We start from the raw sequence: 72,089 nt of genomic DNA on the forward strand, positions 1-72,089 counted from the left end.
TCTATTCCTCCCATCCACACAATACTTCCCTCCTCTCTATTCCACACACCAGATTTTTGTATTTCAGTCTATGATTTCCATGTGAAAATCAGAAAGTAAATTGACACACATGTACCGAAAAAAAGATCAATGGTTATGTATTAAAATCTAAAATATTGCTAGATTGGTTTTCACAGCTGTTTCAGGCAGTGTTCGTTATTGTAAATTGTGACGTATCCCTTGATGGTATTTGTTAGTTTAAGATGATTCATTGTATCAAAAGAAATGCAATATATATCCAACCACAAGGGTGTGCTAATGAGCTATGATTGTTTTAAATCATAATTAAGGTCTAAAATGATTTCAGTGTAGATAAGGGAATGCCTGTTTAAAATGAAAACATGCCAGCCAGACAAGCCAGAGTGTGCATCACTGTATGTGATTCAAATGTATTTGCATATGAATGGAGTGAAATTTGCTCACTTTCTGATCTGTAAGGTAAGTAGCATTAATGTGTGTGTGGAGGGCACTGAAATTATATTATGTTTACCCTGATGCCTGTTAATTCATTTAAAAGCAGAAGATGATAAAATAACATTAATCACAATGGTTATGCAAATGAATAGGAATACATTTAGCCTAATTGGTAATAAATATGACGTGGGGGAAAGTCGAGATCCTAGTCAGGCTTTTGTTTGTCTATTTCAGATTAAATATAGGTCTTCATGTGTATCAAATCTTTAGGCAATTGTGAGCTAAATCAATGACAAACAGCTTAAAATGTTCAGGCTTCATCATGATCTGTGATTAAAACAGGCTGTTTTCGGTTCCGTTTAGTCTAAGGATATGCATAAGAACGCAACTGCACTGAAATGAATAGCCTGATTCAATGGGATCCTTCTGAATAATACATGTTTTTATCTGTTAAGCTGTTTGGTCGATGCGTAGACCCATACCGATTCTAACTTCTTGGTATTTTGCATTAGACATAGCTCTACATTGCAGAGCATTTAATAAACCAACCACATTTTCCTGTGATGTTTAGGCTGAGCAAGACCTTCGATAGGCTAGTAGACTGTGGAAATAATAGTGGAGTTTTATCATTGTTATAGCCTAGATCGTTCTATAAAATCTGGACCGTTGCTTTTCATATGGCTCAGCAAACAAGTGGTAGCATATGCTTTTTACACGTCTCTATAACAAGGCCTATATCCTCTCATACTCCCTCAATTCAAACCCTGCTTTTAACCATAAAACATCTCCACATGAATATATAGATGAAGGATTGCATCTGTTAATCCAGTAAACTGGGAAATGGGGAGAAAACTAGGTCAAATCATGACATCAGTGGTTTTCAGGTCAGAGAAAAGATGTCAGAGATTCCGAGTTGGATGACTGTTCAAAACAAAACAAAAATCCCAGTCTGAGCTCGTTTTCTTCAGAGTTCCCAGTTGTCTTGAACGCCCTGAAGTCGGAAGTCAGAGATTGCTGACTTGTGAGTTGTTTTGAATGCGCCACTAGAGACCTAGGCTACCTCCAATAAAGAAAATGAAAGGGGGATAACTAGTCAGTTATGTGCCTTCCGCATTTAACCCAACCCCTCTGAATCAGAGAGGTGCGGGAGGCAGCCTTAATCGACATCCACAGTCACCTGGGAAACAGTGCTTTGCTCAGGCAAAACAACAACAAAAAAGTTTATTGTCAGCTTTGGGATTTGATCCAGCAACATTTTGGTTACTGTCCCAACGCTCTGACCGTTAGGCTACCAAGATAAGCTTGATTTTGTATTGATGTGAGAAATAGGTATATCTACACAGTAATGGTGGCTGTGATATCAACTAGCCTAATAATTTTTGCTTTGAGGTGATAGGCCTATTTTAACTCAATCGAGAAATTAAATAGATGAACTAAACAGACACTTAAACTAACACATGTAGCCGTTTTTAAGGCGTTCATGGTAAGATCATTCATAATAAACGTACACACAAACTGACACGTGACACGTACACACAAACTGACAAGTGACACGTACACACAAACTGACACGTGACACGTACACACAAACTGACACGTGACACGTACACACAAACTGACACGTGACACGTTACACGAGGTGAACACTACGTCTACATGATGTGTAAGTGTCATGTGACGTGAACGTGTCGGCAGTTTGACGCCTTAGAAACAAACTTGTCTCCATTGACTGTCCATATTAATTAATGGCATTATTTTATGGCGCTGGGAAGACTTTAGGTGGCTTGGTGAGAGGCATCAGTAGCTTCACGAGGCTTAATTCTGGCATGAATAACCCCCTATAGTCCAGCGACCAATCGTACATGAGAACGAGAGGCAGTAACAAGGGGCGGGTTCTTGTGATTTCCTGACTAGCCCAGCCATAGCCCGTTTCCAATTCTTCTGCTTCATGGGTCTATTATATTCATTAACGTCGTGGACAGGTCTATTGTTGACCTATTTAAATAGGCCATAGACAAATACGAGAACGAGGCTATTATCTGTTAATGTCCCACCAAAAGAGTAAGTAACTTTTTGACGTTAACTTCAAAATTCGCAAAAAGCGCTCAACAAGGAAGTAAAAACGAAAGGCCATCAAAAGAATGCCAGACGAAGAAACAATTATCAGGTTAATATTTTTTTTCTTCGTCTTTAGGTAGGAGAACATACTTAGTCTACTTATGTCATGATGTATACAGTGTATCTCTTCTCTAGGCATGTTTCTATGGACTATCGACAAAAGCCATGTCGGGACAAAAAATATCTAATAATTGCGTCATGTGTAATGGAAACGGCAGATATAGGAGACGTTTTCAAAAGATCGACAGGTGTGGATTTTTCTTTTGTCGGACTTTCTTTATTGTGACAAAGTATGATGGAAACGATGTTTCTTGAATAAATGTTAATTACCGAATAGGCTCATTTTGAAGGTACGGAGGTCACGTGATGTCATCATGTAACTTTAAGCGCCACGTCCAACTATGAAAAATAATTTATTAACAGGACAAGGATTGTTCTGACTTTAAAGAATGCTTGAATTTCTTCGCCTTGCTTTTCTGGTTGGCTGGCAAGTTACACCATTACATTTTTCAAGATCTAATAGAGTGCACGTTTCTGCATGGCACGAACGGCGATACGTTGGCACATGATGAATGATTAGAATATGGCACAGGCTACCTGAGACATGAAACCGATAGGTGGGAGGGCAGACAGGCTACCTGAGACATGAAACAGACAGGCTACCTGAGACATGAAACAGACAGGCTACCTGAGACATGAAACAGACAGGTGGGAGGGCAGACAGGCTACCTGAGAAATTTAACCGAAACCGATAGGTGGTCATTAGGGCAAAGGCTACCTTTTATTGAGACAAGATAGTTGTGGAAACGCACCTAGCAGGCAATTGTCTAATCAATTTTCTATGCAAACTTTCTAAATGTGGGACAGACAACTAAAGACGCTGGACAAGTTCAGGTGGGAACATAAGACAGGCTTCCATCAAATGAAACAGACAGGTGGGAGGGCAGATTGGCTATCTGAAATGAAAAACAGGTGGGAGGGCAGACAGGCTACCTGAGACAAATTTGACTAGGTGGGACGGTGGCGATTTTAGCATGTACCTGAGAAAAAACAGACATTTTGGGAGGACAGAGCCAGGCTACCAACAGAAATGAAACAGACAGGTGGGAGGGCAGACAGGCTACCTGAGACATGAAAAGACAGGCTACCTGAGACATGAAACAGACAGGCTACCTGAGACATGAAACAGACAGGTGGGAGGGCAGACAGGCTACCTGAGACAAAACAGACAGGCTATTTACTGAAATGAAACAACAGGTGGGAGGACAGACAGGCTACCTGAGAAATGAAACAGAAGGTGGGAGGGCAGACAGGCTACCTGAGACATGAAACAGACAGGCTACCTGAGACATGAAATCAGACTAATACAATAATGAGCAATCTAGGACTGACGTAGTCAATATAACTATTTGTTAAGCGCTTTTGAAATGTACAGCGACAGTATTCAGAACATGGGCCGTTCTTACAGTGTTCTCCCTGTACACCAAGTCAGACGTAGGATAAATAAAGAGACATACAAGCAGACAATTAAATCTCTTACGATATTAGATGATTGCATTTCTCGAAAACAGGTTATAGGCTATATGTGCACCACCAAGTCAGAACGGTAACGTTTGGTGAAATTAAGAGGTGAAAAATATATCAAATTATTAGAGTGAGTTACATGGGCTACTAACAGCTTACTACACAACATACACTTAGTATTACTTTGGGGGCGGCAGGGTAGCCTAGTGGTTAGAGCAGTGGACTAGTAACCAAAAGGTTGCAAGATCAAATCCCCGAGTTGACAAGGCAAAAAATCTGTTGTTCTGCCCCTGAACAAGGCAGTTAACCCACTGTTCCTAGGCTGTCATTGAAAATAAGAATTTGTTCTAAACTGACTTGCCTAGTTAAATACAGATAATTTTTATTTTATGTTTAGGGTAACTGCCTCCTTATTTTCAAGCATGGTGGCGGCTGCATCATGGTATGGGTATGCTTGTCATTGGCGGAAAAAGGGGGTTTTCAAGATGTGTAGTGGAGATAAGCAGAGGCAAAATCCTAGAGAAAAACCTGGTTCAGTCTGCTTTCCAACAGACACTTGGGAGAGGAATTCACCTTTCAGCAGGACAATAACCCACAACACAAAGCCAAATATACACTGGAGTTGCTTACCAACAATACAGTGAATGTTCCTGAGTTTTGACTTAAACATGCTTGAAAATCTATTGCAAAAAAAAAAAAAAAAATTGCTAGTCAAGTTAGTCATGATCCCCAACACCTTGACAGAGCTTGAATAGTTTTTGAAAAGAATAATGGACAAATATTGCACAATGTAGGTGTGCAAAGCTCTTATGAGACTTACCTAAGACTCACAGCTGTAATCACTGCCAAAGGTGCTTCTAACATGTATTGTCTCATTGGGGTGAATACTTATCAAGGTATACTAGAGGTTTATTTTTCCTTCATCTTAAAAAAATAAAAAATAAATGTTAAGATATTTCCACTTTGACATTACAGAGTATTTTGTGGACTTACATTCATTTTAATTCCACATTGTAACAATATAATGTGAAGAAATCCAAGGGGGGTGGTGTAGACTTCCTATATGCACTCGGGGGGGGGTGTAGACTTCCTATATGCACTGGGGGGTGTAGACTTCCTATATGCACTGGGGGGGGGTGTAGACTTCCTATATGCACTGGGGGGTGTAGACTTCCTATATGCACTGGGGGGGGGTGTACACTTCCTATATGCACTGAATGTACAATATATGCATGTAAAATCAGTTCAATGAAAATGGCAATTCTAATGGGTGTACTATAGAGTAGGGAGGTCATTAAGTGGTTTTAGATTATTTTATTATGTTGTTTGGACAGCTGATTTGAAGCGATTTGAAAATTGGATTTGATTTAATAACCACAGCTGGTTATTAATGAATATTAATTAATTTTGAAAAAGTAATATTTTTTATTTAATTTATTGTTTATTTAAAATTTCCCCCCTTTTTTCTCCCCAATCTCGTGGTATCCAATTATTAGTAATTACTATCTTGTCTACAGATCACGGTTCGATTCGGTTTGTGTTGCAGGAGGCCGCGACCGGGAGACCCATGAGGCGACACACAATTTGCCCAGTGTCGTCCGGGTTAAGCATTGTGTCAAGAAGCGGTGTAGCTTGGTGGGGTTGTGTTTCGTCCGGAGGACACACGGCTCACGACCTTCACCTCCTCCGAGTCTGTATGGGAGTTGCAGCAATGGGACAAGTCCCTGTGTGATATGATAAAGCCACTAGTCTGTACTGCAGGTCTCTGTGTGATATGATGAAGCCACTAGTCTGTACTGCAGGTCCCTGTGTGATATGATAAAGCCACTAGTCTGTACTGCAGGTCTCTGTGTGATATGATAAAGCCACAGGTCAGGTCTCTGTGTGATATGATAAAGCCACTAGTCTGTACTGCAGGTCTCTGTGTGATATGATAAAGCCACTAGTCTGTAATGCAGGTCTCTGTGTGATATGATAAAGCCACTAGTCTGTACTGCAGGTCTCTGTGTGATATGATAAAGCCACTAGTCTGTACTGCAGGTCTCTGTGTGATATGATAAAGCCACTAGTCTGTACTGCAGGTCTCTGTGTGATATGATAAAGCCACTAGTCTGTACTGCAGGTCTCTGTGTGATATGATAAAGCCACTAGTCTGTACTGCAGGTCTCTGTGTGATATGATAAAGCCACTAGTCTGTACTGCAGGTCTCTGGTGAGGGTTATGATAAAGCCACTAGTACTGCAGGTCTCTGTGTGATATGATAAAGCCACTAGTCTGTCCTGTGTGATATGATAAAGCCACTAGTCTGCAGGTCCCTGTGTGATATGATAAAGCCACTAGTACTGCAGGTCTCTGTGTGATATGATAAAGCCACTAGTCTGTCCTGCAGGTCTGAGGGTCTTAAAGCCACAGTGCAGGTCCCTGTGTGATATGATAAAGCCACTAGTCTGTACTGCAGGTCCTCTGTGTGATATGATAAAGCCACTAGTCTGTACTGCAGGTCTCTGTGTGATATGATAAAGCCACTAGTCTGTACTGCAGGTCTCTGTGTGATATGATAAAGACTAGTCTGTACTGCAGGTCTCTGTGTGATATGATAAAGACTAGTCTGTACTGCAGGTCCCTGTGTGATATGATAAAGCCACTAGTCTGTACTGCAGGTCCCTGTGTGATATGATAAAGCCACTAGTCTGTACTGCGTATGATAAAGGTCTCCCTGTGTGATATGATAAAGCCACTAGTCTGTACTGCAGGTCCCTGTGTGATATGATAAAGCCACTAGTCTGTACTGCAGGTCTCTGTGTGATATGATAAAGCCACTAGTCTGTACTGCAGGTCTCTGTGTGATATGATAAAGCCACTAGTCTGTACTGCAGGTCTCTGTGTGATATGATAAAGCCACTAGTCTGTACTGCAGGTCTCTGTGTGATATGATAAAGCCACTAGTCTGTACTGCAGGTCTCTGTGTGATATGATAAAGCCACTAGTCTGTACTGCAGGTCTCTGTGTGATATGATAAAGCCACTAGTCTGTACTGCAGGTCTCTGTGTGATATGATAAAGCCACTAGTCTGTACTGCAGGTCTCTGTGTGATATGATAAAGCCACTAGTCTGTACTGCAGGTCTCTGTGTGATATGATAAAGCCACTAGTCTGTACTGCAGGTCTCTGTGTGATATGATAAAGCCACTAGTCTGTACTGCAGGTCTCTGTGTGATATGATAAAGCCACTAGTCTGTACTGCAGGTCTCTGTGTGATATGATAAAGCCACTAGTCTGTACTGCAGGTCTCTGTGTGATATGATAAAGCCACTAGTCTGTACTGCAGGTCTCTGTGTGATATGATAAAGCCACTAGTCTGTACTGCAGGTCTCTGTGTGATATGATAAAGCCACTAGTCTGTACTGCAGGTCTCTGTGTGATATGATAAAGCCACTAGTCTGTACTGCAGGTCCTGTGTGATATGATAAAGCCACTAGTCTGTACTGCAGGTCTCTGTGTGATATGATAAAGACTAGTCTGTACTGCAGGTCCTGTGTGATATGATAAAGCCACTAGTCTGTACTGCAGGTCTCTGTGTGATATGATAAAGACTAGTCTGTACTGCAGGTCCCTGTGTGATATGATAAAGCCACTAGTCTGTACTGCAGGTCTCTGTGTGATATGATAAAGCCACTAGTCTGTACTGCAGGTCTCTGTGTGATATGATAAAGACTAGTCTGTACTGCAGGTCTCTGTGTGATATGATAAAGACTAGTCTGTACTGCAGGTCCTGTGTGATATGATAAAGCCACTAGTCTGTACTGCAGGTCTGTGTGATATGATAAAGCCACTAGTCTGTACTGCAGGTCCCTGTGTGATATGATAAAGCCACTAGTCTGTACTGCAGGTCCCTGTGTGATATGATAAAGCCACTAGTCTGTACTGCAGGTCTCTGTGTGATATGATAAAGACTAGTCTGTACTGCAGGTCTCTGTGTGATATGATAAAGACTAGTCTGTACTGCAGGTCCCTGTGTGATATGATAAAGCCACTAGTCTGTACTGCAGGTCTCTGTGTGATATGATAAAGCCACTAGTCTGTACTGCAGGTCTCTGTGTGATATGATAAAGCCACTAGTCTGTACTGCAGGTCTCTGTGTGATATGATAAAGCCACTAGTCTGTACTGCAGGTCTCTGTGTGATATGATAAAGCCACTAGTCTGTACTGCAGGTCTCTGTGTGATATGATAAAGCCACTAGTCTGTACTGCAGGTCTCTGTGTGATATGATAAAGCCACTAGTCTGTACTGCAGGTCTCTGTGTGATATGATAAAGTCTGTACTGCAGGTCTGTACTGCAGGTCTCTGTGTGATATGATAAAGCCACTAGTCTGTACTGCAGGTCTCTGTGTGATATGATAAAGCCACTAGTCTGTACTGCAGGTCCCTGTGTGATATGATAAAGCCACTAGTCTGTACTGCAGGTCCCTGTGTGATATGTAAAGCCACTAGTCTGTAGGTCCCTGTGTGATATGATAAAGCCACTAGTCTGTACTGCAGGTCCCTGTGTGATATGATAAAGCCACTAGTCTGTACTGCAGGTCCCTGTGTGATATGATAAAGCCACTAGTCTGTACTGCAGGTCCCTGTGTGATATGATAAAGCCACTAGTCTGTACTGCAGGTCTCTGTGTGATATGATAAAGCCACTAGTCTGTACTGCAGGTCTCTGTGTGATATGATAAAGCCACTAGTCTGTACTGCAGGTCTCTGTGTGATATGATAAAGCCACTAGTCTGTACTGCAGGTCTCTGTGTGATATGATAAAGCCACTAGTCTGCAGGTCTGTGTGATATGATAAAGCCACTAGTCTGTACTAGTCAGGTCTCTGTGTGATATGATAAAGCCACTAGTCTGTACTGCAGGTCTCTGTGTGATATGATAAAGCCACTAGTCTGTACTGCAGGTCTCTGTGTGATATGATAAAGCCACTAGTCTGTACTGCAGGTCTCTGTGTGATATGATAAAGCCACTAGTCTGTACTGCAGGTCTCTGTGTGATATGATAAAAAGTCTGTACTGCAGGTCTCTGTGTGATATGATAAAGCCACTAGTCTGTACTGCAGGTCTCTGTGTGATATGATAAAGCCACTAGTCTGTACTGCAGGTCTCTGTGTGATATGATAAAGCCACTAGTCTGTACTGCAGGTCTCTGTGTGATATGATAAAGCCACTAGTCTGTACTGCAGGTCTCTGTGTGATATGATAAAGCCACTAGTCTGTACTGCAGGTCTCTGTGTGATATGATAAAGCCACTAGTCTGTACTGCAGGTCTCTGTGTGATATGATAAAGCCACTAGTCTGTACTGCAGGTCTCTGTGTGATATGATAAAGCCACTAGTCTGTACTGCAGGTCTCTGTGTGATATGATAAAGCCACTAGTCTGTACTGCAGGTCTCTGTGTGATATGATAAAGCCACTAGTCTGTACTGCAGGTCTCTGTGTGATATGATAAAGCCACTAGTCTGTACTGCAGGTCCCTGTGTGATATGATAAAGCCACTAGTCTGTACTGATAAAGCCACTAGTCTGTACTGTCCTGTGTGATATGATAAAGCCACTAGTCTGTACTGCAGGTCCCTGTGTGATATGATAAAGCCACTAGTCTGTACTGCAGGTCTCTGTGTGATATGATAAAGCCACTAGTCTGTACTGCAGGTCCCTGTGTGATATGATAAAGCCACTAGTCTGTACTGCAGGTCCCTGTGTGATATGATAAAGCCACTAGTCTGTACTGCAGGTCCCTGTGTGATATGATAAAGCCACTAGTCTGTACTGCAGGTCTCTGTGTGAGTAAAGCCACTAGTCTGTACTGCAGGTCTCTGTGTGATATGATAAAGCCACTAGTCTGTACTGCAGGTCTCTGTGTGATATGATAAAGCCACTAGTCTGTACTGCAGGTCTCTGTGTGATATGATAAAGCCACTAGTCTGTACTGCAGGTCTCTGTGTGATATGATAAAGCCACTAGTCTGTACTGCAGGTGATATGATAAAGCCACTAGTCTGTACTGCAGGTCTCTGTGTGATATGATAAAGCCACTAGTCTGTACTGCAGGTCTCTGTGTGATATGATAAAGCCACTAGTCTGTACTGCAGGTCTCTGTGTGATATGATAAAGCCACTAGTCTGTACTGCAGGTCTCTGTGTGATATGATAAAGCCACTAGTCTGTACTGCAGGTCTCTGTGTGATATGATAAAGCCACTAGTCTGTACTGCAGGTCTCTGTGTGATATGATAAAGCCACTAGTCTGTACTGCAGGTCTCTGTGTGATATGATAAAGCCACTAGTCTGTACTGCAGGTCTCTGTGTGATATGATAAAGCCACTAGTCTGTACTGCAGGTCTCTGTGTGATATGATAAAGCCACTAGTCTGTACCAGGTCTCTGTGTGATATGATAAGAGGTCTTTAAAGTCATTTAAACAAGTCATTTGGAATATAGGACATAAATAAATATTTACAATTATCTTACCTTGTCATAACCAAGAAGCTAATAACCTATTAGCATACTCAAATGTTTTTGTTTTTGATGTTAAACTTACAACTTATGTTGTCTCTCTGTATCTCTCAGGGGGAGGACACTGACTGTCTGATATCATGGATCAGACTCCTCAGTCTCTCGCTCCAGTCCAGCATTCTGGTCCTTCGTCCTCCATTACGTCTCAACCTGCCCCTACACCGTCCTCCATCATGGCTCAACCTGCCCCTACACCGTCCTCCATCATGGCTCAACCTGCCCCTACACCGTCCTCCATCATGGCTCAACCTGCCCCTACACCGTCCTCCATCATGGCTCAACCTGCCCCTACACCGTCCTCCATCATGGCTCAACCTGCTCATCCACCGTCCTCCATCATGGCTCAACCTGCTCATCCACCGTCCTCCATCATGGCTCAACCTGCTCATCCACCGTCCTCCATCATGGCTCAATCTGCTCATCCACCGTCCTCCATTATGGCTCAACCTGCTCATCCACCGTCCTCCATTATGGCTCAACCTGCTCATCCACCGTCCTCCATCATGGCTCAACCTGCTCATCCACCGTCCTCCATTATGGCTCAACCTGCTCATCCACCGTCCTCCATCATGGCTCAACCTGCTCATCCACCGTCCTCCATCATGGCTCAACCTGCTCATCCACCGTCCTCCATCATGGCTCAACCTGCTCATCCACCATCCTCCATCATGGCTCAACCTGCTCATCCACCATCCTCCATCATGGCTCAACCTGCCCCTACACCGTCCTCCATCATGGCTCAATCTGCTCATCCACCGTCCTCCATTATGGCTCAACCTGCTCATCCACCGTCCTCCATCATGGCTCAACCTGCTCATCCACCGTCCTCCATTATGGCTCAGGGTGGCTCTGTTGTCGCTGCACCCCAACTTGTTGGCTGCAATGTTGCAGGTTCAGTTTATCAAAACATCAGTGTTTCTATGTCTTCGCACGGTGCTGGTAAGACAATTATTTATTGTTATTTTTGGAGCTCAACAAAAACAAGACCAATTATTACAGACATGTTGATTAGTTAATATGCAGTGTCCCTGTCAAATAATACAATACAATTAAGCTAATATTTTGTGTTCAGAAGTTGAACTAAGCTCATGAGGTATTTGTAAGTTGTATTCTTCAAGAATCAATGGGTATACAGGATATAATTAGTCCAAAAATGGATGTACCAATTGCAGACTAACACACACACACACACACAAACACACTCATAAGGTACGCCCATGCAGGAAATTGGACTTTGAAACCAGTAACTGAAGGTATTGTGTTGTTATGTTACTGAATACTGCAGATTAAAAAACTGAAGGAAAGATACTTTATACATCCCACGACACTAACAATTGTCTTTCCTCATTAGATGAAGATCTGCCAAAAGTCAAGGACAAACACAAGTCCAACATGAAGAAGAAGTTTGGGAGCATCTTTGAGGGGCTTGGAAAACGGGGAAACCCAACGTTGCTTGACAAGATCTACACAGAGCTCTACATCACAGCTGGAGAGAGTGAAGGGGTTAATAAGGAGCATGAGGTTTGGCAGATTGAAGATACGGCTCGGACCAAAGCATTTCAAGACGATGCAATCAACTGCAATGACATCTTTAGACCTTTAGACCCAAAGACAAAGGAACATAATGACAAAGCCCAGTCCAAACAAGAGGTACCCATCAGAACTGTGCTGACAAAGGGCATCGCTGGCATCGGAAAAACAGTCTCAGTGCAGAAGTTCATCCTTGACTGGGCAGAAGGAATAGCCAATCGGGATGTAGATTTTGTCTTCGCACTTCCATTTATGGACTTGAATTTGATCAAAGACGACTGCAATCTCTTGAAACTCCTGAGTGACTTCCACCCTGAACTAACATACATGCAGGACGCAAAGAAGGTGGTCGACGGTAAAGTTGTATTCATCTTCGATGGCCTCGATGAAAGCCAACTTCCACTGTGTTTCCATAACAACAAGAGGTTGTCTAATGTAACCGAGACAACATCAGTGGACGTGCTGCTGACAAACCTCATCAAGGGAATCTGCTTCCTGAAGCTGTCCTCTGGATAACCTCCCGACCAGCAGCAGTTGATAAGATACCCTCTGACTGTTTTGACCGTGTCACTGAAGTTCGAGGATACAACGACCCACAGAAGGAAGAATACTTCAAGAAGAGATTCAGTGATGATGAGAACCTGGCCAGCAAAATCATCTCCCACATAAAGACATCAAGGAGCCTCCACATCATGTGCCACATACCGGTCTTCTGTTGGATTACTGCCAAGGTTCTTGGGAAAATGTTGAGCGAAAATGACCATGGAAAAGTCCCTCTAACTGAGATTTACATTCGCTTCCTACTCACTCTGACAAACATGAAGAACAAGAAGTACCATGGGGAAAACCAACCAGATCCTCGTAATCTGTCAAAGTCTGACGTACAGATCATTCTGAAGCTTGGAAAGCTTGCCTTCCAAAACCTGGAAAAGAGCAATCGGGTGTTTTCTGAAGACTATTTGAGAGAGTGTGGCATTGATGTCAACGAAGCCTTCTTGCTCTCAGGGATGTGCACAGAGATCTTCAGAGAGGAGGACCCTATGTTTCAAGCAAAGATGTACAGCTTTGTGCATCTCACAATTCAAGAGTTCTTTGCAGCACTCTATGTTGCTTACTCATATGCCAGTGAAAATGTCAGCCCATTTCGTTTCAGAGACTACCAAGAGCTACCAAGAAAAAATGACAGTGATTCGGGGACACATATTTTGGAGACAGGGACGATGACTGCAGGGATGATGACAGCAGGGATGATGGCTACAGGGATGATGACGACAGGGATGATGACTACAGGGATGATGACTGCAGGGATGATGACTGCAGGGATGATGACTGCAGGGATGATGACGGCAGGGAGGATGACTGCAGGGATGATGACGGCAGGGATGATGACTGCAGGGATGATGACGGCAGGGATGATGGCTACAGTGATGAGGGCTACAGGGATGATAGCTGGAGCGAGGATGAAGACTACAGACCACAACACAGAGGTTCTCAGCAGCTACAGAAAACACTGCATGACTTGCAGAGGAGTGCGGTGGATGAATCTTTGAGCAGCAAGACCGGTCACCTAGACCTCTTCCTCCGCTTCCTTCTGGGCATCTCACTGGAGTCCAATCGGATCCTCTTGAAAAGCCTAAACCTCCAGACAAAGGGAGACGCAGAAAGCATCCAGAAGACCATCCAGTACATCAAGGATAGACTTTCAGACAAAAACAAAGACAATATCCCTCCCCAGAGAGGTGCATCAATCTCTTTCTCTGTTTGATTGAGTTGAACGATCCCTTGTTTGTGAATTAAATGAACCTCTTAATAAATGGATCACTAGTCACCTTCAATAATGCCACATTAATAATGTTTACATATCTTACATTACTCATCACATGTATGTTCTGTATTTTATATACCATTTACTGCACCTTGTCTATGCTAATCGGCCATCACTCATCCATACACTTATATGTGCATATTCTCTTTCGCCCCTTTAGATTTGTGTGTATTAGGTAGTTTTTGGGGAATTGGTAGATTACTTGTATTAGGTAGTTGGGGAATTGGTAGATTACTTGTATTAGGTAGTTGGGGAATTGGTAGATTACTTGTAGTAGGTAGTTGTTGGGGAATTGTTAATTACCTGTTAGATATTATTGCACCGTCGGAACTAGAAGCACAAGCATTTCGCTACACTCGCATTAACATCTGCTAACCATGTGTATGTGACCAATAACATCTGCTAACCATGTGTATGTGACCAATAACATCTGCTAACCATGTGTATGTGACCAATATCATCTGCTAACCATGTGTACGTAACCAATAACATCTGCTAACCATGTGTATGTGACCAATAAAATTGGATTTGATTTGAAATTTGATTTGGTACGGCTAAGAGAGAAAAACACTCTCAGGCTCATCGACTGTAGTCAGTGCAAGATGGCAGCCTGACAGACACGGCTGTGTGAGATGGCAGCCTGACAGACACGGCTGTGTGAGATGGCAGCCTGACAGACACGGCTGTGTGAGATGGCAGCCTGACAGACACGGACGGCTGTGTGAGATGGCAGCCTGACAGATACGGCTGTGTGAGATGACAGACTGACAGAAACGTCTCAACCTGTTCTTCCACAGTCCTCCATTACGGCTCAACCTGTTCTTCCACAGTCCTCCATCATGGCTCAAGGGGGGTCAGTTAACATGCTGCTGCTGACAAACTTCGTATCTCCTTTTTTGTTTTCCATTTTACGATCAAAGACCATAAAGATATTTACGAAGATAAATAAGAGCTTTTATTAAGAGCTCGAGTGTTTCCTCTCTTTCTCTCTCTAGAGAGACAAGTCATCCAGCTACTGGTGAGTCACACAGAAATGTGTTCATTCTCAAAGGAAATAGAGAAACACATTGAGTGAGTTTCAGTGAATCAAATCTCTGTATTATTTGGGTTGAACAGATACAGGGCTGCTTAAATAACACACCATTTTAATCGCCATTACAGTTCACTTTTCGTCTGCATTTTGCAACATTTAAAACACAGCGGTGGCCTGAACTTTATCCTGTTTAAAGTGGATGTATTATTGCTAACATCATCAATTGACCTTGCAAAGAAGTCACACATTTGAATCTTCACCTGATTAGGCTGCGCAGCCTCCTCTACGTTGGGAGTACGAGGTTAAGTACTGTACAAAAACAACCTATGATGAGTCAACCAGCATGAAGAACACGTGGTTTGGTTTAGGCACTTTCATTCATTTAGCAATGTGAAACCGACCAGACCCAATGAAAACATACTATGTAGCAAATAAACAAACTGATTAGAACTATAGCAAACTAACTTTGTGTGAAAACGCCCATAGTGACATATAACAGACACTAGAACTCAGACTAACAAACTACTCAATAGCTATATATTTTTTCTTATTAGAAGTAGACCTGCAAGGACATGAGGAATGTCCAACATGAGGAAGAAGTTTGGGAACATCTTTGAGGGCATTGCAAAACGTGGAAATCCAACATTACTCAACGAGATCTATACACAACTATATCACAGCTGGAGAATCCAACATTACTCAACGAGATCTAAACAGAACTATATCACAGCTGGAGAATCCAACATTACTCAACGAGATCTAAACAGAACTATATCACAGCTGGAGAATCCAACATTACTCAACGAGATCTAAACAGAACTATATCACAGCTGGAGAATCCAACATTACTCAACGAGATCTAAACAGAACTATATCACAGCTGGAGAATCCAACATTACTCAACGAGATCTAAACAGAACTATATCACATCTGGAGAATCAAACATTGCTCAACGAGATCTATACAGAACTATATCACAGCTGGAGAATCCAACATTACTCAACGAGATCTAAACAGAACTATATCACAGCTGGAGAATCCAACATTACTCAACGAGATCTATACAGAACTATATCACAGCTGGAGAATCTAACATTGCTCAACGAGATCTATACAGATCTATATCACAGCTGGAGAATCTAACATTGCTCAACGAGATCTATACAGAACTATATCACAGCTGGAGAATCTAACATTGCTCAACGAGATCTATACAGAACTATATCACAGCTGGAGAATCTAACATTGCTCAACAAGATCTATACAGATCTATATCACAGCTGGAGAATCTAACATTGCTCAACGAGATCTATACAGAACTATATCACAGCTGGAGAATCTAACATTGCTCAACGAGATCTATACAGATCTATATCACAGCTGGAGAATCTAACATTGCTCAACGAGATCTACTGTACAAAGTGCTCTACATCACAGCTGGGGAGAGTGAAGGTAGTCAATAAAGAGCATGAGGTTCAGCAGATTGAAGATACGGCTCGGATCAAAGCATTTCAAGATCATGCAATCAACTGCAATGACATCTTCAAATCCATATTCCAACAAGAGGCATTCATCAGAACTGTGCTGACCAAGGGCATCGCTGGCATCGGAGAATCAGTCTCAGTGCAGAAGTTCATCCTTGACTGGGCAGAAGGAATAGCCAATCAGGATGTAGATTTGATTGACTTCCACCCTGAACTAGCAGATAAGAAGGTGGTCGACGGTAAAGTCGCGTTCATCTTGGATGGTCTGGATGAAAGTCACCTTCCACTGTGTTTCCATAACAACAAATGGTTGTCTAATGTAACTAAGACAACATCAGTGGACGTGCTGCTGACAAACCTCATCAAGGGGAATCTGAAAGACCCACAGAAAGAAGAATACTTCAAGAAGAGATCCAGTGATGATGAAAACCTGTCCAATCATCTCCCACATGAAGACATTGAGGAGTCTCTTCATCACCTGTCACATTTCTGTCTTCACACTGGACTAGTAACCGAAAGGTTGCAAGTTCGAATCCCCGAGCTGACATGGTACAAATCTGTCGTTCTGCCCCTGAACAGGCAGTTAACCCACTGTTCCTAGGCCGTCATTGAAAATAAGAATCTCAATCTCAAGGCTAACCACTAGGTCACATTAAGTAACCAACACTGGCCCAGGGGTTTTCTCCAGATAGTCAATCTCAAGGCTAACCACTGGGTCACGTTAAGTAACCAACTCTGGCCCAGAGGTTTTCTCCAGATAGTCCATCTCAAGGCTAACCACTGGGTCACGTTAAGTAACCAACACTGGCCCAGGGTTTCTCCAGATAGTCAATCTCAAGGCTAACCACTGGGTCACATTAAGTAACCAACACTGGCCCAGGGTTTCTCCAGATAGTCCATCTCAAGGCTAACCACTGGGTCACGTTAAGTAACCAACTCTGGCCCAGAGGTTTTCTCCAGATAGTCCATCTCAAGGCTAACCACTGGGTCACGTTAAGTAACCAACACTGGCCCAGGGTTTCTCCAGATAGTCAATCTCAAGGCTAACCACTGGGTCACGTTAAGTAACCAACACTGGCCCAGGGTTTCTCCAGATAGTCCATCTCAAGGCTAACCACTGGGTCACGTTAAGTAACCAACACTGGCCCAGGGTTTCTCCAGATAGTCCATCTCAAGGCTAACCACTGGGTCACGTTAAGTAACCAACACTGGCCCAGGGTTTCTCCAGATAGTCAGTCTCAAGGCTAACCACTGGGTCACGTTAAGTAACCACCACTTCCAGGTAGGTACTGTTAAGGTGTATGACTCCAGTGGTCATGACGCCACCCTGGAGCTTCTCTCACAACTCATCTCTCTATCTTTTCCAGGGACCATCCCTTACCTCCCTCATCAACCCCACTGACATCAAACATTAGACAGGGATCCTTTCCTTTCTGTCTTCCATTAACATTATTGCATGTCTAATCAAACACTAAAATGAAATCATTCTGTAACTGTATTTTTACATACCTGATAATCATTTAACCTTTGTGTTTGCTTGTTTACGTTTGTCTCCTACCTTGTTCACTTTACTCTGCTCCTGTTGTCCAGGACCTAGTAGTTCTGCCCTGTTGTCTTTACTCTGCTCCTGTTCTCCAGGACCCAGGGGGTTCTGCCCTGTTGTCTTTACTCTGCTCCTGTTCTCCAGGACCCAGGGGTTTCTGCCCTGTTGTCTTTACTCTGCTCCTGTTCTCCAGGACCCAGGGGTTTCTGCCCTGTTGTCTTTACTCTGCTCCTGTTCTCCAGGACCTAGTAGTTCTGCCCTGTTGTCTTTACTCTGCTCCTGTTCTCCAGGACCTAGGGGTTCTGCCCTGTTGCCTTTACTCTGCTCCTGTTCTCCAGGACCTAGGGGTTCTGCCCTGTTGTCTTTACTCTGCTCCTGTTCTCCAGGACCTAGTAGCTCTGCCCTGTTGTCTTTACTCTGCTCCTGTTCTCCAGGACCTAGTAGTTCTGCCCTGTTGCCTTTACTCTGCTCCTGTTCTCCAGGACCTAGTAGTTCTGCCCTGTTGTCTTTACTCTGCTCCTGTTCTCCAGGACCCAGGGGGTTCTGCCCTGTTGTCTTTACTCTGCTCCTGTTCTCCAGGACCTAGTAGTTCTGCCCTGTTGTCTTTAATCTGCTCCTGTTCTCCAGGACCTAGTAGTTCTGCCCTGTTGTCTTTACTCTGCTCCTGTTCTCCAGGACCTAGTAGTTCTGCCCTGTTGTCTTTACTCTGCTCCTGTTCTCCAGGACCCAGGGGTTCTGCCCGGTTGTCTTTACTCTGCTCCTGTTCTCCAGGACCCAGGGGTTCTGCCCTGTTGTCTTTAATCTGCTCCTGTTCTCCAGGACCCAGGGGTTCTGCCCTGTTGCCTTTACTCTGCTCCTGTTCTCCAGGACCCAGGGGTTCTGCCCTGTTGTCTTTACTCTGCTCCTGTTCTCTAGGACCCAGGGGTTCTGCCCTGTTGTGTTTACTCTGCTCCTGTTCTCCAGGACCCAGGGGTTCTGCCCTGTTGTCTTTACTCTGCTCCTGTTCTCCAGGACCCAGGGGTTCTGCCCTGTTGTCTTTACTCTGCTCCTGTTCTCCAGGACCCAGGGGTTCTGCCCTGTTGCCTTTACTCTGCTCCTGTTCTCCAGGACCTAGTAGTTCTGCCCTGTTGTCTTTACTCTGCTCCTGTTCTCCAGGACCTAGTAGTTCTGCCCTGTTGTCTTGACTCTGCTCCTGTTCTCCAGGACCCAGGGGTTCTGCCCTGTTCCCTTTACTCTGCTCCTGTTCTCCAGGACCCAGGGGGTTCTGCCCTGTTGTCTTGACTCTGCTCCTGTTCTCCAGGACCCAGGGGGTTCTGCCCTGTTGTCTTTACTCTGCTCCTGTTCTCTAGGACCCAGGGGTTCTGCCCTGTTGTCTTTACTCTGCTCCTGTTCTCCAGGACCCAGGGGTTCTGCCCTGTTGTCTTGACTCTGCTCCTGTTCTCCAGGACCCAGGGCTTCTGCCCTGTTGTCTTTACTCTGCTCCTGTTCTCCAGGACCCAGGGGTTCTGCCCTGTTGTCTTTACTCTGCTCCTGTTCTCCAGGACCCAAGGGGTTCTGCCCTGTTGTCTTTACTCTGCTCCTGTTCTCCAGGACCTAGGGGTTCTGCCCTGTTGCCTTTACTCTGTTCCTGTTCTCCAGGACCTAGGGGGTTCTGCCTAACACCCAGACATGGATCCACCTGATGAAGGACTCATTACCCACCACCCTCCAACTTTTCATTACATCAGCTACTGTTATTGTCATGTTGTCATTATCTGCTAAGAAAGAGCAAGAAAACGATCACACTGGGCACGTAATGTGAGCTGAACAGATTAGCTATAAAAACACTACCACTGCAAACACTCAGAACAAAGATGGCAGCAGCACCTGGACATTGCAGTTTCCCTCTTCGAGTCGACAACCTGTTGAAAACAGGCAGAACCTCCCATCCACACAATACTTCCCTCCTCTCTATTCCTCCCATCCACACAATACTTCCCCCCTCTCTATTCCTCCCATCCACACAATACTTCCCTCCTCTCTATTCCTCCCATCCACACAATACTTCCCTCCTCTCTATTCCTCCCATCCACACAATACTTCCCTCCTCTCTATTCCTCCCATCCACACAATACTTCCCTCCTCTCTATTCCTCCCATCCACACAATACTTCCCTCCTCTCTATTCCTCCCATCCACACAATACTTCCCTCCTCTCTATTCCTCCCATCCACACAATACTTCCCTCCTCTCTATTCCTCCCATCCACAATACTTCCCTCCTCTCTATTCCTCCCATCCACACAATACTTCCCTCCTCTCTATTCCTCCCATCCACACAATACATCCCTCCTCTCTATTCCTCCCATCCACACAATACTTCCTCCTCTCTATTCCTCCCATCCACACAATACTTCCCTCCTCTCTATTCCTCCCATCCACACAATACTTCCCTCCTCTCTATTCCTCCCATCCACACAATACTTCCCTCCTCTCTATTCCTCCCATCCACACAATACTTCCTCCTCTCTATTCCTCCCATCCACACAATACTTCCCTCCTCTCTATTCCTCTCATCCACACAATACTTCCCTCCTCTCTATTCCTCCCATCCACACAATACTTCCCTCCTCTCTATTCCTCTCATCCACACAATACTTCCCTCCTCTCTATTCCTCCCATCCACACAATACCTCCCTCCTCTCTATTCCTCCCATCCACACAATACTTCCCTCCTCTCTATTCCTCCCATCCACACAATACTTCCCTCCTCTCTATTCCTCCCATCCACACAATACTTCCCTCCTCTCTATTCCTCCCATCCACACAATACTTCCCTCCTCTCTATTCCTCCCATCCACACAATACTTCCCTCCTCTCTATTCCTCCCATCCACACAATACTTCCCTCCTCTCTATTCCTCCCATCCACACAATACTTCCCTCCTCTCTATTCCTCCCATCCACACAATACTTCCCTCCTCTCTATTCCTCCCATCCACACAATACTTCCCTCCTCTCTATTCCTCCCATCCACACAATACTTCCTCCTCTCTATTCCTCCCATCCACACAATACTACCCCCCTCTATTCCTCCCATCCACACAATACTTCCCTCCTCTCTATTCCTCCCATCCACACAATACTTCCCTCCTCTCTACTTCCCTCTCCTCTCTATTCCTCCCATCCACACAATACTTCCCTCCTCTCTATTCCTCCCATCCACACAATACTTCCCTCCTCTCTATTCCTCCCATCCACACAATACTTCCCTCCTCTCTATTCCTCCCATCCACACAATACTTCCCTCCTCTCTATTCCTCCCATCCACACAATACTTCCCTCCTCTCTATTCCTCCCATCCACACAATACTTCCCTCCTCTCTATTCCTCCCATCCACACAATACTCCCTCCTCTCTATTCCTCCCATCCACACAATACTTCCCTCCTCTCTATTCCTCCCATCCACACAATACTTCCCTCCTCTCTATTCCTCCCATCCACACAATACTTCCCTCCTCTCTATTCCTCCCATCCACACAATACTTCCCTCCTCTCTATTCCTCCCATCCACACAATACTTCCCTCCTCTCTATTCCTCCCATCCACACAATACTTCCCTCCTCTCTATTCCTCCCATCCACACAATACTTCCCTCCTCTCTATTCCTCCCATCCACACAATACTTCCCTCCTCTCTATTCCTCCCATCCACACAATACTTCCCTCCTCTCTATTCCTCCCATCCACACAATACTTCCCTCCTCTCTATTCCTCCCATCCACACAATACTTCCCTCCTCTCTATTCCTCCCATCCACACAATACTTCCCTCCTCTCTATTCCTCCCATCCACACAATACTTCCCTCCTCTCTATTCCTCCCATCCACACAATACTTCCCTCCTCTCTATTCCTCCCATCCTATGATTTCCATGTGAAAATCAGAAAGTAACTTCCCTCCGAAAAAAGATCAATGGTTATGTATTAAAATCTAAAATATTGCTAGATTGGTTTTCACAGCTGTTTCAGGCAGTGTTCGTTATTGTAAATTGTGACGTATCCCTTGATGGTATTTGTTAGTTTAAGATGATTCATTGTATCAAAAGAAATGCAATATATTCCAACCACAAGGGTGTGCTAATGAGCTATGATTGTTTTAAATCATAATTAAGGTCTAAAATGATTTCAGTGTAGATAAGGGAATGCCTGTTTAAAATGAAAACATGCCAGCCAGACAAGCCAGAGTGTGCATCACTGTATGTGATTCAAAATTTGCATATGAAAGTGAAATTTGCTCACTTTCTGATCTGTACATGTAGCAAAAAAGATGTGTGTGGAGGGCACTGAAATTATATTATGTTTACCCTGATGCCTGTTAATTCATTTAAAAGCAGAAGATGATAAAATAACATTAATCACAATGGTTATGCAAATGAATAGGAATACATTTAGCCTAATTGGTAATAAATATGACGTGGGGGAAAGTCAGGATCCTAGTCAGGCTTTTGTTTGTCTATTTCAGATTAAATATAGGTCTTCATGTGTATCAAATCTTTAGACAATTGTGAGCTAAAAATGACAAACAGCTTAAAATGTTCAGGCTTCATCATCTGTGAAAACAGGCTGTTTTCGGTTCTGTTTAGTCTAAGGATATGCGTAAGAACGCAACTGCACTGAAATGAATAGCCTGATTCAATGGGATCCTTCTGAATAATACATGTTTTTATCTGTTAAGCTGTTTGGTCGATGCGTAGACCCATACCGATTCTAACTTCTTGGTATTTTGCATTAGGCATAGCTCTACATTGCAGAGCATTTAATAAACCAACCACATTTTCCTGTGATGTTTAGGCTGAGCAAGACCTTCGATAGGCTAGTAGACTGTGGAAATAATAGTGGAGTTTTATCATTGTTAGAGCATAGAACGCTTTATAAAATCTGGACCGTTGCTTTTCATATGGCTCAGCAAACAAGTGGTAGCATATGCTTTTTACACGTCTCTATAACAAGGCCTATATACTCTCATACTCCCTCAATTCAAACCTTGCTTTTAACCATAAAACATCTCCACATGAATATGTAGATGAAGGATTGCATCTGTTAATCCAGTAAACTGGGAAATGGGGAGAAAGCTAGGTCAAATCATGACATCAGTGGTTTTCAGGTCAGAGAAAAGATGTCAGAGATTCCGAGTTGGATGACTGTTCAAAACAAAACAAAAATCCCAGTCTGAGCTCGTTTTCTTCAGAGTTTCCAGTTGTCTTGAACGCCCTGAAGTCAGAGATTGCTGACTTGTGAGTTGTTTTGAATGCGCCACTAGAGACCTAGGCTACCTCCAATAAAGAAAATGAAAGGGGGATACCAAGTCAGTTGTGTGCCTTCCGCATTTAACCCAACCCCTCTGAATCAGAGAGGTGCGGGAGGCAGCCTTAATCGACATCCACAGTCACCTGGGAAACAGTGCTTTGCTCAGGCAAAACAACAACAAAAACGTTTATTGTCAGCTTTGGGATTTGATCCAGCAACATTTTGGTTACTGTCCCAACGCTCTGACCGTTAGGCTACCAAGATAACCTTGATTTTGTATTGATGTGAGAAATAGGTATATCTACACAGTAATGGTGGCTGCGATATCAACTAGCCTAATAATTTTTGCTTTGAGGTGATAGGCCTATTTTAACTCAATCGAGAAATTAAATAGATGAACTAAACAGACACTTAAACTAACACCTAAAACATGTAGCCGTTTTTAAGGCGTTCATGGTAAGATCATTCATAATAAACGTACACACAAACTGACACGTGACACGTACACACAAACTGACACGTGACACGTACACACAAACTGACACGTGACACGTACACACAAACTGACACGTGACACGTACACACAAACTGACACGCGACACGTTACACAACGTGAACACTGCGTCTACATGATGTGTAAGTGTCATGTGACGTGAACGTGTCGGCAGTTTGACGCCTTAGAAACAAACTTGTCTCCATTGACTGTCCATATTAATTAATGGCATTATTTTATGGCGCTGGGAAGACTTTAGGTGGCTTGGTGAGAGGCATCAGTAGCTTCACGAGGCTTAATTCTGGCATGAATAACCCCCTATAGTCCAGCGACCAATCGTACATGAGAACGAGAGGCAGTAACAAGGGGCGGGTTCTTGTGATTTCCTGACTAGCCCAGCCATAGCCCGTTTCCAATTCTTCTGCTTCATGGGTCTATTATATTCATTAACGTCGTGGACAGGTCTATTGTTGACCTATTTAAATAGGCCATAGACAAATACGAGAACGAGGCTATTATCTGTTAATGTCCCACAAAAAGAGTAAGTAACTTTTTGACGTTAACTTCAAAATTCGCAAAAAGCGCTCAACAAGGAAGTAAAAACGAAAGGCCATCAAAAGAATGCCAGACGAAGAAACAATTATCAGGTTAATCTTTTTTTTCTTCGTCTTTAGGTAGGAGAACATACTTAGTCTACTTATGTCATGATGTATACAGTGTATCTCTTCTCAAAAGAGGCAGGTTTCTATGGACTATCGACAAAAGCCATGTCGGGACAAAAAATATATAATAATTGCGTCATGTGTAATGGAAACAGCAGATATAGGAGGACGATTTTTCAGAAGATCGGCAGGTGTGGTTACACCATTACATTTTTTTAGAGTGCAAGTATTTTTCTTTTGTCGGACTTTCTTTATTGTGACAAAGTATGATGGGCGATGTTTCTTGAATAAATGTTAATTACCGAATACGTACGGAGGTCACGTGATGTCATCATGTAACTTTAAGCGCCACGTTGGCACTATGAAAAATGATTTATTAACAGGATGGCATTGTTCTGACTTTAAAGAATGAAACCGATAGGTGGGGCTGGCAGTTACACCATTACATTTTCAAGGAGTGCACGTTTCAGCATGGCACAGGCTACCTGAGACATGAAACAGACAAGGCAAATATTAGTAAAACAGCATTCTGTTCATGCTGGCTCACAGGCTACCTGAGACATGAAACCAATGAAACGATAGGTGGGAGGGCAGACAGGACATTCAATAATGCGCATTTTATTTTAGGTGATGTCATTACGCAAAGCTATTTTTATTGAGACAAGATAGTTGATTGGAAACGCACCTAGCAGGCAATTGTCTAATCAATTTTCTATGCAGACACTTTCTAAATGTTGACAACAACAAAAATCGCTGGACAAGTTCATAGAAACATAAGCTAGGTTTCCATCAAATTGGCGACAGATTTTAATGTGAATATTGTAATATCTGCATCAAAAACAATATGCGCATTTCCCCGATCAAATTGACTTGTTGTGGACGGTGGCGATTTTAGCATGTACATTTTGGTGGGGCTAAAAAACTAAATATTTTGAGTGCATGTCAGCAAAGCCACTACACAACACAACAGGTAAACAATACATTCATTTCACTATAACGATGACAAACGGTGCCCACAAATGAAACTGTTACAGACCTACATAAAGCCTTACCTGAGAAATACCACTGCTACACCTGGCTATCAGACAGGTGGGAGGGCCTTGTCTGGCAGCAAAACATTCACCTCATTTACTGCAGGCTTTTTTAAACATAGCTGATATGGCTGACTTGCTTAAACAAATGTGGTTTCTACTGGCAATTAAGATTTACAAACTATGGCATCAGGGGATGAAACAGACAGGCAATCCATCATTTTGATTAATACAATAATGAGCAATCTAGGACTGACGTAGTCAATATAACTATTTGTTAAGCGCTTTTGAAATGTACAGCGACAGTATTCAGAACATGGGCCGTTCTTACAGTGTTCTCCCTGTACACCAAGTCAGACGTAGGATAAATAAAGAGACATACAAGCAGACAATTAAATCTCTTACGATATTAGATGATTGCATTTCTCGAAAACAGGTTATAGGCTATATGTGCACCACCAAGTCAGAACGGTAACGTTTGGTGAAATTAAGAGGTGAAAAATATATCAAATTATTAGAGTGAGTTACATGGGCTACTAACAGCTTACTACACAACATACACTTAGTATTACTTTGGGGGCGGCAGGGTAGCCTAGTGGTTAGAGCAGTGGACTAGTAACCAAAAGGTTGCAAGATCAAATCCCGAGTTGACAAGGCAAAATCTGTTGTTCTGCCCCTGAACAAGGCAGTTAACCCACTGTTCCTAGGCTGTCATTGAAAATAAGAATTTGTTCTAAACTGACTTGCCTAGTTAAATACAGATAATTTTTATTTTATGTTTAGGGTAACTGCCTCCTTATTTTCAAGCATGGTGGCGGCTGCATCATGGTATGGGTATGCTTGTCATTGGCGGAAAAAATGGGTTTTTCAAGATGTGTAGTGGAGATAAGCAGAGGCAAAATCCTAGAGAAAAACCTGGTTCAGTCTGCTTTCCAACAGACACTTGGGAGAGGAATTCACCTTTCAGCAGGACAATAACCCACAACACAAAGCCAAATATACACTGGAGTTGCTTACCAACAATACAGTGAATGTTCCTGAGTTTTGACTTAAACATGCTTGAAAATCTATTGCAAAAAAAAAAAAAAAAATTGCTAGTCAAGTTAGTCATGATCCCCAACACCTTGACAGAGCTTGAATAGTTTTTGAAAAGAATAATGGACAAATATTGCACAATGTAGGTGTGCAAAGCTCTTATGAGACTTACCTAAGACTCACAGCTGTAATCACTGCCAAAGGTGCTTCTAACATGTATTGTCTCATTGGGGTGAATACTTATCAAGGTATACTAGAGGTTTATTTTTCCTTCATCTTAAAAAATAAAAAATAAATGTTAAGATATTTCCACTTTGACATTACAGAGTATTTTGTGGACTTACATTCATTTTAATTCCACATTGTAACACAATATAATGTGAAGAAATCCAAGGGGGTGGTGGACTTCCTATATGCACTGGGGGGTGTAGACTTCCTATATGCACTGGGGGGGGGGGGGGTGTAGACTTCCTATATGCACTGGGGGGTGTAGACTTCCTATATGCACTGGGGGGTGTAGACTTCCTATATGCACTGGGGGGGGGGGGTGTAGACTTCCTATATGCACTGGGGGGTAGGTATATGCACTTACACTTCCTATATGCACTGAATGTACAATATATGCATGTAAAATCAGTTCAATGAAAATGGCAATTCTAATGGGTGTACTATAGAGGAGGGAGGTCATTAAGTGGTTTTAGATTATTTTATGATGTTGTTTGGACAGCTGGAAGCGATTTGAAAATTGGATTTGATTTAATAACCACAGCTGGTTATTAATGAATATTAATTAATTTTGAAAAAGTAATATTTTTATTTAATTTGTTTATTTAAAATTTCCCCCCTTTTTCTCCCCAATCTCGTGGTATCCAATTATTAGTAATTACTATCTTGTCTACAGATCCCGGTTCGATTCCGGTTTGTGTTGCAGGAGGCCGCGACCGGGAGACCCATGAGGCGACACACAATTTGCCCAGTGTCGTCCGGGGTAGGGGAGGGTTTGGCCCAGTGTCGTCCGGGTTAGGGAGGGTTTGGCCCAGTGTCGTCCGGGGTAGGGGAGGGTTTGGCCCAGTGTCGTCCGGGGTAGGGGAGGGTTTGGCCCAGTGTCGTCCGGGGTAGGGGAGGTTTGGCCCAGTGTCGTCCGGGGTAGGGGAGGGTTTGGCCCAGTGTCGTCCGGGGTTAGGGGAGGGTTTGGCCCAGTGTCGTCCGGGTTAGGGGAGGGTTTGGCCCAGTGTCGTCCGGGTTAGGGGAGGGTTTGGCCCAGTGTCGTCCGGGTTAGGGAGGGTTTGGCCCAGTGTCGTCCGGGTTAGGGAGGGTTTGGCCCAGTGTCGTCCGGGGTAGGGGAGGGTTTGGCCCAGTGTCGTCCGGGGTAGGGGAGGGTTTGGCCCAGTGTCGTCCGGGGTAGGGGAGGGTTTGGCCCAGTGTCGTCCGGGGTAGGGGAGGGTTTGGCCCAGTGTCGTCCGGGGTAGGGGAGGGTTTGGCCCAGTGTCGTCCGGGGTAGGGAGGGTTTGGCCCAGTGTCGTCCGGGTTAGGGGAGGGTTTGGCCCAGTGTCGTCTGGGTTGGGGAGGGTTTGGCCCAGTGTCGTCTGGGTTAGGGGAGGGTTTGGCCCAGTGTCGTCTGGGTTAGGGGAGGGTTTGGCCCAGTGTCGTCCGGGGTAGGGAGGGTTTGGCCCAGTGTCGTCTGGGTTAGGGGAGGGTTTGGCCCAGTGTCGTCTGGGTTAGGGGAGGTTTGGCCCAGTGTCGTCCGGGTTAGGGGAGGGTTTGGCCCAGTGTCGTCCGGGTTAGGGGAGGGTTTGACCGGCTGGGATGTCCTTGTCCCATCGCGCTCTAGCGACTCCTGTGGCGGGCCGGGCGCATGCACACTGACACGGTCTCCAGGTGTACGGTGTTTCCTTCTGACACATTGGTGCGTCTGGCATCCGGGTTAAGCATTGTGTCAAGAAGCGGTGTAGCTTGGTGGGGTTGTGTTTCGGAGGACACACGGCTCACGACCTTCACCTCCTCCGAGTCTGTATGGGAGTTGCAGCAATGGGACAAGTCCCTGTGTGATATGATAAAGACTAGTCTGTACTGCAGGTCTCTGTGTGATATGATAAAGCCACTAGTCTGTACTGCAGGTCTCTGTGTGATATGATAAAGCCACTAGTCTGTACTGAAGGTCTCTGTGTGATATGATAAAGCCACTAGTCTGTACTGCAGGTCTCTATGTGATATGATAAAGCCACTAGTCTGTACTGCAGGTCTCTGTGTGATATGATAAAGCCACTAGTCTGTACTGCAGGTCTCTGTGTGATATGATAAAGCCACTAGTCTGTACTGCAGGTCTCTGTGTGATATGATAAAGCCACTAGTCTGTACTGCAGGTCCCTGTGTGATATGATAAAGCCACTAGTCTGTATGATAAAGCCACTAGCCTGTATATGATTCCACTAGCCTCATTTAAACGAATGGAATATAGGACATAAATAAATATTTACAATTATCTTACCTTGTCATAACCAAGAAGCTAATAACCTATTAGCATACTCAAATGTTTTTGTTTTTGATGTTAAACTTACAACTTATGTTGTCTCTCTGTATCTCTCAGGGGGAGGACACTGACTGTCTGATATCATGGATCAGACTCCTCAGTCTCTCGCTCCAGTCCAGCATTCTGGTCCTTCGTCCTCCATTACGTCTCAACCTGCCCCTACACCGTCCTCCATCATGGCTCAACCTGCCCCTACACCGTCCTCCATCATGGCTCAATCTGCTCATCCACCGTCCTCCATCATGGCTCAATCTGCCCCTACACCGTCCTCCATCATGGCTCAACCTGCTCATCCACCGTCCTCCATTATGGCTCAACCTGCCCCTACACCGTCCTCCATCATGGCTCAACCTGCTCATCCACCGTCCTCCATCATGGCTCAACCTGCTCATCCACCGTCCTCCATCATGGCTCAACCTGCTCATCCACCGTCCTCCATCATGGCTCAACCTGCTCATCCACCGTCCTCCATTATGGCTCAACCTGCTCATCCACCGTCCTCCATCATGGCTCAACCTGCTCATCCACCGTCCTCCATTATGGCTCAACCTGCTCATCCACCGTCCTCCATTATGGCTCAACCTGCCCATCCACCGTCCTCCATTATGGCTCAGGGTGGCTCTGTTGTCGCTGCACCCCAACTTGTTGGCTGCAATGTTGCAGGTTCAGTTTATCAAAACATCAGTGTTTCTATGTCTTCGCACGGTGCTGGTAAGACAATTATTTATTGTTATTTTTGTAGCTCAACAAAAACAAGACCAATTATTACAGACATGTTGATTAGTTAATATGCAGTGACCCTGTCAAATAATACAATACAATTAAGCTAATATTTTGTGTTCAGAAGTTGAACTAAGCTCATGAGGTATTTGTAAGTTGTATTCTTCAAGAATCAATGGGTATACAGGATATAATTAGTCCAAAAATGGATGTACCAATTGCAGACTAACACACACACACACACACACACACAAACACACTCATAAGGTACGCCCATGCAGGAAATTGGACTTTGAAACCAGTAACTGAAGGTATTGTGTTGTTATGTTACTGAATACTGCAGATTAAAAAACTGAAGGAAAGATACTTTATACATCCCACGACACTAACAATTGTCTTTCCTCATTAGATGAAGATCTGCCAAAAGTCAAGGACAAACACAAGTCCAACATGAAGAAGAAGTTTGGGAGCATCTTTGAGGGGCTTGGAAACGGGAAACCCAACGTTGCTTGACAAGATCTACACAGAGCTCTACATCACAGCTGGAGAGAGTGAAGGGGTTAATAAGGGCATGAGGTTTGGCAGATTGAAGATACGGCTCGGACCAAAGCATTTCAAGACGATGCAATCAACTGCAATGACATCTTTATATCTTTAGACCCAAAGACAAAGGAACATAATGACAAATCCCAGTCCAAACAAGAGGTACCCATCAGAACTGTGCTGACAAAGGGCATCGCTGGCATCGGAAAAACAGTCTCAGTGCAGAAGTTCATCCTTGACTGGGCAGAAGGAATAGCCAATCGGGATGTAGATTTTGTCTTCGCACTTCCATTTAGGGACTTGAATTTGATCAAAGACGACTGCAATCTCTTGAAACTCCTGAGTGACTTCCACCCTGCACTAACAGATATGCAGGACGCAAAGAAGGTGGTCGAAAGTTGTATTCATCTTCGATGGCCTCGATGAAAGCCAACTTCCACTGTGTTTCCATAACAACAAGAGGTTGTCTAATGTAACCGAGACAACATCAGTGGACGTGCTGCTGACAAACCTCATCAAGGGGAATCTGCTTCCTGAAGCTCTCCTCTGGATAACCTCCCGACCAGCAGCAGTTGATAAGATACCCTCTGACTGTTTTGACCGTGTCACTGAAGTTCGAGGATACAACGACCCACAGAAGGAAGAATACTTCAAGAAGAGATTCAGTGATGATGAGAACCTGGCCAGCAAAATCATCTCCCACATAAAGACATCAAGGAGCCTCCACATCATGTGCCACATACCGGTCTTCTGTTGGATTACTGCCATGGTTCTTGGGAAAATGTTGAGTGAAAATGACCATGGAAAACCCCCTAAAACTTTGACTGAGATGTACATACGCTTCCTACTCACCCTGACAAACATGAAGAACAAGAAGTACCATGGGGAAAACCAACCAGATCCTCGTAATCTGTCAGAGTCTGACGTACAGATCATTCTGAAACTTGGAAACTTGCCTTCCAAAACCTGGCAAAGAGCAATTTGGTGTTTTCTGAAGACTATTTGAGAGAGTGTGGCATTGATGTCAACGAAGCCTTCTTGCTCTCAGGGATGTGCACAGAGATCTTCAGAGAGGAGGATCCAATGTTTCAAGCAAAGATGTACAGCTTTGTGCATCTCACCATTCAAGAGTTCTTCGCAGCACTCTATGTTGCTTACTCATATGCCAGTGAAAATGTCAACCCATTGAGTTTAAGAGACTACCAAGAGTTACCAAGAACAAATGACAGTGATTCTGGAGACAGGGATGATGGCTACAGGGATGATGGCTACAGGGATGATAGCTGGAGCGAGGATGAAGACTACAGGCCACAACACAGAGGTTCTCAGCAGCTACAGAAAACATTGCATGACTTGCAGAGGAGTGTTGTGGATAAAGCGTTGAGCAGCAAGACCGGTCATCTAGACCTCTTCCTCCGCTTCCTTCTGGGCATCTCACTGGAGTCCAATCAGATCCTCTTGAAAAGCCTAAACCTCCAGACAAAGGGAGACACAGAAAGCATCCAGAAGACCATTCAGTACATCAAAGATAGGCTTTCAGACGAAAAACAAAGACAATATCCCTCCCCAGAGAGGTGCATCAATCTCTTTCACTGTTTGATCGAGTTGAACGATACCTCATTTGTGACTGAAATTCAAAGGTTCTTGACATCCAAAACCCCTGAGAAAAACCCTGCTGAGAAGACTCTTGATGTCTGACGCCTGCTGACAGTGCTCGGCGATGGCAGACGTCACGAAAGGCCAGCTCTTGATGTCAGTCCCAGCCATGCTCGAAGGCCAGGAAGTGTTGACAAACTGGACCTGAAAGTGTACAACACGTCAGATGAGGCTGGTCCCAAGGAGGCCATGTGAGTTGAAGTGTTGATGTCTACATACAGTATGAGGGGCGTAAGAGGCTGGTCCCAGCTGTTCGATGCTGCCGAAAGGCCATGTGAGTTGAAGTGTTGATGTGTACATACAGTATGAGGGGCGTAAGAGGCTGGTCCCAGCTGTTCGATGCTGCCGAAAGGCCATGTGAGTTGAAGTGTTGATGTGTACATACAGTATGAGGGGCGTAAGAGGCTGGTCCCAGCTGTTCCATGCTGCCGAAAGGCCATGTGAGTTGAAGTGTTGATGTGTACATACAGTATGTCACTATATGTCTTCTAGCCATTTAATTAGTACTATACTACATCCACACCTCTCATAATAAATGTCTCTCCTCTGTAGACTAGCAGACTGCCGCCTTACAACGAGGTGCTGTGAAACGGTGGCATCTGCACTACAGCTGCCTGACTCCCACCTGAGAGAGCTGGATCTCAGCGTTAATGCCCTGTTGGACCTGAAGCCCCTTTCTGTTGGACTGAGGAGTCCCAACTGCCGACTGGAGTCACTTAACCTTAGTCATATCAACCTGGAAAGATCAGGACCAGAACTTCTAAAGGCTGTGCTGCTACTTGTGGAGGTGAGTGCTGATGGGACCTCACAACCAGCTACTTGTGTTGAGGTGAGTGCTGATGGGACCTCACAACCAGCTACTTGTGTTGAGGTGAGTGCTGATGGGACCTCACAACCAGCTACTTGTGTTGAGGTGAGTGCTGATGGGACCTCACAACCAGCTACTTGTGTTGAGGTGAGTGCCGATGGGGACCTCACAACCAGCTACTTGTGTTGAGGTGAGTGCCGATGGGACCTCACAACCAGCTACTTGTGTGAGGTGAGTGGTGGGAGTGCTGATGGGACCTCACAACCAGCTACTTGTGTTGAGGTGAGTGCTGATGGGACCTCACAACCAGCTACTTGTGTTGAGGTGAGTGCTGATGGGACCTCACAACCAGCTACTTGTGTTGAGGTGAGTGCTGATGGGACCTCACAACCAGCTACTTGTGTTGAGGTGAGTGCTGATGGGACCTCACAACCAGCTACTTGTGTTGAGGTGAGTGCTGATGGGACCTCACAACCAGCTACTTGTGTTGAGGTGAGTGCTGATGACTTGTGTTGAGGTGAGTGCTGATGGGACCTCACAACCAGCTACCTGATGGGACCTCACAACCATCTACTTGTGTTGAGGTGAGTGCTGATGGGACCTCACAACCAGCTACTGAGTGTGACCTCACAACCAGAGTGTGAGTGCTGATGGGACCTCACAACCAGCTACTTGTGTTGAGGTGAGTGCTGATGGGACCTCACAACCAGCTACTTGTGTTGAGGTGAGTGCTGATGGGACCTCACAACCAGCTACTTGTGTTGAGGTGAGTGTGATGGGTGCTGATGGGACCTCAGTGCTGATGGGACCTCACAACCAGCTACTTGTGTTGAGGTGAGTGCTGATGGGACCTCACAACCAGCTACTTGTGTTGAGGTGAGTGCTGATGGGACCTCACAACCAGCTACCATGGGCTCACAACCAGCTACTTGTGTTGAGGTGAGTGCTGATGGGACCTCACAACCAGCTACTTGTGTTGAGGTGAGTGCTGATGGGACCTCACAACCAGCTACTTGTGTTGAGGTGAGTGCTGATGGGACCTCACAACCAGCTACTTGTGTTGAGGTGAGTGCTGATGGGACCTCACAACCAGCTACTTGTGTTGAGGTGAGTGCTGATGGGACCTCACAACCAGCTACTTGTGTTGAGGTGAGTGCTGATGGGACCCTCTTGTGTTGAGGTGACACAACCAGCTACTTGTGTTGAGGTGAGATGGGCTGATGGGACCTCACAACCAGCTACTTGTGTTGAGGTGAGTGCTGATGGGACCTCACAACCAGCTACTTGTGTTGAGGTGAGTGATGGGTGACCTCACAACCAGCTACTTGTGTTGAGGTGAGTGATGGGACCTCACAACCAGCTACTTGTGTTGAGGTGAGTGCCGATGGGACCTCACAACCAGCTACTTGTGTTGAGGTGAGTGCCGATGGGACCTCACAACCAGCTACCTGTGTTGAGGTGAGTGCCGATGGGTTTTGAACAATTAGTAACCTTCAAATCTAGTCTTGCAAAGAAACCAAGCAATAGCTATAATGATAAACAACTTAAATGACGGTGGTGTTGCATGTTGGCAAGTTTGACCAATTCAATTATTATTTGTTGTTTCACATAGGCTCACCGGGTGTGATCTCAAAGATGACGTTTGTGAAACCGTTGCCTCAGCTCTCCAGTCAGCTGGCTCATGTCTGACAGAGTTGGACCTCAGCTACAACAAACTGACAGACACCGGGGTGGAGAGGATCTCCACTGGGCTTATGAGTCCACACTGTAAACTGAAGATCCTGAGGTGAGTAATGAAAACGTTTAAAGGGGAAGTTCAGGATCAATAGAAGGGATTGAGACATACGTACCATTTTCAAAAATCAACTCCATATATGGTCTGACATTAGGTGATTTGTTCATTTATGTAAAAACATTGCACACATGCCCTTATCGCTTACTATTGATTGTTAGCTAGCTTCTTAGTCCAGGATTTGGCTTAATCTGTGTCTGGAAACTGGCCCGATAGGTTCATTTATTCTGGATTAAAGACAGCTCCCCTTTACATTTTGTTAATACATTATTTTAAATGTTGGACAGACTGACTGGTTGTGAGATTACAGAGGAGTCCTGTGGAAGTTTGTCCTCTGCTATAGCAGTCTCTCAGCTCGAGGAGCTGCGTCTGGGCTGCAACAAACTGGGAGACTCTGGAGTAAAGCTGCTGTCTGCTGGACTGATGGATCCACACTGTCAGATACATACTCTGGGGTGAGAAATAAACCGTTATGTTTCATCTTCTGTATGTTATAGTAGAATAAACGTTTTGTTACTGCATTTTTAAAACTATACCGTAACCATGGAAACACCAAGACAACGTAGTGTAAGTGTAAGCTCTGGATAAGAGCGTCTGCTAAATGACTTAAATGTAAATGTAAATGTAGTGTTAAATTCTCTCTCTTTCCATCCCAAGGCTAAGGGAGTGTAATCTCTCCAGACCTTCCTGTGTCTCTCTGGCTCCTGTACTGTGGTCATACTCAGTCCTGAGAGAGCTGGACCTGAGAGACAACAACCTGTGGTACTCTGGAATGAGGATTCTCTCTGCTGGACTGAGGAACCCCAACTGTGCCTTACAGACTCTTAGGTAGATTATACATTTGATATTGTGACAGTGGCAGGTAGCCTAGCGGTTAGAGCGTTGGGCCAGTAACCGAAAGGTTGCTGGTTCTAATTCCTGAGCCGACAAGGGGAAAAACCTTTTGATGTGTCCTTGTCCATTGAATCTTAATGTGCTCCAGGGGCACCGTACTACTATGGCTGACCCTGTAGGTAGGCCGTCATTGTAAATAAGAATTTGTTCTTAATTAACTGACATGCCTTGTTAAATGAAGGTCAAGTATACCATTTTAAAAATAATACTGTAAACCTTATAACTTAGGTAGGATACATATTTGATATTGTGTAAACTTCAGAACTCAGAAACAGTAGAATAGGAATGATTGAACTGCATATAAATGGAATTTAAACTTTAAAAAATATATACTCTAGCAGTGGTTCATTATTTTATACTGTCTCTTCTCTCTGTAGGCTTTCTGGTTGTCTAGTCACAGAGAAAGGCTGTACGTTTCTAGCCTCCGCTCTGGAGTCAAACCCCTCCAACCTGAGAGAACTGGACCTGAGCTTCAATCACCCAGGAGACTCCGGAGTGAAGCTGCTCTCTGATAGACTGAAAAATCCACACTGTAGCCTGGAGAAACTCAGGTAAATGGAAAATGTAGTTGTGACTTTTGCTTCTGTAAATTGTGCCGACAGAGATGGTCACCTCGCTTCGCGTTCTTAGGAAACTATGCAGTATTTTTCATTGTTTTTATTATTTCTTACATTGTTACCCCAGGAAATCTTAAGTCTTATTACATACAGCCGGGAAGAACTATTGGATATACAGTGCCTTGCGAAAGTATTCGGCCCCCTTGAACTTTGCGACCTTTTGCCACATTTCAGGCTTCAAACATAAAGAATAAAACTGTATTTTTTTGTGAAGAATCAACAACAAGTGGGACACAATCATGAAGTGGAACGACATTTATTGGCTATTTCAAACTTTTTTAACAAATCAAAAACTGAAAAATTGGGCGTGCAAAATTATTCAGCCCCCTTAAGTTAATACTTTGTAGCGCCACCTTTTGCTGCGATTACAGCTGGAAGTCGCTTGGGGTATGTCTCTATCAGTTTTGCACATCGAGAGACTGACATTTTTTCCCATTCCTCCTTGCAAAACAGCTCGAGCTCAGTGAGGTTGGATGGAGAGCATTTGTGAACAGCAGTTTTCAGTTCTTTCCACAGATTCTCGATTGGATTCAGGTCTGGACTTTGACTTGGCCATTCTAACACCTGGATATGTTTCTTTTTGAACCATTCCATTGTAGATTTTGCTTTATGTTTTTGATCATTGTCTTGTTGGAAGACAAATCTCCGTCCCAGTCTCAGGTCTTTTGCAGACTCCATCAGGTTTTCTTCCAGAATGGTCCTGTATTTGGCTCCATCCATCTTCCCATCAATTTTAACCATCTTCCCTGTCCCTGCTGAAGAAAAGCAGGCCCAAACCATGATGCTGCCACCACCATGTTTGACAGTGGGGATGGTGTGTTCAGGGTGATGAGCTGTGTTGCTTTTACGCCAAACATAACGTTTTGCATTGTTGCCAAAATGTTAAATTTTGGTTTCATCTGACCAGAGCACCTTCTTCCACATGTTTGGTGTGTCTCCCAGGTGGCTTGTGGCAAACTTTAAACAACACTTTTTATGGATATCTTTAAGAAATTGCTTTCTTCTTGCCACTCTTCCATAAAGGCCAGATTTGTGCAATATACGACTGATTGTTGTCCTATGGACAGAGTCTCCCACCTCAGCTGTAGATCTCTGCAGTTCATCCAGAGTGATCATGGGCTTCTTGGCTGCATATTATCGCTTGCACAGTGCTCCTTGGGATGTTTAAAGCTTGGGAAATCTTTTTGTATCCAAATCCGGCTTTAAACTTCTTCACAACAGTATCTCGGACCTGCCTGGTGTGTTCCTTGTTCTTCATGATGCTCTCTGCGCTTTTAACGGACCTCTGAGACTATCACAGTGCAGGTGCATTTATACGGAGACTTGATTACACACAGGTGGATTATATTTATCATCATTAGTCATTTAGGTCAACATTGGATCATTCAGAGATCCTCACTGAACTTCTGGAGAGAGTTTGCTGCACTGAAAGTAAAGGGGCTGAATAATTTTGCACGCCCAATTTTTCAGTTTTTGATTTGTTAAAAAAGTTTGAAATATCCAATAAATGTCGTTCCACTTCATGATTGTGTCCCACTTGTTGTTGATTCTTCACAAAAAAATACAGTTTTATATCTTTATGTTTGAAGCCTGAAATGTGGCAAAAGGTCGCAAAGTTCAAGGGGGCCGAATACTTTCGCAAGGCACTGTAAGAGCAACGTCAACTTACCAACATTACGACCAGAATATGACTTTCCCGAAGCGGATCCTCTGTCCGTACCACCACCCAGGACAATCGATCTATTCCGACCCAAAACAACGGCGATGTAGAAGAGGCAGACTGAGCGGCCTCCTGTGAGGCTCCGTAGACGTGCACATCGCTCACCGCTCCCAAGTATACTACTCGCCACTGTCGAGTCTCTTGACAACAAGGTAGACAAAATTTGAGCAAGGGTTTCCATCCAGAAAGACATCAGAGATTGTAGCATTCTCTGTTTCACGGAAACATGTCTCTCTTGGGATATGTTGTCGGAATCGATTCAGCCACTGGGCTTCTCCATGCATCGCGCCGACAGAGATAAACACCTCTCTGGGAAGAGGAAGAGCGGGAGTTTATGCTTCACTATTAACGACTCATGGTGTAATCATAACAACATACGGGAACTCAAGTCCTTTTGCTCCCCCGACCTAGAATTCCTTACAATGAAATGCTGGCCATTTTACCTACCAAGATAATTCTCGTCAGTTATAATCACAGCTATGTACATTCTCCCTCAAACAACTTCACTGGACTCTTATGTAAACTGGAAACTATATATCTGCATTTATTGTAGCTGGGGATTTTAACAAAGCACATTTTGAGAACAAGGCTACCTAAATTCTATCAGCATATTGATTGCACAACACGCAGGGCTAATACTCTTGACCACTGCTACTCTAACTTCTGCGATGCATACAAAGCCCTCCCCCGCCCTCCCTTCAGCAAATCCGATCACGAACCTCAAACAGGATGTACCAGTGATGCGAACCATTCAACGCTGGTCTGACCAATTGGAAGCCACGCTTCAAGATTGTTTTGAACACGGAGGCTGGAATATGTTCCAGTCAGCCTCAGAGAACAACATGGACCTATTCGCTGACTCGGTGAGTGTGTTTATAAAGAAGTGCATTGGAGATGTTGTACCCACTGTGACTATTAATACCTACCCTGGCCTCCCAGGTGGCGCAGTGGTCTAGGGCACTGCATCGCAGCGTTAGCTGTGCCACCAGAGACTCTGGGTTTGCGCCCAGGCTCTGTCGCAGTCGGCCGCGACTGGGAGATCCGTGGGTCGACGCACAATTGGCCTAGCGTCATCCGGGTTAGGGAGGGCTTGGACGGTAGGGATATCCATGTCTCATCGCGCACCAGCGATTCCTGTGGCGGGCTGGGCACAGTGCACCCTAACCAAGGTCGCCAGGTGCACGGTGTTTCCTTGGTGCGGCTAGCTTCCGGGTTGGATGCGCGGTGTGTTAAGAAGCAGTGCGGCTTGGTTGGGTTGTGTTTCAGAGGACGCATGACTTTCGACCTTCGTCGAAGTGTTAACCCTCTGCTGGCTGCGTCCTCAGTGTGTTTACGGACATATTCAATCAATCCAAATCCCAGTCTGTTGTCCCCACATGCTTCAAGATGGCCCCCATTGTTCCTGTACCCAAGAAGGCAAAGATAATTGAACTAAATGACTACCGCCACGTAACACTTACTTCTGTCATCATGAAGTGCTTTGAGAGGCTCGTCAAGGAAGTGCTTTGAGAGGCTCGCCAGCTTACCGGCCACCCTAGACCCACATCAGTTTGCATACCGCCCCAACAGGTCCACAGATGACGCAATCGACATCACACTGCACACTGCCCCATCTGGACAAAAATAATACCTATTTAAGAATAATCTTCATTGACTACAGCTCAGCATTCAATATCATAGTACCCTCCAAGCTCATCATCAAGCTGGAGGCCCTGGGTCTCAACCCCGCCCTGTGCAACTGGGTCCTGGACTTTCTGACGGGCCACCCCCAGGTGGTGAAGGTATAAAACAACATCTCCACTTCGCTGACCCTCAACACTGGGGCCCCACAAAGGTGTGTGCTCAGCCCTCTTCTGTACTCCCTGTTCATCCATGACTGCGTGGCCATGCACGCCTCCAAATCAATCATCAAGTTTGCAGGCGACACAACAGTAGAGACAGCCTACAGGGAGGAGGTGAGTGCACTCGGAGTGTGGTGTCAGGAAAACAACCTCTCTCTCAACGTCAACAAAACAAAGGAGATAATCAGGAAACAGCAGAGGGAGCACCCCCCCATCCACATCGAAGGGACAGCAGTTGAGAAGGTGGACATTTTTAAGTTCCTGGGCGTACACATCACAGACAAACTGAAATGGTCTACCCACACAGACAGTGTACTGAAGAAGGCACCACAGCGCCTCTTCAACCTCAGGAGGCTGAAGAAATTTGGCTTTTGGTCACCCAAAACCCTGACAAGCTTTTACAGATGCACAATCGAGAGCATCCTGTCGGTCTGTATCACAGCCTGGTACGGCAGCTGCACCGCCCACGACCGCAGGGCTCTCCAGAGGGTAGTGAGGTCTGCACAACGCATTACCGGGGGAAAACTACCTGCCCTCCAGGACACCTACTGCACCCGATGTCACAGGAAGCCAAAAAGATCATCAAGGACAACAACCACTCGAGCCACTGCCTGTTCACCCCGCTATCATCCAGAAGGTGAGGTCAGTACAGGTGCATCAAAGCTGGGACCGAGAGATTGAATAACAGCTTCGATCTCAAGGCCATCAGACTGCTCAACAGCAATCACTAACTCAGAGAGGCTGCTGCCTACATTGAGACCCAATCACTGGCCACTTTAATAAATGGATCACTTGTCACTTTATACAATGCCACTTTAAATAATGCCACTTTAATAATGTTTACATCATGACATTTTATACCATCTATTGCACCTTGCCTATGTCGCTCAGCCATCGCTCATCCATACACTTATATGTACATATTCTCATTCACCGCTTTAGATTTGTGTGTATTAGGTAGTTGTTGGGGAATTGTTAGATTACTTGTTAGATATTACTGCATTGTCAGAACTAGAAGCACAAGCATTTCGCTACACTCGCAATAACATCTACTAACCATCTGTATGTGACCAATAACATCTACGAACCATCTGTATGTGACCAATAACATCTACGAACCATCTGTATGTGACCAATAACATCTACGAACCATCTGTATGTGACCAATAACATCTACTAACCATCTGTATGTGACCAATAACATCTACTAACCATCTGTATGTGACCAATAACATCTACTAACCATCTGTATGTGACCAATAACATCTACTAACCATCTGTATGTGACCAATAACATCTACTAACCATCTGTATGTGACCAATAACATCTACTAACCATCTGTATGTGACCAATAACATCTACTAACCATCTGTATGTGACCAATAACATCTACTAACCATCTGTATGTGACCAATAACATCTACTAACCATCTGTATGTGACCAATAACATCTACTAACCATCTGTATGTGACCAATAACATCTACTAACCATCTGTATGTGACCAATAACATCTACTAACCATCTGTATGTGACCAATAACATCTACTAACCATCTGTATGTGACCAATAACATCTACGAACCATCTGTATGTGACCAATAACATCTACTAACCATCTGTATGTGACCAATAACATCTACTAACCATCTGTATGTGACCAATAACATCTACTAACCATCTGTATGTGACCAATAACATCTACTAACCATCTGTATGTGACCAATAACATCTACTAACCATCTGTATGTGACCAATAACATCTACTAACCATCTGTATGTGACCAATAACATCTACTAACCATCTGTATGTGACCAATAACATCTACTAACCATCTGTATGTGACCAATAACATCTACGAACCATCTGTATGTGACCAATAACATCTACGAACCATCTGTATGTGACCAATAACATCTACGAACCATCTGTATGTGACCAATAACATCTACTAACCATCTGTATGTGACCAATAACATCTACTAACCATCTGTATGTGACCAATAAAATGTGATTTGATAACACCTCATTGCTCAATGGACTTTCAAGACTCTAATTTATATAGTGAAATCATCAAGGCAATCTCCACTGTAATCAGGTTGAATAGGTCCTACATTACTCTTGTTCTGTCCCACAGTGTGGACCATGGTGGAGAGTCCAGAATCAAACCAGGCCTGAGGAAATGTGAGTCATCAAACTACATTTAGAAAAATTAAAGGTAGCTTTTTTTAAACAAATTGTGAAGAGAACATAACATATGTGTTTCTGCCGTTTTGTCTTGCTACAGATGCCTGCCAGCTGAAGCTGGACGGTATGTCAGCAGATGGTGACCTGACTCTGTCCGAGGACAACACGAGGGTGGTGAGGAGAACGCAGGTTCACCCATATCCTCATTTTGATTTCTCGGATTCAGATGACTCCGATTACTCAGTTCGGACCAAAAAGACGGATAAGTGGGCCAAAGTACGCTGCAGAGAGCCCCTGTCTGATGGCCGTTTCTACTGGCAGGTTGAATGGACTGGCTGGGTTGACATTGGGGTGACATATACACCCAGATGGGACATTGAGAAGAAGAGGTCTTGGGGGCTTTTCTGCTGCAATGAACAGTACACATTTATTCATAGTAACAGGCTCTCAGTTGTATCAGTACCCAGACCGGACCCAAAGTGTATAGGAGTGTATCTCGACTTTCCGGCCGGCACTCTGTCCTTTTACAGCGTCTCCTCTGGTACACCGGCCCACCTGTACACATTCCACACCACGTTCACTGAGCCCCTGTACCCTCAGTTCAAAATCATGTGTGATGAGATGGAGATATTTGGCTCAGTTAAAATCCAAACTCTGTGAATGAAAAGCAGCTGTCGTCAGAGTAACTGACAGACACATTTTTGATTCATTACGTCTGTATTTTTCACTGCACCTTCACTCAGAGAGAGGACAATGTTTGGATTAGAAACCTTTTCTATAATAAACCTAATAAATATTTACCATTCACACATTGTTTGGCTTTGAGTGTGGAATTGGTCTTTGGAAGTTGTTTCATGTGTATATTATTTTACTATTATAGTTATCATTATGTTTTATTATTAACATATTTATAATGATTAATTTGTGTATATTGAGAGAAAGAGAGAGGCAGGAGGAGAATGATACTGCAGAGTGGTTGAGGAAAGAGAGAGAGAGGCAGGAGGAGAATGATACTGCAGAGTGGTTGAGGAAAGAGAGAGAGGCAGGAGGAGAATGATACTGCAGAGTGGTTGAGGAAAGAGAGAGAGGCAGGAGGAGAATGATACTGCAGAGTGGTTGAGGAAAGAGAGAGAGGCAGGAGGAGAATGATACTGCAGAGTGGTTGAGGAAAGAGAGAGAGGCAGGAGGAGAATGATACTGCAGAGTGGTTGAGGAAAGAGAGAGAGGCAGGAGGAGAATGATACTGCAGAGTGGTTGAGGAAAGAGAGAGGCAGGAGGAGAATGATACTGCAGAGTGGTTGAGGAAAGAGAGAATGATACTGCAGAGTGGTTGAGGAAAGAGAGAGAGAGGCAGGAGGAGAATGATACTGCAGAGTGGTTGAGAAAGAGAGAGGCAGAGAGAGGCAGGAGGAGAATGATACTGCAGAGTGGTTGAGGAAAGAGAGAGAGGCAGGAGGAGAATGATACTGCAGAGTGGTTGAGGAAAGAGAGAGAACAGGAGGAGAATGATACTGCAGAGTGGTTGAGGAAAGAGAGAGAGAGACAGGAGGAGAATGATACTGCAGAGTGGTTGAGGAAAGAGAGAGGCAGGAGGAGAATGATACTGCAGAGTGGTTGAGGAAAGAGAGAGAGAGACAGGAGGAGAATGATACTACAGAGTGGTTGAGGAAAGAGAGGCAGGAGGAGAATGATACTGCAGAGTGGTTGAGGAAAGAGAGAGGCAGGAGGAGAATGATACTGCAGAGTGGTTGAGGAAAGAGAGACAGGAGGAGAATGATACTGCAGAGTGGTTGAGGAAAGAGAGGCAGGAGGAGAATGATACTGCACAGTGGTTGAGGAAAGAGAGAGAGGAGGAGAATGATACTGCAGAGTGGTTGAGGAAAGAGAGAGAGGCAGGAGGAGAATGATACTGCAGAGTGGTTGAGGAAAGAGAGAGAGGCAGGAGGAGAATGATACTGCAGAGTGGTTGAGGAAGAGAGAGAGGCAGGAGGAGAATGATACTGCAGAGTGGTTGAGGAAAGAGAGAGAGGCAGGAGGAGAATGATACTGCAGAGTGGTTGAGGAAAGAGAGAGAGGCAGGAGGAGAATGATACTGCAGAGTGGTTGAGGAAAGAGAGAGAGAGACAAAGGGAGAATGATACTGCAGAGTGGTTGAGGAAAGAGAGAGAGAGGCAGGAGGAGAATGATACTGCAGAGTGGTTGAGGAAAGAGAGAGAGGCAGGAGGAGAATGATACTGCAGAGTGGTTGAGGAAAGAGAGAGAGAGGCAGGAGGAGAATGATACTGCAGAGTGGTTGAGGAAAGAGAGAGAGGCAGGAGGAGAATGATACTGCAGAGTGGTTGAGGAAAGAGAGAGAGGCAGGAGGAGAATGATACTGCAGAGTGGTTGAGGAAAGAGAGAGAGGCAGGAGGAGAATGATACTGCAGAGTGGTTGAGGAAAGAGAGAGGCAGGAGGAGGAGGAGGAGAATGATACTGCAGAGTGGTTGAGGAAAGAGAGAGAGGCAGGAGGAGAATGATACTGCAGAGTGGTTGAGGAAAGAGAGAGAGGCAGGAGGAGAATGATACTGCAGAGTGGTTGAGGAAAGAAGAGGCAGGAGAGAGCAGAGAGGAGAATGATACTGCAGAGTGGTTGAGGAAAGAGAGAGAGGCAGGAGGAGAATGATACTGCAGAGTGGTTGAGGAAAGAGAGAGAGGCAGGAGGAGAATGATACTGCAGAGTGGTTGAGGAAAGAGAGAGAGAGACAAAGGAGAATGATACTGCAGAGTGGTTGAGGAAAAGAGAGAGAGGCAGGAGGAGAATGATACTGCAGAGTGGTTGAGAGAGAGGCAGGAGGAGAATGATACTGCAGAGTGGTTGAGGAAAGAGAGAGAGAGGCAGGAGGAGAATGATACTGCAGAGTGGTTGAGGAAAAGAGAGAGGCAGGAGGAGAATGATACTGCAGAGTGGTTGAGGAAAGAGAGAGAGGCAGGAGGAGAATGATACTGCAGAGTGGTTGAGGAAAGAGAGAGAGAGGCAGGAGGAGAGAGACTGCAGTGGTTGAGGAGAGAGGAGAATGATACTGCAGAGTGGTTGAGGAAAGAGAGAGAGGCAGGAGGAGAATGATACTGCAGAGTGGTTGAGGAAAGAGAGAGAGGCAGGAGGAGAATGATACTGCAGAGTGGTTGAGGAGAGGCAGGAGGAGAAGCAGAGTGGTTGAGGAAAGAGAGAGAGACAAAGGAGAATGATACTGCAGAGTGGTTGAGGAAAGAGAGAGAGAGGCAGGAGGAGAATGATACTGCAGAGTGGTTGAGGAAAGAGAGAGAGAGGCAGGAGGAGAATGATACTGCAGAGTGGTTGAGGAAAGAGAGAGAGAGGCAGGAGGAGAATGATACTGCAGAGTGGTTGAGGAAAGAGAGAGAGGCAGGAGGAGAATGATACTGCAGAGTGGTTGAGGAAAGAGAGAGAGAGGCAGGAGGAGAATGATACTGCAGAGTGGTTGAGGAAAGAGAGAGAGAGGCAGGAGGAGAATGATACTGCAGAGTGGTTGAGGAAAGAGAGAGAGGCAGGAGGAGAATGATACTGCAGAGTGGTTGAGGAAAGAGAGAGAGGCAGGAGGAGAATGATACTGCAGAGTGGTTGAGGAAAGAGAGGCAGGAGGCAGATACTGCAGAGTGGTTGAGGAAAGAGAGAGAGGCAGGAGGAGAATGATACTGCAGAGTGGTTGAGGAAAGAGAGAGAGGCAGGAGGAGAGTGATACTGCAGAGTGGTTGAGGAAAGAAAGAGAGGCAGGAGGAGAATGATACTGCAGAGTGGTTGAGGAAAGAGAGAGAGAGGCAGGAGGAGAATGATACTGCAGAGTGGTTGAGGAAAGAGAGAGAGGCAGGAGGAGAACAATACTGCAGAGTGGTTGAGGAAAGAGAGAGAGGCAGGAGGAGAATGATACTGCAGAGTGGTTGAGGAAAGGTGTTTGCACCAATTTGTAAGTCGCTCTGGATAAGAGCGTCTGCTAAATGACTTAAATGTAATGTAAATGAAAGAGAGAGAGGCAGGAGGAGAATGATACTGCAGAGTGGTTGAGGAAAGAGAGAGAGGCAGGAGGAGAGTGATACTACAGAGTGGTTGAGGAAAGAGAGAGGCAGGAGGACAGAGAGAGACAATAGGAGAATGATACTGCAGAGTGGTTGAGGAAAGAGAGAGAGGCAGGAGGAGAATGATACTGCAGAGTGGTTGAGGAAAGAGAGAGAGGCAGGAGGAGAATGATACTGCAGAGTGGTTGAGGAAAGAGAGAGAGAGACAAAGGGAGAATGATACTGCAGAGTGGTTGAGGAAAGAGAGAGAGAGGCAGGAGGAGAATGATACTGCAGAGTGGTTGAGGAAAGAGAGAGAGAGGCAGGAGGAGAATGATACTGCAGAGTGGTTGAGGAAAGAGAGAGAGGCCTTTGCTTCTAAACAACACAATGTTTTAAGACTTTGGCAAAGGGTTAAGTCTACAAAGTTAACAGATTCTAGTTTTGGAAACTGAAAACTTTAATATCAAATGTTTCACATAGATGAGAAAATTGTCCAAAATTGATCTTGTTCCATTTTCACCCATTGCGGATGCCTCACATTTTGACACCCGGTGAAATATCTGTGTCATTGTTCCATCTTTGGTGATAATGCAGACTGCTAGAGGAAAGAGAGAGACCTAATGTCTACCTGGCCCATCACTCCACCCTGGCAGTGGAACAGCCTTTACGACCAGATTCACCTCTACAAGGCAGCAATCCCATCTTTTTGCCAGGACCCTGAAGGACATCACCCTCAACCGTAAGCCCAGCACTTCACATAGGAGCAACATCCAGTACATCAAGGATAAGCTCTCACCTGGCAACCAGGTGTTTATAGACTCTTTGAAGCGTTGCTCCTCGGAGCAGTGTTTTAATCTCCTTCTCTGTTTGATGGAGTTGAACAACAACTCGCTGGTGGAGGAAATTCAAAGTCAGTCTTGAGAGGAAGTTGACCCCTGGTCAGTGTTCAGCGCTGGCCTACATGCTGCTGATGTCAGAGGAGGTGATTTTGTGAATTTGACATGAGAAAATACAGCACAACACTAGAGGTAGAAGACTGGTCCCGGTAGCTAGACACTGCAGGAAGACGTAGAAGACTGGTCCCGGTAGCTAGACGCTGCAGGAAGACGTAGAAGACTGGTCCCGGTAGCTAGACACTGCAGGAAGACACTGCAGGAAGACTAGAAGACTGGTCCCGGTAGCTAGACACTGCAGGAAGACGTAGAAGACTGGTCCCGGTAGCTAGACACTGCAGGAAGACGTAGAAGACTGGCGGTAGCTAGACACTGCAGGAAGACGTAGAAGACTGGTCCCGGTGCAGGAAGCTAGACACTGCAGGAAGACGTAGAAGACTGGTCCCGGTAGCTAGACACTGCAGGAAGACGTAGAAGACTGGTCCCGGTAGCTAGACACTGCAGGAAGAGGAAGACTGGTCCCGGTAGCTAGACACTGCAGGAAGACGTAGAAGACTGGTCCCGGTAGCTAGACTGCAGGAAGACGTAGAAGACTGGTCCCGGTAGCTAGACACTGCAGGAAGGCGTAGAAGACTGGTCCCGGTAGCTAGACACTGCAGGAAGACGTAGAAGACTGGTCCCGGTAGCTAGACACTGCAGGAAGACGTAGAAGACTGGTCCCGGTAGCTAGACACTGCAGGAAGACGTAGAAGACTGGTCCCGGTAGCTAGACACTGCAGGAAGGCTACGGAAGTTCAGATGTTATTTATCATCGGTTTGCTTTGCAGGCATTTGTAGAATTACACATACAAACCAAGTCCAGGCCAGAAATTATTATAAATCCTTAACAGAGGACAACAGATCATTCCATAATGGCCAGATTCACTAAGGTTTGCGGGGGACAACTAGTGTTACATGTAAAATGACACGCAGGTACCTATTATTCTGTTATTAATGTGATATTTCTTATAAGGATTATTAAAAACAGTTACACAATAAAGATGTTAGCTGCACATACATTTCTTAAAATCCAATTTGACAACAGAAGATACACCTTGTCACAACAGTAGCAGATAGCCAGCTAATCTGTCACTATGTTAGCAAATAGCCAGCTAATCTGTCACTATGTTAGCAAATAGCCAGCTAATCTATCACTATGTTAGCAAATAGCCAGCTAATCTGTCACTATGTTAGCAAATAGCCAGCTAATCTGTCACTATGTTAGCAAATAGCCAGCTAATCTGTCACTATGTTAGCAAATAGCCAACTAATCTGTCACTATGTTAGCAAATAGCCAGCTAATCTGTCACTATGTTAGCAAATAGCCAACTAATCTGTCACTATGTTAGCAAATAGCCAGCTAATCTGTCACTATGTTAGCAAATAGCCAACTAATCTGTCACTATGTTAGCAAATAGCCAACTAATCTGTCACTATGTTAGCAAATAGCCAGCTAATCTGTCACTATGTTAGCAAATAGCCAGCTAATCTGTCACTATGTTAGCAAATAGCCAGCTAATCTGTCACTATGTTAGCAAATAGCCAGCTAATCTGTCACTATGTTAGCAAATAGCCAGCTAATCTGTCACTATGTTAGCAAATAGTGGTATACATAGTTTTATTTTATATTCTGTATGAATTTGTATGAATTTGGAACCAAACCAAAATCTTATTTTCAATCTTTCTCTCACCAACTCCATTCCCCAACTCCCTCCCTCGTTCTTCTCTTAGACTGAGGCAGTGTAATCTATCGGAGTTATCCTGTGAGTCCCTGGCCTCTGTCCTGTGTTCAAACTCCACCCTGAGAGAGCTGGGCCTGAGAGACAATGACTTGGGGGATTCAGGAATAGAGCGACTCTCTGCTGCACTGGGGGACCTCGCTGTGCCTTGAAGGTTTTGGTGGTGAGAGTCTCACACGATGCTGTTGCAGTATAAATGTAATATTGAGTGTTTCACTCAATCCAATGCCAACTTCTCTCTGCAGGATGTCTGGTCACAGAGGAGGGCTTTGCTTCTCTGGCTTCAGTTCTGAGGTCAAACCCGTCCTACCTGAGAGAACCTGACCCGAGCTTCAATCACCCAGAAGACTGAGTGAAGCTGCTCTCTGATAGACTGGAGAAACTCAGGTAAATGGAAAATGTTGTTTCTGTTAACACCTCATTGCTCAATGAGACTTTCAAGACCCTATTTTACATTTGTTTTATTTTACCTTAACAAGTCAGTTAAGAACAAATTCTTATTTTCAATGACGGCCTAGGAACAGTGGGTTAACTGCCTGTTCAGGGGCAGAATGACAGATTTGTACCCTGTCAGCTTGGGGGTTTAAACTTGCAACCTTCCGGTTACTAGTCCAACGCTCTAACCACTAGGCTACGCTGCCGCCCCACATGGTGAAATCATCAAGGTAATCTCCACTGTAATCAGGTTCAATAAGTCCTACATGACAAGTTAGTGTAGGAGGAGGATCCACATTGTAGACTGGAGGAAGGGAATTTCCCCACTTTGAATATCGCTGAACAGATGACAACAATGACTGGAGGAACTGTATGAACAGCACAATGAAGTCTGTCTTTCTCTGTCTGTCTCTGTCTCTCAGTCTCAGTCTGTCTGTATCTCTCGCAGTCTGTCTGTATCTCTCGCAGTCTGTCTATCTCTCGCAGTCTGTCTATCTCTCGCAGTCTGTCTGTCTGTCTGTCTCTCAGTCTCTCAGTCTGTGTCTGTCTGTCTGTCTCTGTCTCTCAGTCTCAGAGTCTGTCTCTCTCAGTCTGTCTGTCTGTCTCTGTCTCTCAGTCTCTCAGTCTGTCTCTCTGTCTGTCTCTCTCAGTCTGTCTGTTCTTCTGCCTCTCATATAGTGTGGAACATGGTGGAGAAAACAGGATCAAAACCAGGCATGATAAAATGTGAGTCTGAATACAAATGTGATATAGAATATGATGTACAGGAACCTGTCCAGCCCCAACATGTTATTGCAGATCTGAATCAGCATCAGTATGCAAAACATGTGACCTAGATGACGACACCTTGTAGAGTTTCCTAGGCTCATTCCTGTGTGTGTTCTTCTGTACATGCTTGTGAGCTCAACATGGACCCTGGTTGCATAGCCAGCGTCTGAGGACAAGAGATTAGAGTGGAGACAGATTCCAGGGATAATAAACTAGAACGACTTCCGCTACTCCCTGTCTGTGTGCCGTACCCAGGGTCTGTCTGTGTGCCGTACCCAGGGTCTGTCTGCGTGCTATACCCAGGGTCTGTCTGCGTGCCATACCCAGGGTCTGTCTGCAGGGTCTGTCTGTGTACACAGGGTCTGTCTGTGTGCCGTACCCAGGGTCTGTCTGTGTGCCGTACCCAGGGTCTGTCTGTGTGCCGTACCCAGGGTCTGGGTCTGTCTGTGTGCCGTACCCAGGGTCTGTCTGTGTGCTGTACCCAGGGTCTGTCTGTGTGCTGTACCCAGGGTCTGTCTGTGTGCTGTACCCAGGGTCTGTCTGTGTGCTGTACCCAGGGTCTGTCTGTGTGCTGTACCCAGGGTCTGTCTGTGTGCTGTACCCAGGGTCTGTCTGTGTGCTGTACCCAGGGCCTGTCTGTGTGCTGTACCCAGGGTCTGTCTGTGTGCTGTACCCAGGGTCTGTCTGTGTCTGCTGTACCCAGGGTCTGTCTGTGTGCTGTACCCAGGGGGTCTGTCTGTGTGCTGTACCTAGGGTCTGTCTGTGTGCTGTACCCAGGGTCTGTCTGTGTGCTGTACCCAGGGTCTGTCTGTGTGCTGTACCCAGGGTCTGTCTGTACCCAGGGTCTGTGTGCTGTACCCAGGGTCTGTCTGTGTGCTGTACCCAGGGTCTGTGTGCTGTACCCAGGGTCTGTCTGTGTGCTGTACCCAGGGTCTGTCTGTGTGCTGTACCCAGGGCCTGTCTGTGTGCTGTACCCAGGGCCTGTCTGTGTGCTGTACCCAGGGTCTGTCTGTGTGCTGTACCCAGGGCCTGTCTGTGTGCTGTACCCAGGGCCTGTCTGTGTGCTGTACCCAGGGCCTGTCTGTGTGCTGTACCCAGGGTCTGTGTGCTGTACCCAGGGTCTGTCTGTGTGCTGTACCCAGGGCCTGTCTGTGTGCTGTACCCAGGGCCTGTCTGTGTGCTGTACCCAGGGTCTGTCTGTGTGCTGTACCCAGGGTCTGTCTGTGTGCTGTACCCAGGGCCTGTCTGTGTGCTGTACCCAGGGTCTGTCTGTGTGCTGTACCCAGGGTCTGTCTGTGTGCTGTACCCAGGGTCTGTCTGGAGGCTGTTTATACTGGCAGGTTGAGGGGACCAGACCATAGATAGAAATCTTTTAATTATTATCTCTCCTGTTACGACGACAGCTGCAATTTTTCAAGCCAAATAAATAACACCCACCGCAATGTGGCGACCATCCCCACCCCCATCCCCATCCCCACCCTCATCCCCATCCTCATCCCCACCCTCATCCCCATCCCCACCCCCATCCCTACCCCCACCCCCACCCCCACCCTCATCCTCATCCCCATCCCCACCCTCATCCCCACCCTCATCCCCATCCCCACCCCCATCCCTACCCCCACCCCCACCCTCATCCTCATCCCCACCCCCACCCTCATCCCCATCCCCACCCTCATCCTCATCCCCATCCCCACCCCCACCCTCATCCTCATCCCCACCCCCATCCCTACCCCCACCCCCATCCCCATCTTATATCATTCAATTTTGAGTCAGGAACCAGTCTTTGGACAGTCACTTGATGTTGTAATTAGCAGATGCTAATCTGACTTCTGGAATTGTTTTAAGATGGTGATACTATGGATCATTTGGTTACCTTCAGACGAGTCCCGTTACCTTCAGACGAGTCCCGTTACCTTCAGACAAGTCCTGTTACCTTCAGACAAGTCCTGTTACCTTCAGACAAGTCCTGTTACCTTCAGACAAGTCCTGTTACCTTCAGATGAGTCCTGTTACCTCCAGATGAGTCCTGTTACCTTCAGACGAGTCCTGTTACCTTCAGATGAGTCCTGTTACCTTCAGACGAGTCCTGTTACCTTCAGACAAGTCCTGTTACCTTCAGACGAGTCCTGTTACCTTCAGATGAGTCCTGTTACCTTCAGATGAGTCCTGTTACCTCCAGACAAGTCCTGTTACCTTCAGACAAGTCCTGCTACCTTCAGACGAGTCCTGTTACCTTCAGACGATTCCTGTTACCTTCAGACGAGTCCTGTTACCTTCAGACGAGTCCTGTTACCTTCAGACAAGTCCTGTTACCTTCAGATGAGTCCCGTTATCTTCAGACAAGTCCCGTTACCTTCAGACAAGTCCTGTTACCTTCAGATGAGTCCCGTTACCTTCAGACAAGTCCCGTTACCTTCAGACAAGTCCTGTTACCTTCAGATGAGTCCCGTTCCCTTCAGATGAGTCCCGTTACCTTCAGACGAGTCCCATCACCTTCAGACGAGTCCCATCACCTTCAGATGAGTCCCGTTACCTTCAGACCGGCTTTCAGACGAGTCCTGTTACCTTCAGATGAGTCCCATCACCTTCAGACGAGTCCCATCACCTTCAGATGAGTCCCGTTACCTTCAGACCGGCTTTCAGACGAGTCCTGTTACCTTCAGATGAGTCCCGTTACCTTCATATGAGTCCCATCACCTTCAGACGAGTCCCATCACCTTCAGACGAGTCCCATCACCTTCAGATGAGTCCCGTTACCTTCATATGAGTCCCATCACCTTCAGACGAGTCCTGTTACCTTCAGATGAGTCCCGTTACCTTCAGACGAGTCCCGTTACCTTCAGATGAGTCCCGTTACCTTCAGATGAGTCCTGTTACCTTCAGACAAGTCCTGTTACCTTCAGATGAGTCCCGTTACCTTCAGATGAGTCCCGTTACCTTCAGACGAGTCCCGTTACCTTCAGATGAGTCCCGTTACCTTCAGACGAGTCCCGTCACCTTCAGACGAGTCCCGTCACCTTCAGATGAGTCCCGTTACCTTCAGACCGGCTTTCAGACGAGTCCTGTTACCTTCAGATGAGTCCCGTTACCTTCATATGAGTCCCATCACCTTCAGACGAGTCCCATCACCTTCAGACGAGTCCCATCACCTTCAGACGAGTCCCATCACCTTCAGACGAGTCCCATCACCTTCAGACGAGTCCCATCACCTTCAGACGAGTCCCATCACCTTCAGACGAGTCCCGTTACCTTCATATGAGTCCCATCACCTTCAGACGAGTCCTGTTACCTTCAGATGAGTCCCGTTACCTTCATATGAGTCCTGTTACCTTCAGATGAGTCCCGTTACCTTCAGACGAGTCCTGTTACCTTCAGATGAGTCCCGTTACCTTCAGATGAGTCCCGTTACCTTCAGACGAGTCCCGTTACCTTCAGATGAGTCCCGTTACCTTCAGACGAGTCCCGTTACCTTCAGACGAGTCCTGTTACCTTCAGATGACTCCCGTTACCTTCAGACGAGTCCCATCACCTTCAGATGAGTCCTGTTACCTTCAGATGAGTCCTGTTACCTTCAGATGAGTCCTGTTACCTTCAGACGAGTCCTGTTACCTTCAGATGATTCCCATCACCTTCAGATGAGTCCTGTGGCACTTATGGGGGTCATAGAGCAAAATGGAGAGAACACTATCCTCTTCGTGAGTCTCGGACGTTAGACATTTTCGGGATGTCTCACGGTCTTGACACACACCGCTCTGCCACCTTTCACCGCAGACTTGGAAATGAGACGCTGTCAGATGTGGTGGATTGAGACGCATCCAAATGCAAAAAAACCCAGATATCTCTACCTTAAACTGACGGATTTTGATTGGGATTTTTAAAAATGTATCACCGGTGCGTCAATCGACTCTAGAGGGTTAACTCCTGAGGTGCTGACCTGTTGCACCCTCTATAACCACTGTGATTATTATTGGACCCTGCTGGTCATCAATGAATGTTTGAACATCTTGAAGAACAATTCTTATAATCTCCACCTGGCACCGCCAGAAGAGGACTGGCCACCCCTCAGAGCCTGGTTCCTCTCTAGGTTTCCTCCCAGGTTCCAGCCTAAGAGTTTTTCCTAGTCACATTGCTTCTGTTTGGGGTTTTGGCTGGGTTTCTGTATAAGCACTTTGACATCTGTTGATGTAAAAAGGGCTTTATAACTAAATGTGATTGAGAGAGGAGGAGGGAGAGTGATTCTATATCAGCAGGGATGGGTAAACTTTTGGGGGGGTGGACTGATTTGTTGGTGGAAAAAGGTCAGTTATTAAAATATACAGGTCCATCATCATTCCTCCATTCTGGTTGAAGACGTTCAAGTGTGGCCTGAAGAAGGGTGTGGCCTGAACGGGTGTGTGGTCTGAAGAGGTGTGTGGCCTGAAGAGGGGTGTGGTCTGAAGAGGGGTGTGTTCTGACGGGGGGTGTGGCCTGAAGAGGGGTGTGTTCTGACGATGTGTGTGGCCTGAAGGGGTGTGTGGTCTGAAGAGGGGTGTGGCCTGAAGAGGGATGTGGTCTGAAGAGGGGTGTGGCCTGAAGAGGTTTTCTAAACCCCCCTCTTTAGGATGCATACAAAGATGAACAGTCAGCTAGAATGCAGTGTAGCCTGTTAAACCTGTCTGGTGATGACAACACTAAAGTTACTGACAGCTTCTGATCAGTAATGTAGCAGGTGGGTTAGAATCTAATCCTTTTAGTTTGTAGTGTCTGATCAGTAATGTAGCAGGTGGGTTAGAATCTAATCCTTTTAGTTTGTAGTGTCTGATCAGTAATGTAGCAGGTGGGTTAGAATCTAATCCTTTTAGTTTGTAGTGTCTGATCAGTAATGTAACAGGTGGGTTAGAATCTGATCCTCGATCTGATCCTAGTCCTGACTCGGTGAAGAACAGGTGGGTTAGAATCTAATCCTTTTAGTTTGTAGTGTCTGATCAGTAATGTAACAGGTGGGTTAGAATCTGATCCTCGATCTGATCCTAGTCCTGACTCGGCGAAGAACAGGTGGGTTAGAATCTGATCCTAGTCCTGACTCGGCGAAGAACAGGTGTGTTACTGTCATACAGCCTCCATTTTGACTGAGACACAGAGGAGACTTGACAGACAGCAGACTGACACAACACACAACTACAGTGAGTATCTGTGTGAGAGAGATGTTCTGACAGTTTGTTTGTGGTGTTTGACTGAATTCTGGTTTTGTTTACCATGTCTAAGTGTACATGTCTTTCCCAATATTTGCTTGTGAATGTTTGTTTCATGTCCAAATTCAGCTGTTTTTTTGGTGTGTGTGTGTGTGTGTGTGTGTGTGTAAATTAGTAGTCTTGCATTATGTCTGTTTTGGGTCATTTGGAATGTAGTATTAATGAACCGTTTGCTATGATGTCATTCAGATCAGTACACAAGAACCTCAGCTCTCTTCCTCTGTCTGCTATGGGGGGCTCCTCCTCTAAGAAGACTGTATTTGGGGGGAGAAAGAAGCAACAGGACTCAGTGTTGACCTGGAGTGAACTGAAGGGGGCACTATCCAGTAAGAAACAGAAGAGAAACATCATTATTCCTCCTCTGGACAAACTGTCAGTGGATAACCTGAAGAGGGAGGTCCTTACTGCCAATAATACGTTTTCAGTGGCCGGGAAGAGGAAGGAGTCGCTGTCAATCAAGAGGCTGTCATTGGGTAACTCTAGGAAGGAGTCAGTGGCACCGAAGTCTCTCTCTGGGTAAGAGGAAGAAAGGAGAACAGAAGATATTCTCTCTGCTTAACACCAAGAAGGAATCACCTCCTCCACCACCAGCCAAAAATATATTCTCTCTGCTTAACACCAAGAAGGAATCACCTCCTCCTCCACCAGCCAAAAATATATTCTCTCTGCTTAACACCAAGAAGGAATCACCTCCTCCTCCACCAGCCAAAAATATATTCTCTCTGCTTAACACCAAGAAGGAATCACCTCCTCCACCACCAGCCAAAAATATATTCTCTCTGCTTAACACCAAGAAGGAATCACCTCCTCCTCCACCAGCCAAAAATATATTCTCTCTGCTTAACACCAAGAAGGAATCACCTCCTCCTCCACCAGCCAAAAATATATTCTCTCTGCTTAACACCAAGAAGGAATCACCTCCTCCACCACCAGCCAAAAATATATTCTCTCTGCTTAACATCAAGAAGGAATCACCTCCCAAAGAGAGATTATCCCTGGCAAATGTTAACCCCTTACTTTAAACCTGACCTCGGCCCTGGACAGAGAGACGGATGGACGGATGGACAGGACAGACAGAGAGACCGGTGGACAGAGAGTTTAACTTCTAGTTTGTGTCTTTATTCTCGTTCCTAGCAGCATCATAAAGACAGACATGATCAAGCGATGGCCTCCGCCAGGCATAACCAAGCGATCAGTTTTCATTTTTCTGGCTTTATTTAGAGATGTTTTGGTACAAAAATAAAAATAATAAACAATAACAGATTTTTAAATGAAAGAGAAAAAGAACAGCTTCTTTGAAATGTAGTCTTTAATTTGGGGAAATGATTTTAATGGTGAAAAATGTGCTTATGAAAATAATGCATTTTAACAGGCATATTTAAATATTTAGAATATTCAGAACCAGCATTTCCCTTTTATAGTTTCTCAGTTATGAACATTTTCCCTGTTCAGAGATTATTTCAGCCAGTAATGGTGAGAGTTGGGGTACGTCCCAATGATCTCTCCTTAAGGGTGCACTCGTTCACTACAGTCAGAGAGACAGATGGACAGACAGTCAGAGAGACAGATGGACAGTAACAGAGAGACAGATGGACGGACAGTAACAGAGAGACAGATGGACGGACAGTAACAGAGAGACAGATGGACGGACAGTAACAGAGAGACAGATGGACGGACAGTAACAGAGAGACAGATGGACGGACAGTAACAGAGAGACAGATGGACGGACAGTAACAGAGAGACAGATGGACGGACAGTAACAGAGAGACAGATGGACGGACAGTAACAGAGAGACAGATGGACGGACAGTAACAGAGAGACAGATGGACGGACAGTAACAGAGAGACAGATGGACGGACAGTAACAGAGAGACAGATGGAGTAACAGAGAGACAGATGGGACAGTAACAGAGAGAAAGATGGACGGACAGTAACAGAGAGACAGATGGACGGACAGTAACAGATGGACGGACAGTAACAGAGAGAAGATGGACGGACAGTAACAGAGAGACAGATGGACAGACAGTAACAGAGAGACAGATGGACAGACAGTAACAGAGAGACAGATGGACGGACAGTAACAGAGAGACAGATGGACAGACAGTAACAGAGAGACAGACAGTAACAGAGAGACAGATGGACAGACAGTAACAGAGAGACAGATGGACAGACAGTAACAGAGAGACAGATGGACGGACAGTAACAGAGAGACAGACAGTAACAGAGAGACAGATGGACAGACAGTAACAGAGAGACAGACAGTCAGAAGTGGTGTAGGTTCTTTAATAGAAGCGGTTTCCATCATTTCTGACCATGAAACTGATTGTGAGGTCACAGAAACAACCAGAACACATCAGTCTACAATACAGACTGGCCTATAGTCTATTCCTTCATTCTCTAGACAGCGAGACAGATAAGAGGAACGGCTGGCAGACGGCTGGAAGGCCAAGACAACGATGCAACATGTAGGCAGTATTGGGCAACAGAAGGCAGTTCAGAGAAGATACACCCTGATGTATAAATGCCTGTTTGATCATGTGTGAAATGTGCTTGCAGCCGAGGCTTTCAGGGCGGTGAATAAACTCTGAGGTTTTACTAGTCGTCCGTTTGAGTTTTTACTCTGTTCAGAACCTAACAATACATTTATATTAATATCAGTAAAATGCAGTAAAATTTTACTGATACATTAATATCAGTAAAATGTCTTTACAAATACCCCCCCCCCCTTCTTAAAACTCACCTAACATGTTATGCAGTACACACACCCACCTCTCCAACCCCTGCACACACACCTCTCCAACCCCTGCACACCCACCTCTCCAACCCCTGCACACCACCTCTCCAACCCCTGCACACCCACCTCTCCAACCCCTGCACACCCACCTCTCCAACCCCTGCACACCCACCTCTCCAACCCCTGCACACCCACCTCTCCAACCCCTGCACACCCACCTCTCCAACCCCTGCACACACACCTCTCCAACCCCTGCACACCCACCTCTCCAACCCCTGCACACACACCTCTCCAACCCCTGCACACCACCTCTCCAACCCCTGCACACCCACCTCTCCAACCCCTGCACACACACCTCTCCAACCCCTGCACACCCACCTCTCCAACCCCTGCACACCCACCTCTCCAACCCCTGCACACCCACCTCTCCAACCCCTGCACACCCACCTCTCCAACCCCTGCACACCCACCTCTCCAACCCCTGCACACACCTCTCCAACCCCTGCACACACACCTCTCCAACCCCTGCACACACACCTCTCCAACCCCTGCACACACCTCTCCAACCCCTGCACACACACCTCTCCAACCCCTGCACACCCACCTCTCCAACCCCTGCACACCCACCTCTCCAACCCCTGCACACACACCTCTCCAACCCCTGCACACACACCTCTCCAACCCCTGCACACCCACCTCTCCAACCCCTGCACACCCACCTCTCCAACCCCTGCACACCCACCTCTCCAACCCCTGCACACACACCTCTCCAACCCCTGCACACACACCTCTCCAACCCCTGCACACCCACCTCTCCCCCCTGCACACACACCTCTCCAACCCCTGCACACCCACCTCTCCAACCCCTGCACACACACCTCTCCAACCCCTGCACACACACCTCTCCAACCCCTGCACACCCACCTCTCCAACCCCTGCACACCCACCTCTCCAACCCCTGCACCCACCTCTCCAACCCCTGCACACCCACCTCTCCAACCCCTGCACACCCACCTCTCCCCTCACTACACACCTCTCCCCCTGCACACCCACCTCTCCAACCCCTGCACACACACCTCTCCAACCCCTGCACACCCACCTCTCCAACCCCTGCACACCCACCCTCCCCTCACTGTATACACACCCTCCAACCCCTGCACACCCACCTCTCCAACCCCTGCACACACACCTCTCCAACCCCTGCACACCCACCTCTCCAACCCCTGCACACCCACCTCCAACCCCTGCACACACACCTCTCCAACCCCTGCACACACACCTCTCCCCTCACTGTATACACACCTCTCCAACCCCTGCACACCCACCTCTCCAACCCCTGCACACACACCTCTCCCCCTGCACACACACCTCTCCAACCCCTGCACACACACCTCTCCAACCTCACACACACCTCTCCCCCCTGCACACACCCTCCCCTCACTGTATACAACCTCTCCAACCCCTGCACACCCACCTCTCCCCTCACTGTACACATCCAACCCCTGCACACACCTCTCCAACCCCTGCACACCCACCTCTCCAACCCCTGCACACACACTCTACCCCTACACCTCTCACCCCCTCTCCAACCCCTGCACACCCACCTCTCCAACCCCTGCACACCCACCTCTCCAACCCCTGCACACACCTCTCCAACCCCTGCACACCCACCTCTCCAACCCCTACACACCCACCTCTCCAACCCCTGCACACACACCTCTCCAACCCCTGCACACACACCTCTCCAACCCCTACACACCCACCTCTCCAACCCCTGCACACACACCTCTCCAACCCCTGCACACACACCTCTCCAACCCCTGCACACCCACCTCTCCAACCCCTGCACACACACCTCTCCTCTCCAACCCCTGCACACCCACCTCTCCAACCCCTGCACACACACCCTCCAACCCCTGCACACACACCTCTCCAACCCCTACACACCCACCTCTCCAACCCCTGCACACACACCTCTCCAACCCCTGCACACCCACCTCTCCAACCCCTGTACACACACCTCTCCAACCCCTGCACACCCACCTCTCCCCCCTGTATACCCACCTCTCCAACCCCTGCACACCCACCTCTCCAACCCCTGCACACACCCACCTCTCCAACCCCTGCACACCCACCTCTCCAACCCCTGCACACACACCTCTCCAACCCCTGCACACCCACCTCTCCAACCCCTGCACACCCACCTCTCCAACCCCTGCACACCCACCTCTCCAACCCCTGCACACACACCTCTCCAACCCCTGCACACACACCTCTCCCCTCACTGTATACACACCTCTCCAACCCCTGCACACACACCTCTCCCCCTCACTGTATACACACCTCTCCAACCCCTGCACACCCACCTCTCCAACCCCTGCACACACACCTCTCCAACCCCTGCACACACACCTCTCCCCTCACTGTATACACACCTCTCCAACCCCTGCACACCTCTCCAACCCCTGCACACCCACCCTCCAACCCCTCACACACCCCTGCACACACACCTCTCCCCTCACTGTATACACACCTCTCCAACCCCTGCACACCCACCTCTCCAACCCCTCACACACCTCCAACCCCTGCACACCCACCTCTCCAAACCCCTCTCCAACACACACACCTCTCCAACCCCTGCACACACACCTCTCCCCTCACTGTATACACACCTCTCCAACCCCTGCACACCCACCTCTCCAACCCCTGCACACACACCTCTCCCCTCACTGTATACACACCTCTCCAACCCCTGCACACACACCTCTCCCCTCCAACCCCTGCACACACACCTCTCCCCCCTGTATACACACCTCTCCAACCCCTGCACACACCTCTCCCCTCACTGTATACACACCTCTCCAACCCCTGCACACCCACCTCTCCAACCCCTACACACACCCTCCAACCCCTGCACACACACCTCTCCAACCCCTGCACACACACCTCTCCAACCCCTGCACACCCACCTCTCCAACCCCTGCACACCCACCTCTCCAACCCCTGCACACCCACCTCTCCAACCCCTGCACACCCACCTCTCCAACCCCTGCACACCCACCTCTCCAACCCCTACACACACCTCTCCAACCCCTGCACACACCTCTCCAACCCCTGCACACACACCTCTCCAACCCCTGCACACCCACCCTCCAACCCCTGCACACACACCTCTCCAACCCCTGCACACACACCTCTCCAACCCCTGCACACCCACCTCTCCAACCCCTGCATACACACCTCTCCAACCCCTACACACCCACCTCTCCAACCCCTGCACACACACCTCTCCCCTCACTGTATACACACCTCTCCAACCCCTGCACACACACCTCTCCAACCCCTGCACACCCACCTCTCCAACCCCTGCACACAACCTCTCCAATACACACACCTCTCCAACCCCTGCAACACACACCCACCTCTCCAACCCCTGCACACCCACCCTCCAACCCCTGCACACACACCTCTCCCCTCACTGCACACACACCTCTCCAACCCCTGCACACCCACCTCTCCAACCCCTGCACACCCACCTCTCCAACCCCTGCACACACACCTCTCCAACCCCTGCACACCCACCTCTCCAACCCCTGCACACCCACCTCTCCAACCCCTGCACACCCACCTCTCCAACCCCTACACACCCACCTCTCCAACCCCTGCACACCCACCTCTCCAACCCCTGCACACACACCTCTCCAACCCCTGCACACACACCTCTCCAACCCCTGCACACCCACCTCTCCAACCCCTGCACACCCACCTCTCCAACCCCTGCACACCCACCTCTCCAACCCCTGCACACCCACCTCTCCAACCCCTGCACACACACACCTCTCCAACCCCTACACACACACCTCTCCCCTCACTGTATACACTCAGCGCAGACTATTCTCGTAAGATCAACAACAAAAAATGCATAAATAAAATGTCAAATGAAAAATAAAAAGTAATAAATATTCCGTTCTGATTGTAATGAAGACTTTCCTACTGAGCTGACTGCTCAGGTAGACCACGTCAACACATATCTGAGGAGTGTATATGGGACAATGTCAATAAAGTTGTTTCAAACAGAAACGTCCGTGCCTGTAGGTAACTGTAGTCATGTTTTCTTTAACATACAGTATCATACAAACAACATTTTTCATCAATACAACTAAACATCACATTATACAATAAAAACATTTAGCATGATTCAGAAACTCCCCCCAAAATAATCACACACTGTGTGTGTGTGTGTGTGTGTGTGTGTGTGTGTGTGTGTGTGTGTGTGTGTGTGTGTGTGTGTGTGTGTGTGTATGCTCGTGTCAGCTCTCTGTGGACGTCATCATGTCCTCTGTTCCCTTCAGGATGAGAGGTGCTCCCCTGGTCTTCTCCACCAGCTCCGCATCACCATTCTCATACGGCTGGAGAGGGAGGATGAAGGGGACGAGGAGAGAGGGGAGAAAGAGAGGGATGGAGAGACAGTGTGAAGGGGACGAGGAGAGAGGGGAGAAAGAGAGGGATGGAGAGACAGTGTGAAGGGGACTCCAAGAGAGGGATGGAGACCAGTGTGAAGGGACGAGGAGAGAGGGGAGAAAGAGAGGGATGGAGAGACAGTGTGAAGGGGACGAGGAGAGAGGGGAGAAAGAGAGGGATGGAGAGACAGGGTGAAGGGGACGAGGAGAGGGATGGGAGAAAGAGGGATGGAGAGACAGGGTGAAGGGGATTAGTTGGAGGATGAGGAGAGGGGATGACAGGAGAAGAGGGATGGAGAGGCAGGGTGAAGGGGATTAGGTGGAGGATGAGAGAGGGGATGACAGAAGAAAGAGGGATGGAGAGGCAGGGTGAAGGGTATTAGGTGGAGGATGAGGAGAGGGGATGACAGGAGAAAGAGGGATGGAGAGGCAGGGTGAAGGGGATTAGGTGGAGGATGAGGAGAGGGGATGACAGGAGAGAGGGATGGAGAGGCAGGGTGAAGGGGACGAGGAGAGGGGATGACAGGAGAAAGAGGGAGAGAGGCAGGGTGAAGGGGATTAGGTGGAGGATGAGGAGAGGGGATGACAGGAGAAAGAGGGATGGAGAGGCAGGGTGAAGGGGATTAGGTGGAGGAGTGAGGAGAGGGGATGACAGGAGAAAGAGGGATGGAGAGGCAGGGTGAAGGGGATTAGGTGGAGGATGAGGAGAGGGGATGACAGGAGAAAGAGGGATGGAGAGGCAGGGTGAAGGGGATTAGGTGGAGGATGAGGAGAGGGGATGACAGGAGAAAGAGGGATGGAGAGGCAGGGTGAAGGGGATTAGGTGGAGGATGAGGAGAGGGGATGACAGGAGAAAGAGGGATGGAGAGGCAGGGTGAAGGGGATTAGGTGGAGGATGAGGAGAGGGGATGACAGGAGAAAGAGGGATGGAGAGGCAGGGTGAAGGGGAGGATGAGAGAGGGGATGACAGGAGAAAGAGGGATGGAGAGGCAGGGTGAAGGGGATTAGGTGGAGGATGAGGAGAGGGGATGACAGGAGAAAGAGGGATGGAGAGGCAGGGTGAAGGGGGAGGGGATGACAGGAGAAAGAGGGATGGAGAGGCAGGGTGAAGGGGATTAGGTGGAGGATGAGGAGAGGGGATGACAGGAGAAAGAGAGAGTTAGTAAGGTCCAGCCATTGGAGAGGAGATAGGATGAAGAAAGGGATGGAGAGGAAATACAGTGGGTGTCTTTCACAGAGGGTTAGGTGGAGGAGCTGGATCACAGGACATACAGGGATAGAGCTGGATGTACAGATATCTTCCCTGGAGAAAGAGGGATGGATATCATCCCTGCTCCTCTCCATGACAAGCACAGGGTGGATCACAGGATACAGATATCCTCCCTGCTCCTCTCCATGACAAGCACAGCAGTAAGCTGGATCACAGATACAGATATCCTCCCTGATGACAAGCACAGCAATAAGCTGGATCACAGCACATACAGATATCCTCCCTGTTCCTCTCCATGACAAGGCAATAAGCTGGATCACAGCGCATACAGATATCCTCCCTGCTCCCTCTCCATGACAAGAGCAGTAAGCTGGATCACAGCGCGTACAGATATCCTCCCTGCTCCTCTCCATGACAGCACAGCAGAGCTGGATCACAGCACATACAGATATCCTCCCTGCTCCTGGAGAGCTGGATGACAGCACATACAGATATCCTCCCTGCTCCTCTCCAGACAAGCACAGCAGTAAGCTGGATCACAGCACATACAGATATCCTCCCTGCTCCTCTCCATGACAAGCACAGCAGGGCTGGATCACAGCACATACAGATATCCTCCCTGCTCCTCTCCATGACAGGATGAGCAATAAGCTGGATCACAGCGATACAGATATCCTCCCTGCTCCTCTCCATAATAAGCTGGATCACAGCCATGATAAGCTGAAACAGCACATACAGATATCCTCCCTGCTCCTCTCCATAATAAGCTGGATCACAGCACATACAGATATCTCCCTGCTCCTCTCCATGATCAAGCACAGCAATAAGCTGGATCACAGCACATACAGATATCCTCCCTGCTCCTCTCCATGACAAGCACAGCAATAAGCTGGATCACAGCGCGTACAGATATCCTCCCTGCTCCTCTCCATGACAAGCACAGAGTAAGCTGGATCACAGCACATACAGATATCCTCCCTGCTCCTCTCCAGCTGATCAAGCACAGCAATAAGCTGGATCACAGCACATACAGATATCCTCCCTGCTCCTCTCCATGACAAGCACAGCAATAAGCTGGATCACAGCGCATACAGATATCCTCCCTGCTCCTCTCCATGACAAGCACAGCAATAAGCTGGATCACAGCACATACAGATATCCTCCCTGTTCCTCTCCATGACAAGCACAGCAATAAGCTGGATCACAGCACATACAGATATCCTCCCTGCTCCTCTCCATGACAAGCACAGCAGTAAGCTGGATCACAGCACATACAGATATCCTCCCTGCTCCTCTCCATGACAAGCACAGCAGTAAGCTGGATCACAGCACATACAGATATCCTCCCTGCTCCTCTCCATGACAAGCACAGCAGTAAGCTGGATCACAGCACATACAGATATCCTCCCTGCTCCTCCATGACAAGCACCATAAGCTGGATCACAGCGCATACAGATATCCTCCCTGCTCCTCTCCATGACAAGCACAGCAATAAGCTGGATCACAGCACATACAGATATCCTCCCTGCTCCTCTCCATAATAAGCTGAATCACAGCACATACAGATATCCTCCCTGCTCCTCTCCATGACAAGCACAGCAATAAGCTGGATCACAGCGCGTACAGATATCCTCCCTGCTCCTCTCCATGACAAGCACAGCAGTAAGCTGGATCACAGCACATACAGATATCCTCCCTGCTCCTCTCCATGATAAGCTGATCACAGCACATACATCCTCCCTGCTCCTCTCCATAATAAGCTGGATCACAGCACATACAGATATCCTCCCTGCTCCTCTCCATAATAAGCTGGATCACAGCACATACAGATATCCTCCCTGCTCCTCTCCATGACAAGCACAGCAATAAGCTGGATCACAGCACATACAGATATCCTCCCTGCTCCTCTCCATAATAAGCTGGATCACAGCACATACAGATATCCTCCCTGCTCCTCTCCATAATAAGCTGGATCACAGCACATACAGATATCCTCCCTGCTCCTCTCCATAATAAGCTGGATCACAGCACATACAGATATCCTCCCTGCTCCTCTCCATAATAAGCTGGATCACAGCACATACAGATATCCTCCCTGCTCCTCTCCATAATAAGCTGGATCACAGCACATACAGATATCCTCCCTGCTCCTCTCCATAATAAGCTGGATCACAGCACATACAGATATCCTCCCTGCTCCTCTCCATAATAAGCTGGATCACAGCACATACAGATATCCTCCCTGCTCCTCTCCATAATAAGCTGGATCACAGCACATACAGATATCCTCCCTGCTCCTCTCCATAATAAGCTGGATCACAGCACATACAGATATCCTCCCTGCTCCTCTCCATAATAAGCTGGATCACAGCACATACAGATATCCTTCCTGCGCATACAGAGGAAACACAATAAGGAAACACAATAAGGAAACACAATAAGGAAACACAATAAGGAAACACAATAAGGAAACACAATAAGGAAACACAATAAGGAAACACAATAAGGAAACACAATAAGGAAACACAATAAGGAAACACAATAAGGAAACACAATAAGGAAACACAATAAGGAAACACAATAAGGAAACACAATACAACCAAGCTAGAACCTAAATGAAACCCAACTATAACCCACAACCTATTTATTGAGCCATTTCTGTGGGTGGTGGGTAGCCAAGCGATGAAGCGTGTTGGGCCAGTAACCGAGACGACTAGGTGAAGAATCTGTCAACGTGCCCTTGAGCAAGGCACTTTAACCCTGATACTCCTGTAAGTGGCTGTGGATAAGAGCGTCTGCTAAATGACTAATATGTTTAGCTTCTAGTTTGTGTCCTAATTCTCGTTCCTGGCAGCATCATAAAAGACAGACATGATCAAACGATGGCCGCACCCAGCACCATGATGCCGCCAGGCATAACCAAGCGATCAGGCAGACAGGCACAGATTAGGAATATTTTCATTTTTCTGGTTTTATTTTCAGAGATTTTTTGGTACAAAAATAAAACTAAAAAACAGAAACAGATTTTTTAATGAAAGAGAAAAAACAGTTTCTCTGTTAAATGGAGTATTGTTTTATTTTACAATCTGGGAAAAATATGTTTTCATACGTGCTTATGAAAATAATGCATATTAACAGGCATATTTATATAAAAAATGTAAATATTTAGAAAATATCTTAACCAGCATTTCCCTTTTATAGTTTCTCAGTTATGAACATTTTCCCTTTTCAGAGATGATTTCAGCCAGTAATGGTGAGAGTTGGGGTACGTCCCAATGATCTCTCCTTAAGGGTGCACTCGTTCACTACAGTCAGAGAGACAGATGGACAGACAGTCAGAGAGGGTGAGAGTTGGGGTACGTCCCAATGGTCTCTCCTTTCTCCTGAAGGGTGCACTCGTTCATGACATTCCACACATCTGACAGCATTGGATTGGTGGAGGGCTGGAGGGAGTTCCCACCATACATCTGACAGCATTGGATTGGTGGAGGGCTGGAGGAGTTCCCACCATACATCTGACAGCATTGGGTTGGTGGAGGGCTGGAGGGAGTTCCCACCATACATCTGACAGCATTGGATTGGTGGAGGGCTGGAGGGAGTTCCCACCATACATCTGACAGCATTGGATTGGTGGAGGGCTGGAGGAGTTCCCACCATACATCTGACAGCATTGGATTGGTGGAGGGCTGGAGGGAGTTCCCACCATACATCTGACAGCATTGGATTGGTGGAGGGCTGGAGGGAGTTCCCACCATACATCTGACAGCATTGGGTTGGTGGAGGGCTGGAGTTCCACCATACATCTGGAGTTGACAGCATTGGGTTGGTGGAGGGCTGGAGGGAGTTCCCACCATACATCTGACAGCATTGGATTGGTGGAGGGCTGGAGGGAGTCCCACCATACATCTGACAGCATTGGATTGGTGGAGGGCTGGAGGGAGTTCCCACCATACATCTGACAGCATTGGAGGGAGTTCCCACCATACATCTGACAGATTGGTGGAGGGCTGGAGGGAGTTCCCACCATACATCTGACAGCATTGGATTGGTGGAGGGCTGGAGGGAGTTCCCACCATACATCTGACAGCATTGGGTTGGTGGAGGGCTGGAGGGAGTTCCCACCATACATCTGACAGCATTGGATTGGTGGAGGGCTGGAGGAGTTCCCACCATACATCTGACAGCATTGGATTGGTGGAGGGCTGGAGGGAGTTCCCACCATACATCTGACAGCAGCATTTGGAGGGCTGGAGGGAGTTCCCACCATACATCTGACAGCATTGGATTGGTGGAGGGCTGGAGGGAGTTCCCACCATACATCTGACAGCATTGGGTTGGTGGAGGGCTGGAGGGAGTTCCCACCATACATCTGACAGCATTGGATTGGTGGAGGGCTGGAGGGAGTTCCCACCATACATCTGACAGCATTGGGTTGGTGGAGGGCTGGAGGGAGTTCCCACCATACATCTGACAGCATTGGGTTGGTGGAGGGCAATTGGAGGGAGTTCCCACCATACATCTGACAGCAGTTGGTGGAGGGCTGGAGGGAGTTCCACCATTATTTCGACAGTCATTTCCTTTCTGGAGGGAGTTCCCACCATACATCTGACAGTGTTGGGGAAGTGAACGAGTGCACACTTTGGTCACTTGACAATTGGGTGTGTGACCCAGAAGTGTGTGTGTGTGTGGTGTGTGTGTGTGTGATTTCACTTGACCACTGTGGGTGTGTATATCACACTTTACTGTGTGTGTGTGTGTGTGTGTGGTGTGTGTGTGTGTGTGTGTGTGTGTGTGTGTGTGTGTGTGTGTGTGTGTAAAACAAAATGACAGTCCGTGTCATGGGTGGGGTCGGGTAAGTAATATAAAATAATATAATATATGCCATTTAGCTGAGGGGAACATATTTCACTGTCACACCAGAGTTAGTGCAGAATAGCGTGCGACACTGAAATGCCCCCCCCCCGCCCGCCTGTAATTGTGCCGTTCGTTCTCCATTAGTGACATCACTGACAGGATGTGTAAACGTTTAACTGGTGTTTGTGTGGGATACTGTAAACACACACATACACACACACTCCTGTGTCTCCACACAGAGAGCAACGACACAGTGATGAGTCAGCCGTGTGTTTGTTTGTGTGTGTGCGTCTCTCTGTGTGTGTGTGTGTGTGTGTGTGTGTGTGTGTGTGTGTGTGTGTGTGTGTGTGTGTGTGTGTGTGTGTGTGTGTCTGTGTGTGTGTGTGTGTGTCTCTGTGTGTGTGTGTGTGTGTGTCTCTGTGTGTGTGTGTGTGTGTGTGTGTGTGTGCGTCTCTCTCTGTGTGTGTGTGTGTGTGTGTGTGTGTGTGTGTGTGTGTGTGTGTGTGTGTGTGTGTGTGTGTGTGTGTGTGTGTGTGTGTGTGTGTGTGTGTGTGTGTGTGTGTGTGTGTGTGTGTGTGTGTGTGTGTGTGTGTCTCTCTGTGTATGTGTGTGTGTGTGTGTGTGTACATGCCATAGCTACAGGTCACAGGAAACATGACAACTAGTCAGACCTGTTTGAACCACTTTAACATCTGGTTCACATCCCACCAGGCTGTCCAGGGGTTGGCAGACAGCCTTCCTACAACGTTCCTACAACGTTCCAGGGACATTGTCACTATATAGAAAGTCTGTATGGAAAACAGTTGCATTATCAGAGTCCGGTATGAACCCAGCTGAAGACCAAAACATTCACCGCGGGGGGCTGGTCTTACTCAACCGGACTCATTCAAGTCTTGGCGTTGTAGAACGTCTCTTTCTCTCCAGACACACAGATTGAGACATCTGTGTTAGAAGCTGCACGGCACCATGTTAACAGAGGAGAAATCAGCCCCATCACTCACAACGTTATGTTTGATCAGGTCTCTCTTTACAAACAGCACGTAGGCTCCGGTTTCTAATAACACGCAGTCACTTCTCCAGACAGTACAGCTGCCGTTAGTTTCCAAACAATAATATCTGCATGATTAACTATTCATATGGTTCTATATTGATGAAAACAGAGACAGACAGGGCTGCTATGTTACAGCGCCACATACAGTATTATAACAACGATGCTACAAACACTCATATAGGCCATATTCTCTGTCTGCTTGTAAAGGGAGATACCTCGTCAGTTGTACAACCGAACGCCTCCTACTGAAATGTGTCTTCCGCATTGAACCCAACCCTCTCTGAATCAGGAGGTGGTCGTCGTCGAGGCCTGGTTGTTGTAGGACTATTTTGTGACATTGTTGTGGTACATGTTCCACTGTAATTCTGTTGTTGTAGGTGTTTTAGTGGTATTGTGTAACGTTGTCGTTATTGTAGGTGTTGTCGTGGTATTGTGTTACGTTGTACTTGTTGTGAGTGTTGTCATGTTATTTTGTTACGTTGTCGTTATTGTAGGTGTTGTCGTGGTATTGTGTTACGTTGTACTTGTTGTGAGTGTTGTCATGTTATTTTGTTACGTTGTCGTTATTGTAGGTGTTGTCGTGGTATTGTGTTACGTTGTACTTGTTGTGAGTGTTGTCATGTTATTTTGTTACGTTGTCGTTATTGTAGGTGTTGTCGTGGTATTGTGTTACGTTGTACTTGTTGTGAGTGTTGTCATGTTATTTTGTTACGTTGTAATTATTGTAGGTGTTGTCGTGGTATTGTGTTACGTTGTACTTGTTGTAAGTGTTGTCATGTTATTTTGTTTTTGTTACGTTGTACTTGTTGTTTGTTGTTATTTTGTTACGTTGTCGTTATTGTAGGTGTTGTCGTGGTATTGTGTTATGTTGTACTTGTTGTAGTGTTGTCAGTGTTGTCATGGTATTTTGTTATGTTGTACTTATTGTAAGTGGTGTCATGGTATTGTGTTATGTTTACGTATTTTTGTTGTACGTTGTGGTATTGTGTTACGTTGACGTTGTTGTAGGTGTTGCCATGTTATTTTGTTACATGGTAGTAGTCACTTAAGTGGTCTTTTATCCAGTGTAGTTATTTTTAGAAATGTTTTGTTAAGTTGTCGTGGTTACAGTGGTTGATGTTGTTAAGGTGTGTCAGTGCATGGTGGTTGCTATGGTATAGTTTGGAGGCCATAACGTTGTTGTTACGGTGTAGTTTATGTCATTGTGACAGCGTAGCTACATTGTTGTCACAGGACTGTTAGCTAGTTGTCTGGGCATGGTGATGAAAGTTACTATAGCACCCTGTCAGTGTTGACATTGTTACGGTGTAGTTTATGTCATTGTGACAGTGTAGCTACATTGTTGTCACAGGACTGTTAGCTAGTTGTCTGGGCATGGTGATGAAAGTTACTATAGCACCCTGTCAGTGTTGACATTGTTACGGTGTAACTGCTTGTTACGTCGTCATCGTACGTCTGTCACCTATATGTGTCTACTGTCCTCGTCTAATCGTCTGTGTCCGAGTGGTTGCCGTGGGGACTTATATGATTGTCGTCGTCGTGGTGATTGTTGCCGTTGCTCTCGGAGAGTACCTCTTGCTCCAGGGTGTTGCAGCGCATGCCGGACAGCGTGTCTTTGCGGCCGGCGTCGCCGCGGCGACACAGGCAGCAGAGGATCCGCTTGAAGGTCTGTAACATGTCCGTGTCTCTGAAGCTGTAGATGATGGGGTTGACAAGGGAGTTACACTCAGCCAGGACCAGACAGTACTTCTCATAACGCAGCACCTGACAAGATTCACAGCCCAGACCATCCAACATCAACAACACCAGGCCCGGGGTCCAGCAGATCACAAAACAACCTGGAGGAGAGGAGGAGAGAGGAGGAGAGGAGGAGAGAGGAGGAGAGGGAGGAGAGAGGAGGAGAGGGAGGAGAGAGGAGAGGAGAAGAGAGGAGGATAGGGAGGAGAGAGGAGAGGAGAAGAGAGGAGGAGAGGGAGGAGAGAGTTGGAGAGAGGAGGTGAGGGTTGGAGAGAGGAGGAGAGGGTTGGAGAGAGGAGAGGGGAGAGGAGGGAGGGAGGGGGAGGGGGAGGAGAGGAGGAGAGGGGGAGGGAGAGGGAGGGGAGGAGGAGAGGGGGGGGGAGGAGGACTGGAGAGGGGTTGGAGAGGAGAGGGGGATAAGGGGAGGAGAGAGGAGGAGAGGGAGTGGAGAGGGGAGAGGAGGAGGGGAGGAGGGAGACAATTGTAAAATGTCAGCTGGTCAGTGAATACTGTAGACACACAGAGGTATCCACTGTGTGTGGCTTGGGGTTGGTCTGACAGATCTGATTTCATTATGATAATATTCAATTACACAATTTCACCCTTCAGGAATTCATACTGTACACACACACAGTGACAGAGAGAAGGGGAGGTTGAAATGGAGGGGTGAGTCGGGTGGTCTAACTATGCTGTGGTTGAAATGGAGGGTGTATGGTCTAACTATGCTGTGGTTGAAATGGAGGAGTGTATTTGTGTCGTGGTGGTCTAACTATGCTGTGGTTGAAATGGAGGGGTGTATTTGTGTCGTGGTGGTCTAACTATGCTGTGGTTGAAATGGAGGGGTGTATTTGTGTCGTGGTGGTCTAACTATGCTGTGGTTGAAATGGAGCTGTGGTTTATTTGTGGTGGTGGTCTAACTATGCTGTGGGAAATGGAGGGGTGTATTTGTGTCAGCTGGTGGTCTAACTATGCTGTGGTTGAAATGGAGGGTGTATTTGTGTGTGGTGGTC

The 72,089-nt window shown here is 46.6% G+C and overlaps 1 protein-coding gene, 6 long non-coding RNA genes and 1 pseudogene across 15 annotated transcripts in view; 3 read left to right on the top strand and 5 right to left on the bottom strand.

Moving 5' to 3' along the window:
* Positions 1–5,729: 5,729 nt before the first annotated feature.
* LOC127932562 (uncharacterized) lies at positions 5,730–9,862 on the top strand. 4 transcript variants are annotated; one of them, XR_008145955.1, is made up of 6 exons: positions 5,730–5,856; positions 6,931–7,545; positions 8,103–8,307; positions 8,959–9,040; positions 9,159–9,609; positions 9,709–9,862. It is a non-coding gene; the product is annotated as an uncharacterized LOC127932562 (long non-coding RNA). The 4 variants fall into 4 exon arrangements; XR_008145956.1 differs by having other exon boundaries at positions 6,972–7,545; XR_008145957.1 differs by having other exon boundaries at positions 7,013–7,545.
* A 1,229-nt stretch (positions 9,863–11,091) lies between these two features.
* On the top strand, positions 11,092–42,724 carry LOC118382135 (NACHT, LRR and PYD domains-containing protein 3-like; annotated as a pseudogene).
* On the bottom strand, positions 29,255–29,811 carry LOC127932563 (uncharacterized). Its single transcript, XR_008145958.1, has 3 exons — positions 29,617–29,811; positions 29,386–29,451; positions 29,255–29,319 (listed from the first exon to the last, which is right to left on the bottom strand). It is a non-coding gene; the product is annotated as an uncharacterized LOC127932563 (long non-coding RNA).
* Positions 32,812–33,600, bottom strand: LOC127932566 (uncharacterized). Of its 2 annotated transcripts, XR_008145986.1 has the most exons (4): positions 33,485–33,600; positions 33,377–33,428; positions 33,085–33,284; positions 32,812–32,949 (listed from the first exon to the last, which is right to left on the bottom strand). It is a non-coding gene; the product is annotated as an uncharacterized LOC127932566 (long non-coding RNA). The 2 variants fall into 2 exon arrangements; XR_008145987.1 differs by lacking the exon at positions 33,377–33,428 and having other exon boundaries at positions 33,085–33,294; positions 33,485–33,588.
* Positions 42,725–57,302: 14,578 nt separating the features above from the next.
* On the bottom strand, positions 57,303–58,700 carry LOC127932568 (uncharacterized). Its single transcript, XR_008145989.1, has 3 exons — positions 58,600–58,700; positions 58,100–58,145; positions 57,303–57,825 (listed from the first exon to the last, which is right to left on the bottom strand). It is a non-coding gene; the product is annotated as an uncharacterized LOC127932568 (long non-coding RNA).
* A 322-nt stretch (positions 58,701–59,022) lies between these two features.
* On the bottom strand, positions 59,023–61,123 carry LOC127932569 (uncharacterized). 2 transcript variants are annotated; one of them, XR_008145991.1, is made up of 6 exons: positions 61,031–61,123; positions 60,602–60,624; positions 60,463–60,531; positions 60,278–60,300; positions 60,018–60,086; positions 59,023–59,069 (listed from the first exon to the last, which is right to left on the bottom strand). It is a non-coding gene; the product is annotated as an uncharacterized LOC127932569 (long non-coding RNA). The 2 variants fall into 2 exon arrangements; XR_008145990.1 differs by lacking the exon at positions 60,602–60,624 and having other exon boundaries at positions 60,463–60,508.
* Positions 61,124–61,596: 473 nt separating this feature from the next.
* Positions 61,597–72,089, bottom strand: part of lpar2b (lysophosphatidic acid receptor 2b) — a 67,830-nt gene continuing 57,337 nt past the window's right edge. For 2 of the 4 annotated variants that reach the window (XM_052528536.1, XM_052528537.1), the window contains 2 exons: positions 70,915–71,180; positions 61,605–62,176 (listed from right to left, as the gene is read on the bottom strand). In XM_052528536.1, coding sequence (XP_052384496.1) covers positions 62,078–62,176; positions 70,915–71,180 — 365 coding nt within the window. In that variant the 3' untranslated portion in view covers positions 61,605–62,077. Of the gene's footprint in view, positions 62,177–70,322; positions 71,181–72,089 lie in introns of those variants that run through there. The other 2 variants (XM_052528535.1, XM_052528538.1) reach the window with 2 other exon arrangements.
* LOC127932570 (uncharacterized) lies at positions 62,562–63,196 on the top strand. The gene is made up of 3 exons (XR_008145992.1): positions 62,562–62,675; positions 62,790–62,854; positions 62,921–63,196. It is a non-coding gene; the product is annotated as an uncharacterized LOC127932570 (long non-coding RNA).

Source organism: Oncorhynchus keta, chromosome 10, assembly GCF_023373465.1.
Source record: "Oncorhynchus keta strain PuntledgeMale-10-30-2019 chromosome 10, Oket_V2, whole genome shotgun sequence".
Lineage (NCBI taxonomy): Eukaryota > Metazoa > Chordata > Actinopteri > Salmoniformes > Salmonidae > Oncorhynchus > Oncorhynchus keta.